The following is a 72,089-nucleotide window of genomic DNA, read 5'->3' as shown; positions in this document are numbered from 1 at the left end:
GCACACCATATAATAGAAAACATGTCTTAAATATTAAATATTTTATTAAAAGGTTCTTTTCAAACATGTATGATATCTCACTGGCTGGGATTACATTCAATAACCCTGGAAACTTTTGCAAATCTATGATTCCTTCTGAGTCTCAGTTTCTTTATCTCTGACATGGGTATAACAGCAAGCCCTGTCTCACAGTGTAGTTCTTAGGAGCAAATATGAAAGTACATGGTGAAAACCAAAAGATGTATATAAAATTAAGAATTATGAGTTACTTGAGAGAAGTGGACCTTATCCAGTACCTGCCTACCTCCTATTCCTTGAGCTGCTTCTTCACAACAAATATTGAGCCTCTAAGTTGACTAAAATTTATTTATTATTTTTTCTGGAATTACAGAGTTAAACACATTCCTGGGCATTTTGTTTCATTCTTAAGTAACTTCACTTTAACAACAAAAACCCAAGGATAAGAGAAGTTGACTAAGTAAAAGTTATATACCTAGTGAGTTTTAGAACTCTAAACTCATGTTTTTCTTCTACACCATACTTTGGGGAGGATTTCTCCTGTTCTGAACCTCTTGACAACCCCAATCCCTTTAAGAGATACAGATTAGAGGGTCTACCACCACTCACCCCTAGAAATGGAGGAGGATGATCTATAGACTATTATTAAACTAGGATGGCATAGGTTTCCATTTGCCCACGACAGACTCTGTGTGAGCTGGTCCTAATGTACTTACCAACAGTGGCTCCTCTCTCACTTTTGAAAAGCTTTAGTTTGGATCTGAGATACTAACACTGCAGATGATAAAAGGCAGATGAAAAATTACATTGAAGAAATAGGAAAGACAAAAGAAATTAATTGTAAGTGAAGAATTGTGAGACAGGATATGTTAACACACTCAAACAAATCTTTTGGCTCTTAATAAGACAGGTTAAAAGACATTTTGGAAAGCAGGATGGTGTCTCCAAAATTTGATATTGTCTCTTCCAAGGAGGTGAGTAGAGAGAATAAAAGTGTATGTCCCATTCTCCAAGAAAACATTTTAGTAAGGTTGAGTATGTTGGCCTTTGTTTTTTCCTGAGTGTTTGTCGGTGAGTGATCCACTCTGGAACAAATATCTGACTCAAACAAATACCAGATTCTGCTTTTCATCTGCCTCATGATTTCAAAATGACAGCTGAGATTTGCCACTTTTGCTCACTCTAGATATCACCAACATTAATATTTTCTTCTGTTTTTGTTGAATTCCCACTTTAAAACATTGCTTTTGCCATTTAAAATTAAAGCTCTAAGTGTGCATAGTGAAGATTTGGAGCAGTTGTAACTGTCACTCGCTGCTGGGGAGAGTGTTAGTTACTATAGTCACTTTATAAAATGGGAAGTTTCACTACAATTGAACATACATTTTCTCTTTAACTCAGCAAATCTGTTAAATATAAAGCATAGATATAAACCCAAAAGAAATGTGTATCTATCTGCAGCAAAGGGCACATTCAGAAATGGTCATACAATAGTATTTGTAGTATCTCTAAACAAGAAACAACATACATTCGATCAATATTAGAATGGATAAATACATTGTGCTTTGTTCATAGAAAACACCATACAGCAATGAAGTGAGATGAAAATGAAAGAACTGGCTCCGCTGTATAACGTGGATGAATTTCACCACCACATTTACTGAAATGAATTAGACACGATGCAGAGTAGTGTATATCATTTCCTTTATGTCTATAAAATTTAAACAGACTAATCTAATGCTTTGTCTGGCTGTTTAGGAATACAATTGTGTTGGGGGAGGAGACTGTGGACTGGGATAGATAGTGGGCATGATACAGGCTTCTGAGGGTTGATAACGCTCTATTTCTTGATCTGAGTGGAGGCTACAGGGAAGGTTTTTCTTGAGCTGTCTGTTTATGATCTCATTACCTTTTCATGTGTATGTACTGCGCTTTAAGAGTTTGTTAAACTGTGCCTTCTTAAAAGATCCTTTGGCTATTGATGGAGAGAACAATTTGTGAGAGCAGAGTGGAACAGTCAGGCATGCAGCCTGTGGAGGTTGTTCCAGTGAGGTCTGAACTTAGACCAGGGAAAGGAAGTGAAGAATGGAAGAAGGTGAGAGCATTGATTAGGGAAGTAGAACTAACAGACCTGTGGGGAAGGTGGCAGTGATGGAAATGGAGAAATTCAAGTGGACTGCTGAGTTTAGAGGGGTTTTGTTATTGTTTTTGTTTGTGGTACTGGGGATTGAACTCAGGGCGTCTGGCTTGCTTGGCAGGCACTCTACCATCCAAGCCACATCCTCATCCTTTTGCTTTTAGTTTGTTTTTTCAGATAGGATCTCACACTAACTTTGTCCCACCTGGCATCCAACAGTGATCCTCCCACTTCCACCTCCCAAGTTGCCAGGAACACAGGTGTGCACCAGTTTGCTAAGCTTTGAGTTTTGAGTTTGATCAACTGTGTGATGAGAATGACCAGAGTGTAATTTGGGGATAGAAATCAAGAACTAGGTTTTTGGACATACGAAATTTGATATGTCAGTTCATTTATTTGAAGCTAGGAAACAGGCAAGATAGAACCATAAATTTAGAAACCATCAGTACATAGATGCATTCATAGACATTAAATTGAGATGATTTCTAACTCGGTTTCAACACTGCTTTATTCAACATTTTATCAATGACTGTGAATAAAGATGTAAACCAATTCAGTGATTAATAGTAAAGTAATACACTGGAAATTGTGTCAAATATAAGAAAACTCAGAGGATGATAAAATTCACCAGGAATGATACAGTCACCTTCTTAGGCTGAAGTCCTCAATTATGCCTCATTAGCAATCTGCCCTAACCAAAATAACAAAAGATTTAGAGATTTAAATTTCCAATGGGATTAATTTGAATCAGCACCAAGAGCAGCCCCAAAATAAATTTAGATAGCAATAGGAAGGCAACATTGTATTATCATTTTATCCTGTACTGCTCAGACCCCAAACCAAGTTTCACACTTAGAATGTGGTTTTTGAGATATTGGAATAGATTCAAAGAAAAAGGAAATTGCAAGATTGGAAACAGTGACACATGAAGAAGGGGTGAAGGAAATAGAGCTGCTTAGCTGAAAAAAAAGCAGGGGGTGACTCAGTGTAGAGAGAAGCCTTGGTGTCTAAAACTACCTTTGAACAATTGAAGAGTTAATTTAAACATTTTTCTTTAAAAGTAAAGAAGCAGAATTTAGATGATAAGACAGATAGATAGATAGATAGATAGATAGATAGATAGATAGATAGATAGAATTTCACATAGATAGAACCTGGCACAAAATAATGGAGAATTTTCTTTAAAAATTATACTCAGGTTGTTTTATAAAGTACTTATTCCATGCTAAAATATTTCATCAGAGCATGTATGGCCACTTACAAAGATTCATGGTTGGGTGAATCATTGTCTAGAACCTCCAAGCTCTTCCCAATTCTCAGATATTGTGAACAAGCCAGGCTGTGAGTAGGAAGTGTAACATTTTAGAAAGGTGCAAGAAAGTCAGAGAGAGGTGGGAAGAGGAGGAAAGGGAGACAGAAAGGCATTATATCTATCGTACAAACACTTTTCCTGGGCAGTAAAAAAACAAATGAGTAAGAAAACACTTAAAAAATTTAGGGGCCAGAAATGTGGTCTCTAAAATAGGTTTTAACACCATAAATAACTTAAGCCTATCAATCATTCATTTACCACCTCTCTTTTGTCCTCTTATGTTATTTTTTAAATGAAAAAGACATGCAAGGCAAACATGGTGAAGCTGGGAAAGCTCTTCCAAAATTACAAAATAATAACTCTATTTTTTGCCCCAAACATTTAGCTATTTGTGCTCTCCTCCTTCAGAAAATACTTCGCTTTCATAGTAAAAGTCTTAGAATCAAGCAATTTGAGTAGCATGCCCTTTCCAGCTACATTCTGCAAATTCTACTATTTCCAAATAAAGCAGTATGCAGTTTTTCAGGACCACAGTATTTTACTATCTAAGTTTATTTCCAGTGACTTGTTTACCCAAGAGCTTCCAAGGACCACAATAATTTTAAAAAGGAAAACGGCATACTTTTTCGCTAAATGTGTAATTATATGAATGAATATAGACTGATAATAGGTGGCAATCAGAATTTTATATTTGTTCACTACTTTTAAGGAGGAAAACACTCTGTTTGAAAAATAATCATTATCATTTCCCAAAAGTGAAATGACAACATAGAGATTTTATGAAAAACTGAAAATTTCAATGAAAACCTTGTTTGTTTTTGAGGTTAGCATGATGACAATGTTATGAATGCTCCAAAGGATTCCCTTCCTCCCTTTATGTTTTAAAGAGAATGTAAACAGCTACTAAAATTGCTTTTGAATAAGATGTTTATTCATTAACTAATTCTTTAACTGAAGAAGCATTGCCTCATTTAGATACACAAAAATGTCAATAGTCCCACTTATAATTTATTTAATAGAGTAACTTCTTTTTTATCTACCTTTAGATCTAATCCTCAGGCTGTTCTAAATGAGAGATTGAGAACTTAATAAGCAGTTGGCAGAGAGTAAGAGCCTAGCTGGGCTTCAAGGGCTCACAATGAGTGGCTATAGACACCTACATTGCCTAAATTACTTTATACCTTTATGTATTATAGAAATCTGCCCTATAATTTTGTGTCATCTATTTACCAAAAAAAGATATAATTTAAAAATTATAAAATTATTAATTATAAAGTTATTTCCAGATATTTATTGATAGGAAAATATAATCTGAATTTTTTTCTGGCCAGTCCCTTGGCAGCATCTCAGTCTTCCATCTGCTTTGTACATTTGGGTTCTCTTTGCTCTTAAGTCACAAATGATTCTCTCAAGCATTAAAGGTCACTGGACAGACTCACAAATACTTATTCACAAGACCCAGGTGGAAAGTATTCTGTACTTGTGTCCTCATTTTTCTATTAGAAATGTATAGTGAGTCTAAAACCTGCAAGAAAAAAAAAATTCTTCCCATTCTTTTTTTTTCTTGGCTAATGTAGACTAGCCATGTTATTTATAAAAATTGGCATTAACTCTAAATGAAAGTAGAAGAACATTTATGAAAAGGAAAATTAGTACAGAACACAAAGGCTTCATACTAAGCTATAATATTCTTTTTGCTCCAAATCAAACTCCAAGTCAAGAAAACAACCTCTAGATCTGTTGTTTTAGCAACTAGGGGTCTTGTACACATTTCGGTTAGTGTTTACTACCTTGTAGATATCATGTTCCCATTTGAATACAGAAAAAGCTGTACTTATTAAGAGTTTCACTTGAAAGTCATTATTCATCAAAAGTTAATGAATGCCTATTTTTTGTTCCAGAAAGATAAAATATCAAAGTCCTACAGATGTTGTATTCATAAATACATTATTACAGAAATCAATGGCATATTTAAAAGATTAAACAGGAATATCCTTTACTTATGGAAAACAGGAGAAAATAAATCTAAAATTAATTGTCATACATTGTTTTCAATGAGAGTAGAATGATCAGTTCTATCAGCTGTAATCATGAAAACAGACTTTTCAAGAGTGTACCTTCTTCCCCTTTTATTTCTACTAGCCAAGTGTTCCCAAACACAAGGTAATTGTGGAAATTCTTGTATATGAAGAGAGATTTTTGGCCAAAGGAGGTGCTATTTGAAACAGTCAGAAGATTAAGCTGGCACCAATTACAAATGAGCTACTGTGCCTTAATATTAAACTAGAATTTCCTGGCTCACTGGTACAAGGCTTATTTTACACAGAATATGGTTAAAAAGATAAACAGCATGCAAGAAAAAAAAGGAATACATTTGCATTAAATACAATTATGTAGCACCACTTCACAAACCTGATTACTGAATAATATTAATATCAGGTATTTTTTATCTGATTCTTTAAACTTTGGGCAGGGGGCTGACCTGTGTGTTGTCAGGAGATGGGGATGATTGGAAGATTGGAAGGTGAGGGTTGGGTGAGGAGGAGCTGTAAAGATGCAATGAGAATGAAGGAGTGGAGCACAGGGAATGATGCAAGGAATTCTTTATGCAGCATCTACTGTCCCACAGAGAGTGGCTCATACAAGAAGCAATGGGTGTCTCTGAATTTCTCAATCTTTGTTTCACAGAAAGCAAGCCTGAGAAGAGATCCTTAAAGGACCTGGAGAGCAACTGCCTGGCTCTTCCTCTAACAAGTCCATGAATTTCTCAGTCAAGGTCACCTAAAATTTGGAAAAGCTATTCAGTTGCTGAAGTTTGTCAAAAATCCCTGAATTTTATATAGCCCTACAATGGAATCTTAAAAACAAAGGAGTCCCAAATCCATTATTTTCCAGATACAAACATTTAAACAGGCCAGGCCTTTGTGGGGAAGTGTAGGAGGCCGGAGCAAAACAGACAGGGCTTGGCAGTTGCTTCTCTTCAGTCTCTTGATGGAATATAAACATTCCTTAATTAATACTAGGATTGCATTGAAATTTAGCAATTAATCATTGATATTTGACCCTTGTGAAAAATTTAAAAGATAGACAAATATCCAAAGCTTAACTTCAAAGGCCCTGGTAAATTAGTACACAATCCTTAACTTTACCTTAAGCTTGGGTTTATAAATGTACAGCCAGAGCTTAATTCTTACCATTCTCATGACAGTTCTATAGCATCTTATCCATTGGCTTTCAGCCCCAGGGAAGGAGAAGAAAGGTGATTTGGGCTCTAGGGACATTTGGCAATGTCCAAAAACATTTTCGGTTGTCATAACTAGGGAGTATTATTAGCATCTATGGGGTAGAAGCCAGGGGTGTTGCTAAATACCCTACAATTCACCAAAGCATGATCTGGCCCCAAATATCAATGGTGTCAAAGTTGAGGAACTCTCAGCCAACCCAAATGCTTCAATATTATTAAACCATATGATAAAACCAAGGAGTTATTATTTCTATTAATAACTAACTTGTACAAAGGCAGTTTGAAAAATAGACCCTGATTCAAACTGTATGTAAGCTATAAAGGATGATACATTTGTGATTTGAGAAAAAATTAAGATATTTTCATTCATAAGATCATTCATACACAGTTTTCAATAAATAAGAAAAGTAACTTTCTTAGTCACTGTGATGAGAAAAATCAAGGAAATAAATGGTTTTAAACTATCCTGTTCACAAATACTAATCTATGATCAAGTCATTATTGCCTAAATATACTAATATCCACTTAAAAGTCTGTCCTCTTGTCAGATACTGTGATGTATGATAATTGCCAGAGGATGAATGATCTGCATGGATTTATTATAAAATTTTTTAATTGCCTAGGTTATAGGGCAATGTAAAAAACTGGGGGAGGGGAAGGTCATTGGAGAGAAACTCTACGGTCTGGGAGATACTAGGGCAGGCCCAATCATTTAGCTCCAACACTGGAATACCTCTCAAGTTAGTAAGGATGGGGGAATATTTGCTGTGGGAATCACTCTGACTTAGGCCCTTGAGAACAACAGTAGCTGTAAGCATTTACTACTAGGATAAGCAAAATAATTTTTGTAGTTCTGCTAAAAAAAAAAAAAAAACCTTACATATTAAAATGGTGAAATGGACAAGAATTTCTTCAAAATAAGAGCCTCATACAGACCCAACCCATGGAGGAGACCAGGGATTCAATAAGAACTTGTAAGTCAATGAACAAATGAATCCTCCTTTTTTAAATTTGATGCTATATCCATTAAATTTAGAAGAGTTCCAGTTAGCTTAGGTTTTAGAGGCATCTTTTTATAAATACCTATCAGCTTACAAATCAATCTATAATCTACACTGTCCTGTGAAGACCATGTTAATTTTACTTGTTGGCATCCTATTTCTACTGCCTGAAAAAGGAGCCAATTGCTTGCGATAACTCTTTCAAATGTCTTAACAATTTCTCTAGAACTGGAAATGTGATCAGAAGACAAAGAATAGAAGGGGAAAAAGAAGCCCTAATAATTAGCTACATTTTCAGCCACTGAGTAGGGCCACTGTAGCACTATAGGAATGACTTTCTTCTTTGGATGAAATGTCTTAAGATCTGGGATTATGGTTCTGAGGAAGGGTAATTTTTACAAAATGTTATCTGTAAAATAACAAAATATTACTATTTTCTGGTACTGGATATTATGAATTCCCCTAAGGTTTTCTGTTTTCTCTTCACTTTGGGAAAGAGTTGCTGGGTAGCAATTCTAGCAGAGATCCAATTCCGAGCGAGTGGCCTGCTTGAGAAAGTAGGGCAGAGTTACTAAGTACTGAAAAGCAGTAAGTACACTGTCTAAATAATCATTTACGATTTAACAAAACACAAATAAATTGAAAAAGAAAAGTAAGGAAGAAGGGCATGGCAAGCAGGACCCCGTTGGCCGGGAGGCTCAACAGTGTGACATTCTGCATAGCTATGACACTACCATCCACACACTGCAGTGCCAGTGGGTAAACTTTTTAGTTTTTAAAAATATTGAATTATGGCTCCAAAACATTTTTCCTATTCAGTTCCTGTTCTCTTTTTGTAATTTTTATTATTCTAAAAATAGTCTTTTTCTTTCCAAAGAAGTAATTCTTTGAATCCAGTTTTCACATGGGAATTTGCTATGTGCACCAGGTTCCAAATACAGTGTATTTGGCAGTTCTTACTGGTCGGCACTGATTCCTGGGTGAAGGGCAAGTGACAGGCATCTCCCTAACTCTAAGACTACAATTTTGCTTTAAACAAATTTTCAGTAAGTCGCTTTGCCCCCAAACACACATCTGAGCTCACCAGACCCTAATCCCTTTATAAGCATGCAAATTTCTTCCTTCTAAAGGCTTTTGAGAGATGGTCAGCAGGCTGATTTGTCCATTGTTCTGTGGGTTTATGTTAGGGTTCTGTTCGCAGAGTTCCTCCTACAAGGTAATTACAGATGTGTCTGTGCCGTAGAGGTTCCTGAAATCTTTCAGCAGAATCTGACTCAAAGGAAAATTGAGTTGTAGTTTGGAGGTGAGGACAGATCCCACCTTCGAGTGGGAAGGTGCAAACTCCTGGGGTCAGAGTTCTCACCAGCAGGTTCTGCTTGCCCACTCAGTGGGCTCTGGAGTAGCTGAAGAGCTGATGTGCTTGTGGGGTCCTCTGGTAATCAGGTGTATGCGGCTCCTTACTGCACAGGGCAGGAGCCCAGTATGATCAGAAGCTTACTGTGGAGTTAGGGACCATGTAAGATATTTGCATGAATTAACATTTAATTCCTTCAAGAGAATTCTGCAAAGCAGGTGCCACAGCTGGGTCCAAGCAGACCTGATTCCCCGCCCACACTGTTAACCACCCCGCTGTCTCCCTCCAGCAATCCACGCTCGCTGGGACCACCTGCCATCCTAAGCATCACAGTCTGGGCATGCAGCAGCCGGGCAGGGCGGGGAGGTGACTCACTGGGTCAGGGGTGCCCTGCCAGTCCCCGGGCCGCGCGGCGTGGCGGGGCGGGGCTCGGGTGGCCGGGGCCGCGCGCGGGAAGCGGCCGCCGCCCGGGCTGCGCGGGGCGGGGCGGTGCCCGGCGCACTGGAAGGAGAGGCCGCGCTCGCCGGGAGCCGCGCCGCCTGCTCCGCGCACCGACGCCGCCATGGGGCTCGAGACCGAGAAGGCCGACGTGCAGCTCTTCATGGACGAGGAAGCCTACAGCCACCATGGCGGCGTAGACTACGCCGATCCGGAGAAGTTCGTGGACTCCGGCCACGATCGGGATCCCCACCGCATCAACTCGCATCTCCAGGTGAGGCTGGGGCGGGCCTCCACCTGGGCTGTCCCTGCGCGGCCGAGCAATGCAGATGTCCCTCCTCCCATCCCACCCCATCTTTGCCATGGGGTTCCCCCCACCCTGCCCCGGTCCCACCGTCACCAGCCTCCCTGTGTAGCCAGAAATTCTTAGCCACATTCCTGTGCGTCCATCGTGACCCTAAGAAAAGCTGGGGACACTAACCACATGCTTCCTTCTTGCTTTTCTGGTTCCCGGGGCGACCCGTTGAGTGACAGTTCGTTTGTGTCCCTGCGTCTTGTCTCCGCAGCTGGGCTTCGAGGATGTGATCGCAGAGCCTGTGACTACACACTCCTTTGACAAAGTGTGGATCTGCAGCCATGCCCTCTTTGAAATCAGCAAATACGTGATCTACAAGTTCCTGACCGTGTTCCTGGCCATCCCCTTGGCCTTCGCTGCGGGAATTCTCTTTGCCACTCTCAGCTGTCTGCACATCTGGTGAGAAGGGGCACTCTGGGTGGGCCGGCTTTTTGAAACGCAGGGATGGTTTTGGCTACCTGCCCCTTCCCTTCCTCCCCCAGGCCGGTTCGCAGAGGGAAGAACGGCTTGAGTTCCCACAGTAGGAAGAGCTGGAAGGCCTTGAAAGGCAGTGCTTTCCTCAGAATAATAGTTTGGGCTGGGCATTTCAACAGATGGAAGAATGCGCCTCTTTCCTGGGTGTGATTTTCCTTCCATACAGAAGGGTGAGCTGAGTGCCGAGGTGGGGGCCTGAAAGCCTGCTTCTGCCACAGGACTGCTCTCATGGGGCCCTGTTAAGACTTGTGCCTGTGGTTCTGGGCAGGGCTGTTTTTTCTTTCATTACCTTCTATTTAGTCACCACCTGTGTTTGGGGTAAAACAAAAGTGATCTCTGAGCCCAATGGCACACACAGGATTTTAGAGGGTTATCAACGGTGGTGAACTCCTGTGGAGGACCCTCTCCAGTTCTGCTACTACCAAAAGTTAAGAATGGTCCAGAGGAGATGAGGCATGTGCAATTAAGATGAAGGGTGTCCAGTAATGAATGAAAACTCAACATGTGCAAAAAGAAATGAAAAGATCATTAAATGAATTTTTCACCTATGATGTATAAATGAGAGTTACATGTAGTTAAAAGGAAAAGAAACATGGACACTCACTGGACATTGATAGGATGCTTTGAGTAACTTTATTCACACTCAGAAAGCATCATAAAACTTTGGAGGTGGGGTGTGGAGGTACATGCTTGTAATTCCAGCATTTGGGAGTTCGAGGCTAGCCTGAGCCTCAAGCAAACAAACAAAAAATTTGGAGACCATTTTTAATCACTAAAATTTTTCTTAGGAAAGCATCATGTTCCACCAAAAAGATTTATTGTATTAAAGTTATATGAAAGGATAGCCATTTTAGGCTAGTACTTGTGGCCCATGTCTGTAATCCCAGCTACTTGAAAGTCAGAGACAGGAGGATCATGGTTGGAGGCCAGCAGGCAAAAATTAGTCAAACCCTATCTCAAAAACAAGACAAGCATGGTGGGCCACATGTGTAATCCCAGCTTCTCAGGATTTCAGTTTGAGGCCAGGAGGGGCAAAAGTCAGCTTCTAGTCCTATCTGAAAATTAAAAGTGAAAGAACTGAGGGTGTGGCTCAAATGGTAGAGGCTTGCTAGAGGACTTGAGGCCTTTATTCTGAGAGGAAAACTCATCCCTAGTACCACAATAGTTATTAAGCTGGTGCCTCAGGGAGGCCCAGGTGAAATGTTTAATCCTAGCTGCTTCCGTGTGACTCTTGATCACTTTATATGACATCGTCACAACCCCAATATGTGCTCACTGCTCGTTGTTAAAAGTTATTGTTCTGTTCTTCCTCACTATCTCTAGCTTAATTTCTTCAGTCAGTCAGCTAGCTAGTTAGTTCCACAAACTAAATCTATTGAGTGCGTCATTCATGCTGGGCAATGAACCTTGGATCCTCCTTCAGGTAACTCTAGGCATTTGGGACAGCTGACTAGGTACAAAAGTCCATGGTGAAAAAACAGTTAACTCTGATGGGGAAGAGGGAGGAATAGGGAAGGCTCTATGGGCCAAAAAAGTCTGAAAGGTTTTGATAGAATAAATAAAAATTCACCAGATAATTAAAGGATATATGAAGAAGGTTGTAAGCAATTGTGTTGAAAGTGCAGAAAGATTGCCAGAGAAGTAAACACCTTTGTCTTTATGCATGTGCCAGAGGACACAGAGGACAGACATATAACTATCTCATTCAGATATTTGTACACACATTGATTTTTCTTTAGAAAAACTTAAATCAGCACATACAATTGGGTTCCTAGTTACTAAAACCAGTCATCTTAACCTCTGTCAGGTTTTTTTGCTTTCAAAAATATGAAAGACTGACAGACACATAGCTCATTGTCAAATGCAAGTGAAGAGAAGCTACTTGGAAATAGAGAGTATGGTGTTTGTAGTAAACAAAGCTATGTTTGCTCTAAGGTTTTGTGAAAGAATTGGAAAAAGAAAGTTTTCGTTTACTAAATGGTGGAAGGATATAAGCAATACTACAATTAACCAAATGCTGCCTCTCTCCACCTGGCTCTCCTGAGAATCGGAGGTGTGTTTTGTGCAGTGCTTCCATTGATGAATCATCAGACCTCTTCCTTTTTTAGTCACATAAAATGTATTATTTAACTTCAGCTTATTTTTCACATTACATTCATGTGGGACATTAATATTTAACTGTCATACATTTGTCATCAGGCAGCACAATTGTAAATAGAGGAGTAATTTCAAACAAAAAATGCTTAAATGTTAGTTTATGCCTTGATAAAAAGACTTAATCATTTACAGGATTACATTCCCATGACATATGATTAGATCAATGGGAGGCCTTATAGAAGAACAAACACATTTGAGTAAAGTTTTTCTCTTTTTTTTCTTAAATTTGTTTTATATTTTTAAACAGTACTTATTATTTTACCAAGAAGTTGGTGGTGACCAAAGCTAAGAAATTATGTAGTAATGAGATTTTGAACCACATATGTCACCACATATCTGATTTTAGATTTTTTTTTTTCCTTTCTTTTGTTTTGACATGGAATCTTACTATATTGTCTCGGCTGACCTTGAACTTCTGAGCTCAGGTGATCCCCCTGCATCAGCCTCCTGAGTAGCTAGGACCACAGATGTGTGCCATTTCACTTTTAGATTCTTTAAACAAATAAACAACAGAAACAAAAGCCAGAAGTCTGGTGATATTGGACCCTAAGCTTGAAATACAGGTCATTGGGGACCAGCCAGTGAATCGTTTGATTCTATGGCACAAACACAGATAGCCACCATTTGGCAAATAAGGCTATTGGACATTAGTAGATCATAACCAAGGAAATGTGTCTGGAACATCTGTACCTCCTATTTTTTCTGGGATGCAGCACAAATAAATAGAGGTCCAATTTATGGGAATGCAGTGGTAGCAATCTCATTTCTAGAAGATACTTTTAATGTAGCAAACTCTGTGGCAATGACACTGTAGTTAATACAAAGCTAACAAACTGTTACCTGGGCTAAGTTATCCAATGGAGGAATGTATAATCCTAGAGAATACAAGTTTTATGTAAGAAAAGTTTGGTTGACCACATTGAGTCTCAACCCAATTTTGGGTTACTCCAAATTGTATGTAGTTTCAAAAGAGAAGCCATACAATCAGGAAAACACATTTTAAGTCTTATATCCAAAGATTAGTGGATTCTCTGATCTAAAATAAGAGCATAACAACTTAAAGAAAATAAAATTAAAATGTATTTAATTATACCTATGAACTATCGTCCTCAAGTATGGGTAACTATACTTTGATGTACTGGAAAATCAACTTTGTCAAGTGCTTACTTAAGTCTGTTTTAGGACATGGAGATCTAAGGACTTAAGGGGAGAGAAATTTTCTCAGTCTAGAAAGAGTGGAAAGTGTAGAAAGTGTAAGTGAAGAAACTTTCTGATCTAACCTTCAGTCTTGCTGTACATCAATTTAAGGTTATTTTGTTATAGTTTCATTATACTTTCTGACTTCAAAATAGATCTTTCTTTTTTTAACTATTCATTATATGACAGCATCCTGTGGACAACTCAAGGATGCATAAGTGTCAGCCCTGATAACTAGTTCTGTATAAGATTTCCTTTTCTCACTTTAATTTATAGCAGTGTGCCCAAAGCCAGCATTAAATGAGAAACGTAATAGATAAGAAGTCAAAAGTTGCCATCATTCAGGTTTCTACTCAGCTGTTTTAGCTCTGATATATCCCATAATTAATTTTCTCATAAAATTACTTCAAATATTTAGCACTTGGAACAAACAACAAGATAAATATAGTCTCTGTAGATAGGCAATATTCATAATTCAGTATTCTAAGGATACACCAACCAAACAGTACCATGAGCAACAGGCCTTTAAGTCACATTTTAATAGCAAACCAAGAAAATCCACCTCACTCCGTGGTCCCCACTCATGTAACAGTAAAGATTCCACTGAGACCACCAGCAATGCATAAGAATTCACAAACACTTCTGTGCTCAAAGAGAACTACTACAACAGAGAACATGATTCAGAAGATTACATAGAAAATTCACCAGCCTAGAGAATTTAAGAATATATAGTTGTCTTAAGAATGGGCGTTACAAAAAATAACTTGAGGACGGACTAGTTTTTCTTATCTAAGAGTTCCAACTGCAGTTGCAGGGCTCCTTTAACTATACCACATAGCTTTTCTCAGTGTGTGTAATTACTATAAAAATTAATATAAATTGCAATTAATATAATGCATAACTAACAATATAAAGCTTAATAGAACACTAAACTCATTTCCACTCAAATATTTACAAATGTTCAAGTTTTCCTAAAATATTTATGTTCTAGAAGGAAAGACAGAAATATGTGCATCTATTTATGATTTTTTTTTTTGAAAATTAAGAAGTTTTTTTCAGTAATTTAGAAGCACAACCCAGCCTGGTTCAGGGGGAAGGAAGTGGGGTGAGGCAACAGGAAAGCAACCAGGAAGTAGAGCTTTAGGGAGATGTGAAGAATTAGGCTGGTTAATGTTTAGGGGCAGAGATCAAGTAGATAAATACACTTTGTTTACTTTTATCTTACTCTTTCCAATAGCATTCCCCCACTACAAAGAATGTTAGTATTTATCATCAATATGCTTGTTTATTTTTTACCTAACACATCTTTTGTACCTCTTACCACTCTGGCCATTGCCCATTTGTTTGTTTTGAAATGTTCAATCAAATCTAAGTGAATTAAGTCATTATTATATCTTTTCTGGTTATCAGGGATAACACTTATTATGATTCTCTTCCTGAGTGTCCATAGGATACTCTCATATAATGAGTAATAAAAATAGACCTACTTTAAAGTCAGAATATATAATGAAAACAATTACAAAAACCCCTCAAAAGACTTTATTTATATATGTATTTTTATATATGTTATATATGTATGCACATATAAAATATTTACAAGAGTCAGTAGCCTTACTTGATAACAGCAACAATCATACATTCTTTTTCCTCCATTCCAGGATTTTAATGCCTTTTGTAAAGACCTGTCTGATGGTCCTGCCTTCAGTGCAGACAATATGGAAGAGTGTGACAGATGTTGTCATTGCCCCATTGTGTACAAGCATGGGGCGAAGCTTCTCTTCTGTCAGCTTCCAACTGAGCCACGACTGAACACTTAAACCCTGGATCTGGAGACTTTGGAAACTGTAATACTTCCTTGTTGTTGTGACATAAAAGCACTACTGTTCTGTTCATTTCTCAACTGTTCTAATTAAGAAAACTATTAAGATGGGCATTCACATTTAGAAATGTATATTGGCAGATCTTTTCAAATAATACTTTTCCAATAATAGCCAAGGATTTGATATTTTATTTTATAACCAAAATTGTACAGCAGGTTGTCAACACTTAATATTAAAGGCAGACAGTTTTGACTTCAGTACAAAGGTATATATTTTAAACTGATGAATTAATAATGATCAAAGGACAGGTCCTTCAAAATACTACAATAGTTTTGTGCACTACTGCTCATAACAGTATAGAATTTCTTGTTTTCTTTTACTCTGGGAGTAATACTTTCAAAATTACTTGTAAAGGTATGATCATAAGGATACCTAAATATAGAACTACAAAGATCCTAGAAATTGCATAACAAAAGTACACAGTGATGAAATAAATGTGAAAATAGATCGTCAAAATGTGTTTCTTTAAGATATTGTTAACCCACAGGTCTATTTAACAAGATGTTTCATTTTACTGTATATTTTGCACTTAATATAAATGTTGCCCTAATCAGATTGCTTTAAAGGATTTTATTATATTTGTTATCTTGTTGAACTAATGTATAGAATAACTAAATGTATTGCCCACAAGGTAACTTCATTGGTAAGATTGCATTTATATAGCTTCTTTGGGCACAGAATGTAGAAGAGTGGTATATGAGGCTTTCATTTCTAAGTTTTTCAACCAAAATCCTGAAATGTTTTATGGCTGATATTTATTTAGCTATGTTACCAAGATAATTAATATCTAGTTGCAATTTTGTCTAGAAGATTCTTTCTCTTTTGCAGTTAGAAATTGAATCTGTATTTTACATTCCTATGAATGTTTCACTTTACTTTTAGGTAATATTGGTGCTATTTAATAACATTTTTGATAAAGGCTATTTCTGACACTTAAGGACAATTTTTACTACAATGATTAATGTAGTAATATTTAAAGGAGAGCTTTTCAATTTTGAGGGTCCATGATACTGGGCTACATGCATACATTAACAACTAATGGCTACAAACTTAAATGTTCTCTAATATGTATTTTATAAGAAAATATAAAGCTAACTATCTTTTTTGAGGTATAAAGTCCTATTTTAGTTTTACAGGTTACCATTGCTTTAAAAATCTCATTATTGCAACATGATAGGCACATAAAAAAAAGTCTATAGTGTGAGTAGTTACTACAATTTATAAACCTTAGTGTTCAAATTTCAGAAATAATATCAGAACCTGAATTAACATTTCTTTGAATATCCTTCTAACAAAAATCTTAATTCAATGCAGATTAATACAGTTTTTCAAAATTGCCAGTTTTTGTGGATATAAAATAAAACATGATTGAACTAGAATACCATTGGGAACAAAGTCAAGAGAATAATTAAATTATGAAACTAATATCCTTCGGAAGGTAGTTGTAAAAGGGATATTCCAAGACTGCCTTAGGACTTTGTAGCATCCTTTAAAAGACATGATCATTACCTTAAAACATTGCCACCATTTGGCTATATAGATTTTATTGTATTTGTTTAAAAGGCCAATCAGTCTCATGAGTTTATAGTTATTCTTTGTGTTTAAAATGTCTTTAAAGGGCTGGCAGAGTAGCTCAAGTGGTAGAGCACCTACCTAGCAAACACAAAACTCTGAATTCAAACCCCAGTATTGCCAAAAATATAGTTTTAAACATTTAGATATGATTAGCCAAAAATATTTGATTAATAAAATATTTTAATAAATGATATGCTTTGATCTTTTCAAATAGTTATTGGCAAATTTTAAAGCCAAAATACACACAGTTATATAACTGTGCATATTAACTTCTAATATGCATGATTTCCTTATTTCTGAATAGTATTGATTACGTTCAGAATGAGTTTTTTCATGAATTATTTCAAAGACTTAAATATTGGATAAAGTGAATAAAGTTTTCATTATGCAAATATTTTTAAAATTTGGGACAGGAGGAAGTAGAAGACAAAAAGTCTTCCTTCCTCAGTATCTAGAATAAACATTGCAAAAACTTGCTACTGTGTCCATTGCTTTTATTATATTTTATTCTGACTGTTGCTTTTATTATATTAAATATTAAACTGATTAATAAGAATCTTTTCAAACTAAGTTTAACTTATGAAAAACTCAAAATAAGTAATAAATACATGTTAATTCTTATTCAGAAATGTACTTGTTTCAAAAAAATCATGAATTTAAGTAATGTAATTCTTTGTTTTTCCAACACTTTCAGAGGTTCCACATAAATTTTTCTATCAGTTGATGAACAGTAGGAAGTAGCTTGTTCACAAACCCACCCATACTTCATCTTCTTTATAAAGTATCTTCTTGCTAATGCTAAATGGACTGAAATTTCTGTTTCTAATTTTTTAAATATGAAACCAATAGCAATATAAATCACATGTACTTTAGATACATGTACCATGAAGCCAGTGTAAAATCCAAAATTATTTTTGGAAAGCAAGTATGTGAAGAGTATTTGCTGATATTGGCATAGCTTTTTCTTGTGGTCAATTTGGGAAAATGACCAACCTCTAATAATAAAGTAGGTATTTAGCTTTTTAAAATGTTCTCTACAGCTTCAAAGAACTTTAAAAGTCTTTCTTTTTAAAGTCACCCATATGCCATTAGTATATTTCAGTGCCTTTCTTGGGAAGTTGCTGGGTTGTAGTGAGAACAGCCCTGTGATGGATGCCAGGCATCCAGATTCCAGCCTCAGCATTGCAGGTACTGAGGTGTGTTGCCTCCTGCACATGGTTTAACCTCTCATAAAAGCACTTTCTCATCGCTGGTGAAAGCACTGTACTAAATGATCTCTTGAGAGGGCCCCATGTCATTGTTTTCTATAATTATAGTAGGGTAAAGATTTGCCCAAGGCTCTTCTAACCAATCTAGCTGTCCAGTGCAGAAACTTAAAAAAAAAAAAATCAGTGAATTTCCTGTCAATTACAGGGTTGACAAATGATAAATATGTTAAATAAAGGATGCACTTTTCACTTTTCTATTGATTGTTACACTTTGTCTGTTACTTTGATTCTTTGTGACTAGAATGCCTAGGGGTTTTTTTTCATCAGTTCAAATGTTATGTTACTCAATGTTTTAAGTTAATAAGGACTAATTTATTTGAAGATTTTTCTACCCAAAATTACTGCTATACCACTATTTTGACTCAGTTTCTTTCTTTTTTGTTTTGCTGGGGAGTGAATCCAAGGCCTTGTGCATACTAGCAAGGATTCTATCACTGAACCACATGCAAAGCCTGCACTTTGGGACTTAAGAATGTCCTCCAAAGACTCAGATGCTAAAGGCTTATCATGCTGTTGGGAGGTGGTGGAAGCTTTAGGACTTCTGGCCTACTTGTAGAAAGGCCATTGGGGGTATGAAAGAAAACCTAGGATCACAGCCCTTTCCTTTCTCTCCCTTTTTGTTTCTGACTGCCATAAGTTGAACAGTTTCCTCTACCACATGCTTTCCACCATGATGTTCTGCCACACCACAGGCCCAAAGGCAACAGCACCAAGTAGCCAACAACTGAAACCTCTGAACCAAAATAAGTCTTCCCACCTTTAAGTTGATTATCTCAGACATTTTGCTACAGCAACAAAAAGCAAACTGCTAACTACTAATCCTTGTCACTATTTTCATCTTCAGTCTTACTATTTGCCAGTCTCCCAACTGGCCTCACTCCCTTCCTTCATTATGATCTCCCAACACTTTTTCTTTCTTTCTTTCTTTCTTTCTTTTTGCATGCTGCATGTTATTTTTTATTTTATTTCATTGTGCTGGTTAGGGGTTCTTACTATATATCAAATGTATCATACTTGAATTTACTCCCTCCACCATTCTCCTTTATTCCTCCCACCCCATGTTATCTTATTTTACTTTTTTTGGTGGCACTGGTGCCTGAACTCAAGGCTTTATACATGCTAGGCAGGTACTTTTACTGCTGAGCCATTCTGCCAGCCTCTTTTTCTTTTTTCTCTTTTTTAAAAAGTGATTATATCAAACTGCCATGTCATTTCCTTGCTTAAGATTACCCTTAGAATGGTCATCCAAAGTCTTGAGCAACATATAGAAGTCTTTCACTATGGCCCCATTGTCACCTTTAGTGATGTTCAATAGCCTTATTGAAACCCCTGTGCTAGTTCCTTATAACCCTAACCCTCTCTTGCACACTAGCAATTCCTCCTTTCACAGCCCCAGCCCCTATTTCCAGAGCTCCTCTGAATTAAATGCCTTTTGTGTACCTTCATATAAAATCTTATACAAACCTCTATTATCACTTACCACCCTGTAAAACTAACCCTGTTTACTAAACCCCGATAGACTGCTAGTTAAGTTTTGAAAATCCCAAAATATAACTTCATCTTTATTTTCCTGGGATCCTGAAATGGTGCCCAGTACTTAGTAAGCTCAATCAATATTTTCTGTTGAAAGACTACATAAATAAATAACTGAAGAAAACTTGGAATGATTACAAAACTAGGGCTAAGAATTGTACTCCTAACTTTACTCCTCTTCCTTTTGCAAAAGGAGTTTGAATATGTACTGATTTCAATGTTTTTCTTGTTATTTTCTCACTCATGAGTCACTCACTGACTTGGGAAAACTTAAATTTATATAAGGTGTATCAGGTACATTTCATCCCCTGGGTATGCCTGCCTTTAGTTTCCATTCTCTTACGTAAAACTTACTTTCAAATCTTCAGAGATAGGAAACTCTGGCACTTAGAAATTTGTTTGGAAACATATTTTCACACTTTATAGAATGTTGGTATTTCTTTTACTGTCATATTTCCCACTTTGCAATATGTAATACTCAAGCATTATTTCTATAAAGTTTTACATTTTAGAAAACACAGTCCTTACATTGTTTCATTTTAATCTAGGACAAATGAAATAGTGGTGGAGAAATTGTACAAATACTGGCTCCATTTCTTTCACTTGTAATTTTATCATTGTAGAATATTTGTATAAGACAAGAGTTTACAAAATTTTTACAGAGTTACATATTATTTTAAGAAAATGAGAAAAAGGCATAAGGAGAACTGCAATGAAAAGTTATCACATTTACTGTGATTTATCACAAATCAGTATTTGGTATATTTTCTCCCTTAAAGATGTATATGTATAGGATGGTGAGCAGAGCTGACAAAGCAGAGATATATTCAGCCTATAAGACTCCTACAATCTACTCATTGCAATGTCTTTTTTCTGTTCACTCCCCAAATAGCAAAATGAGCAAAAGAAGTCTCCCCTTGTGTTTTTAATTCATTTTTGTATACACTCTCTAGCTTCTTCCTTTGGATTATATCTGAAATGCTACCACAGTAATCTTACATGTTGATGCTTTTTAAGTGAAAAATACCCTGGTGTGAGTCACATTTCAATGATTAGCAATCATCTTTTACTTTATTGTCAAAAGGAGAAATTGAACTTTGTAAAAGGGACCTGTGTGTAGGGAGACCCTGAGAACCACATGGAGTGCCATACACAGATTAAAGATGCCACCAAGAAGAAGACAGGGACAGAGAAGAGAAAACAGGAGGCTCCAATGGCATGAACTTTGCCCTTCAATTTTACACTCAGACCCCTCTCCTACCTCAAATTCCTAGAGCAGGGGTCAGTGGAGATGAACTGGGGTGGAGCAAGTTGAAGTCAGCAAAAGACTTCTTTGTCTCACAAAGGAGAATTGCTTTTATCTTACTCAATGAAAAACACCCTAGGAGGGGGTATAGGACTCGTCAGGAACCATGTACCCTTAAGACAGTGCAGCGAGCAAAACTGAAAATGAGAACAGAGCTAACTGTGACTACCTGTGTGTCTTTCAGCTTGCCCTGCTCTGCTCTTGACTGCTGCTGTGTGTCTGTGGCAAAAGAAAGGAAACCACAGAGCAGTCAGAGAAATCACAGGACACCACTTCAACAATTACCCAAAAATAGGACAGGGACACCTATCTGCCTGCACTTGGGCAAGTTAGGTCACTCAGTTTGGCTGCACGGCTGGAGAAGTCATTTTGCCTTTATAGGAAAAGGTAGGGGTGGAGAGTGACAAGAGAAAGGAAGAGACATGACTCAGAAAGGGAAACAGCACGTAGCCAAGGGCAAATGTTCCTCTCAGACATAAATGGATCAGGAAGAGATGAGAGCAACAGGTCATCTCTGGAGCATTCCTTTCTTTCCCTGCCTCCCACTTGTCACGGAGCACCGGACCAAGTAACAAAAGGGGAGAGAAGGGCAGTAAGCAGGCCCTGTTTCTCTAACTGAATGGCACATCAGTCCCAGCCAACCTCTGTCTCAGCTAACTGGGACAGTGAAACAAGGAGGCAATTTGCAGAGATGAACAGGCCACTTCTCATGGGGGCGAGTAGCAGAGATTAGCATGCTTATTTTACTGAGGAAGAAACTAATTGCGATCCTGCATGCATTGTACAGCTGGGAGAATTCTGGTCTCAGTATAGACAACAACAGAAGCATTTCTATTCTTTGAGCACTTATTACCTGCTTGATCCTCACAGTTACTCCATGATGGGGTTCTACCATCCCCATTTTTCAGATGATGGAACTGATGTCCTGAAGTAAAGGAATTTGCCCAAGATCACCAGGGAAGTGAGGGTTTGTGCCAAATGCCCATGTTTGGACTACTCTAATGATTTCTCCTCTCTTTCAGCCAAAATCTTCCCATTCATCATCATTCAATCATGTCACTTTCCTATTCTGAGAAGTACTTTGTATTTTCCCACCAATGGAGTCAGCTCTGTAACCTTAGAGGTAAGACCTCCTACAGTCTGTGTCTGGGTTCTCTGTACCCTCACCACAGCCATATGCCCTGCTTTCCTAGGTACACCCTTCTTTCCCTTCACAATCTCAGTTCTAGACTTTACATTCCAGCTAGTGTCAGAAAAACATTTTCCACATGCTAGTATTCCCATCTTTTGAAATTTCATAGAATTTCACTACCTTCACACAGACTTCCCTACTGTGTATCACAATCACATGGTGTTTTTCCCTAATACTAGACATTTGAAGCAAAAGCTATTAAAATTACACCAATAATTTCTGCTCAAGCTAATGATATCTTTTTCTAAATGGAGACTGCATTTTGTATCTTTCTTCACTTGGTTAGAAATTTCTTCTCAGCTTGTACATCCTTTAATCAATCAATCATCCATCAGTCTTATCAGTTAGTTTGTATTGGAAATCTCAAGGAAAACTATATATAAATACATTTTTCCTTGTATTGAATAAATTGATTATGATAAATTTTCAAAAGCTCAAGAGCTGAGCTGAAGTATACACTCATATTAAAGGCTTAGTTTTATATTGTCGTATGGCTTTTAATAGGTATATAGAAATTATAATTGCAACAGCGTGTATGTGTGATAGTTTTTATGTTATCAGTATTGGCTTGTATAAATGTGTATCACTAAAGGTTTAATGTATGTGCAATTTTTATTAAGGTGTTATTTTAGAACACTATTCCAGTATTCCATTTTATATATATAAAAATTTAATGAACAGTTTTCTATAGTGATCATGGATATTGTGGTTCCCATACTCATCTTTTACTCAGTTTTTCAAATCACATATAATGTAGTAATGCTGTGCTTTGCAATAATGATTACTCCATGCTCCTTATTGTAGGGCAAAGAGGTTATATTGACAAATATTGGCAATGACTAGCATGAATCTATCTACTCTTCCTTTTCTCCTTTTCTTCCTCCCCCTTCTCATCCAGTCCAGTTAGTTAAATATTTTAGATGGCTTTGATAGGTCAAGGTTTACAATGTTTTGCTACAAGACAAAGAAAAACTAACTGGAACACACACTAATCTTGATTTCTACAGAACTTTGTCTTAAATGATCTAACAAAATGTAGTGCTCTTTTGACTCAAATTTGCAAGCTATAATACACCAAAATAAAGAAATTGCTAACAAATATGTCTAAAATAGTAAATAGTTTTAATGTACATATTTTGTCACAATGTGATGATAGAATACAATTGATATCCAAGAAGGTATGTCAATATCAAGCTCCTGGGAAATCAAAACACTGGAATCACAAAAAGAAGCGTAGGATGAAGTCAACATATTTTCTCCAAGTTAGACCCAGGCTTGTTGAAACAGTCACAGGAAGAGCACATATTATCTAGGGTTAGATGCGAGGATCTCCAGAGAATATGTAGCCTATCCAATCAATATCATGTGCCGTGTGTGCAGGGGTCATGCCAAGGTGGAAAGGAAGGGGTGGGAGAGGGCATGATCAAAACACTAGAATTGAAACAACAGAAAATCATATTATTATGTACAAGAAAAAAGTGAACAATCAACTGAATCATTTTATATACATGCTGCTAAGACAAGAGGAAGATCCTATGATGATTAAAAATTTGAAAACTAAGCCCCTAAATAAGCACAAAAGGTTTGGGTATTATTTGTTGTACAGGTGATTAAAGAAGTGTTGCATGAAACATGAAAATACTGGGGAGTGAATGATTTTCATAAAAACTATTTTTCCCTGAGGGAGATAAAGCCTAAATGGGTTATTTTATTACAATAAGCACACCCATAGCCTGTGTGCAGCCCTGAGACACTGCTGGATCTGATAAGCATACAGGTGCTGCCCCAATGCTTACCACTCAGGGATACATCTTAGTTGCGGTTAACAGGAACATTTAATAGCTCAGACCCTTTCCTCAGGGGAAACAAATCATCTTGGCTGCTGTCCAGTCTGTAAGTCTTGATTCCACATTCCAAAAAGCCTTCAGTGTACAGAAATGGAAAGAACTGCCAGTTCCCTGTAAGCAACTTGGCCAACTTAACCTGTAGGGCTCCCCCTTAACTGAAGCTTCCTTCCATTTGCTTACAAACATTTCTTTAATAGTATATTATTTCCTCTTGTTGAGTTGGGATTCCCTCTAGGTCATCCAGGCCACAGTTTTACTGTTCTTCCAATAATGTAATAAGGGCTCTTTGCTCTTTTATGTGTGCTTTGTGGAGTTTTGTTTTGTTTTGTTTTTTCCTTCATGCTTATATGGGAGAGTGGTATTTGCCAGAATAACATCTCTTCTGTCTTTTTAAATACATTCAAATTTAAAGTTTTCAAGTTTACCCTAAATCACTCCCTTTCAAAGTTAACCTAGGGATCTTGTCAAAATGTAAGTTTGGATTCAGTAAATCTGTAATTGATCCTGAGATTCTGCATTTGTAACAAGCTTCCAGGTGATGCCTGGGCTGAACATCTCTGGATCACCCTTTGAGTAGTGGGACTCTAGAAGGTATGTTTGAATCAGATATGGAGAAAGATGGATGAAATAGCTGCAGACAAAGAAGAGAAGATACTGATAGACAACTCCTTCATTTAGCCCTGTAAAAGGAACTAAAGGCTGTCTGAAACTATAATCCCTTAACCTCCTTTAAAACATTCACATTCCTTCTGAAGTAAGCAAAGTTGATGGAAGGCAAAACAGCAGTAAAGAATTAAACCCCATCTTTCAGTATCTATAAAAGCTGAATCGGAAAAAAAAAAGCATGATAACAAGCAAGTATTCTATGAAAACCAGAACACTTAATGGACAATATGCAATTATGCGTGCACACCACACACACACACACACACACACACACACACACGTATATATACTTCTAAAAGAGTGAAATACTTCATGACTAAGCATCATTACTCCAAAGTAAGTGGATTAGATGTAAATTTTACCCTGGTAAAAGCAACTTCTGGTAAATAGTTTATATACTAGGGAAAGGACCAAAAGGAAAGAGATTTTCCTTCATTAAATAATAGAGCTCTGACTTAAAGCCAGATGGGTTACAAAACAAAAGGTTTTGGAGGAGGGCTCCTCCCAAATTATTTACATTAGCTGCAGAAAGTATGGGAGTCTAATACTTCCTTATAATTTTCTGGTAGTGTTCAGGAGCTAATGTCATTTTTATTCTTTATTATTTCACAATAGCCAAAATGAAAATTTTGACTTAATTCTTGTTACTTTTTTATTTTTATTTTTTATTTTTTGGCAGCACTGGGGCTTGAACTCAGGACCTCACACTTGCTACTACTCCACCAGCCCTCCCCCCCTCTATTTTTTGCTTTATTTGTTTTTTTACTTAGTTCTTTATTGAAGTGAGTAGTTTTTAAATATGGTATTTAAAAGCTCTGCTAGTATACATAAAATGGTATATATCTTAGATATGTGGTATTACATTAATCATATATTACATTATGCTTTGTCATATTAGGTTTGAGAGTTAGTCATATTTTGGATAGCGTTTCTGGGGTGGCCATATGTCCAAAGGGTGTCATAATTTGGTTTGCTTTTCAGGAGGAAATGGAATCATTGTTACACATCTGAATATTCTACCTCTCTCAACTAGATGTAATAATTTGCTTCACCACTTGACCACAATGTTTCTAAAAATTGCTATGCTCAAGTATTTTCAATCTTAGGTTAAATAGAACTGTAATTTTTTGCTTTTCTTTATTGATATAAATCTGCTCAGATGAGAGTAAGCAAAATATGTATTTACCTCCCATTTTATGCTTTCTGAATATATTGTCCTTTGATTATAAGGACAATATAAGTTGGACTGTAAGTTGGACTCAGACTTCCCATCATAAAGAGTGGTGGGACAATTATTTTGGTATCGCAGTATTAACCCAGTTATTAAAATATTGAAGCAAATAGATCTCCCAATTTCATGACAGCTGGATTGATTTCTTATGTCATCATGATGGAAAATAAATTGCATATGGAATTTTGCATGAATTTCAAACACAAATAAAATAATTCAATGAAATTTGGTTTGCTTATTATTTAGACTTTTCCCAATATTTGGACATATTTTTATGTTAATAAATCAGATTGACTTTATGATTTCATTTTGAATAGAATTTGTGAAACAAAACATTATTTCAAAAACTAAAATTTTGTAGATAAAAGAAAAAAAACAAGGCTATATATCTTGAGATTTCTACTTTTAGAGAGAACAAATTTTGTTACAGTTTCAAAGATAGTCATGTTTCATGACTGGATTTAGTCTAAATCCAGAGCAATTTAATGATGAAATTTCATAGCACAAATACCAATAGGACTAGATTAGGAAGTTTCTGCCACTGCAAGTTTTTTCCTGAATCCTGGTTTCAGGCAGGATCCCTACAGTTTCAGGTGAAAAGTGACAAGATAGGAAGAGGACCACAGCACTTTGAGTAGAGCTCCTGAGTTTTGTGCTGGGCTTGCACCTATGCTTTGCCAGCTCTGGGAATCTTTGAGAAAATGACTTCTGTCAGAAAATATTGAAATATACAAGTTGGCACTGAAAAGGGTAACTGTTATCTCTGAGTTAACTGGAATTAATCATTCCTTCAAGTTTCACCAGCTAAGATTTCTGAGGGAAGATGATGGCTAATAAGCCAAAAAAAAAAAAACCAGTGTCTAATAATCACACATTTGGTACAGATTTGAGTTCTTAGTACCTCCCTTCATACATTTGCCTCATCATTGGTGGAGCTCACTTTTCCAACCCCTGACTTAGGGGTAGGCCATGTCACTTGTCTTCACAAAGGAGCAGAACAGAAGTGACAGTGTGCCATTCCAGTTCTAGGCTTCTAGAAGTCTTGCATATTTTTCTTGTCCTTTTGTGCCTCAACTGTGTATTGGAGCATGACATGAACACTACCCCCACCAGTCAACCCAGCTCACAGATTAGACAAAACAAATTGTTGTGCTTAGAGCCACTGAGCTTCATAGTAGATTACTTATGCAGCATTACTATAAAAATAATTACTTGATGAGTCCTAAAATTCGGTTTTTAAATATGTGTCAAATACATGATGACAGCACACCATGTTGGCTTGCTTCACCTTTCACTTTCAATTAGCTATTGTGACATCACTTAGAACCACAAAGCCACTCTGGACTGCTAGCTTAGAAATCACCATGTGACTATACTTCCAACAATTTTTGATGGGGCACAAAAAAGAATTAATTTTTTTTCTTTTTTGAGACAGGGTTTCATTACATAGCCTAGGCTGGCCTTGGAGACCTCTCAATCCTCTTGCCTCAGCCTCCTGGGTGTTGGGATTACAGGCACGTACCACCACAGCTGGCTAAAGGATTTGATACTCAAATAATTTCCCAAGAGTTAACTTTATTTTGGTTCTAGTAAATAACCAGTTGAATTGATTTAGAACTGAGTAATAAAAGATTTGATAAGAAGATTATAAACCATGTAGAATAAGCTAAAAGGAGAACATATTATTCCACTATTAGTATTTTGAGTTAATTAGAAGGATAAAAAGTTTTAGTGTAAGATTATCAATGAAATGTAAATATTGACAGAGGTCTAAAATTATATGCTTGGAATTTGAACTTGAGGGTTGTTACTATTCAGAAATATTAGATAGATCTTAGAGAAGTTACTTGCAAAATCCTGGCAGGATTTTCACTGAAGAAAACTAAGAAAGGATGTTACTGATGCTCTTTTCTGGTTGCCCTTGGAGCTTTCTCCTGCATAAGGGCAGGACTGTTATAGCAGAAAAGCAGAGATAAGGCTCTTCATTACAAAAGTTGGTTCTGGGGCATTCAAGGTATAATATAGTTGGATGACACAAAAGCAAATTTGCATGCTGAAAGGAAACAAAATTAGGAAAAGAAGCAAAGTAATATTTGAGAGTTGTGGGTTTATAAGCTAACCATGGGCCCAGATAATTTAGGCAGCTCAGAGGCAAAAGCACTAGAGCCTCCTACTTCTGGATGGGACTCATGCAGATAGTAATGCCATGAAGTTTCTCTGTACTGTGGAGGTCTTAGGGAAAGACTCTGCTCTCTACATCACACTCACCACCAGAGCTGTATAATGCTACATCAGGTCTGCCTCCCAGATTTATCAGATTTCCACAGACCCAAGAAAGGGATAGGAGCACCAAGAAAGGTCACTGGTCCTGTGCTGGTCAGCTTTTCATCACTGTAACAAATACCTGAGACAATCAACTTATATTGATAAAATGTATTTTTTTGACTCGTGATTTCAAAGGTTCTATTCAAGATTGGTTGGTCTCATTGATTTGGGCCTGTAAGAAGACAGCACATCATGGTGGGAGTACTTAGGAAAGCAAAATTGCTCACCTCATGGCCCAACAGCAAAAGAGAGGAAGAAGAGCAGACTTCAGTCCCACCAACCCCTTTGAGGACTTGCCACCAATGACCTAAAGACGCTCTAGTAGGCCCCACCTCATAAGATTTCCACTATCTCCCAATAGCACTCTGGGAACTAAGCCTTTAACACATGGGCCTTTGGAGAACACTGAAGATCTGAACTATAGAGGCCCTAAGGTACACATAGAAGGACCATGAAGGACGGTGCAGCAGTCTCCTGCTAGATTGATGCCTGACAACAGACAGGGTAATGAGCCGATACCAAGATGCCACAAGAAGGAAGAAATTCTCCTCCACAGGCCCACTTTGAGATTCCTTGGCAATTTGTAAGCTCCCAGAATTAGATAGAAGCCTGAGAATATGGAAGAAACTAGGAATTCACTGAGATAAAGCTTCTGCCACCTGAAGGAATAGGGGTTCATAAAAGAAATTCAGTTGTTAAAAAGGAGAGTTATAGTTCACAAGAGACTTTGATAATATCTACCACTTTTACCACTTAAAAACACTAAGGAGGTAGAGACAGGAGAATCAAGGATTGAAGCCATCCTGGGCAAAAGTTAGTCAGGTCCCATCTCGAAAGCATGACAGTGTGGTGGTACACATCCGTTGGAGTCCCAGCTATTCAGAAGTGGAGGCAGAAGGCCCACAGTCCAAGGCTCACTCAGGCAAAAGGGCAAGACCCTATCTCAAAAACATACTAAAAGCAAAAGGACTGGGGCCATGGTTCAAGTGGTAGAGCACTTGCTTAGCAAGCGTGAGCCCTGAGTTCAATTTCCAGTACCACCAATAAATAATTAAATAAATTAAAGAACACAAAACCTCTAAATCATAAAAGAAATGAGAGAAAATGACTATATATCATCAAGCTTGATATTATTTGTTATATTTTGGATAGTTGAACTACTTTGCGATAAAAATACTGAGAAATAAAATATGTTTACCCTGGTGCTAATTTGTAAACTAAAGCATGCCCCAAACCCTGGCACCTATCATCATTTTTCAGTCTCCTCAGTGCTTTAAAGGCCTCACCTTATTCTGTGCGTATGGCAGCCTTCATTCGTAAATAGCAATTCTGCTTTCCACTTTATAAATAAGGAAATGGATGTTAAGTTAAAGAAAGAGAATGAAAAGAATGCTCTGGGCATCTTGATCAGAAAGATCTTTAAAATATAGAAATAGCTTTAGCTTGTTTTTTTTTAAAAGTGAACAAACAGAAAAAAAATTTAATGCTGAACGTGGGAAGACCAAACCAAATAGCTTCCAATTGGACCTTCATGTCAGACAGGGAGAAGAAGGAATCAGGTGACATGGTGACAAGTGTTCATTCAGAAAGTCACCACTTATGAAGAAGTATGAAGAAGAAGCCTGGGCTACGGTAAGAAGGCCTCCATGGAATTTGATGGATGATGTAAAGAGGGAAAGGTGTATGCAGTGGTGCTGGAGATAAATGAGTGAATATTCAACAGAATGAAGAGATTGTAAAATTACTGACACTTGTATGTAAATAATCAATTCTCTGATGTAGGTGCCTCCTACCCCCTCTTGCCCTTCTCCTGAGGGCCCCCAACCTCCTGCTGGTCCAGCAGCTAGTCAGCTAGCAGTACTTTAGGACAGGACTCAGTGCTGCAAATGAAGTCGAATGATGACTGGTGAGAGGACTGCCATGCTGGTTATTGAAAACAAACAAAAAAATAAAAACACTATCATGCCTGTTTATAAAGCCTAATATAACCTTCACTAGCATCCCTTTTCTAAACTCACTGTCAGTCACATTTGGGGAATTTCAGGCTTATGAGTGTTGGGAAATATTAGAAAGATGCCTGCTTCTTAAGATCACTTCTTAAGATACTTCTGTAAGTGGTCAGTCCTTAGGTTTCTAATCCTAGTTTGGGACTACCATGAAGTGAGCTGGGAATATGAAAAGGACCCAGGATGGCAGGGATGCCAGGGGAAAAAAGCAGTGCCTGGGGGAAGGAACACAGAGAAGGGAATGACAGAACACAAAATGAAACTAAGACAAGACTAACTACTTACAAGTCTCTTGTCCCAGAAATTAACAGTTGTTACTTCTATTTATCAACTTTTAAATGCTTCATTACCCAAAACTTCTGATGAACAAATAAACTTAACATATGTAAATTTCAGTTTCTTCATTTCTAAGATGGTTGGCTTAGATGATCTGTGCCCAATTTTGTTCTATATTTCTAGTTACACATAAATCCACAAGCTGACCTTTAATGCTGCTTCTAAAAAATATTAGAGGTGATTGAGTTACCACTCACCCCTTTTTTAGTAAATGATTTGGAGAACTTTATTAACTTGCTTTCAAGCCTAAGATTATCTCTGTGAGTATCAAATTTTTTTACAAACCTGTTTACATCATCCATTCATTTCAAATTTTGTATTTATGCTAACAAAAGTCTTCATCTTTATTTCTCACCCAGTTGGAGCTACTTATCCAAGTCAGTTATTATAAACCTAAACTAAATGTTTCTCTTTCCTGCTGGTTTCTTGTTGAGGCAGGTTATTCGAACAGTTTGTGGTTTTTCCACTCATTAGGAATTCATTTTGGCATTGACAACGCTTCACTGATCATTACGATTCAGGGTGCTGCTGTTGATTTGACTTGGATGTGGACTTCCCCAGCCAGCTTGCTTTCCTCTGCTGAGTACTAGTTAAGCATTCACTGGAAGGCCTCCCCACAACGTCCTTTCCTGGCTGCAGTGCAAAACAACCTCTCTCCTGGTCCTGTTGATTTTTCAGTCAAAATTACTCATCACAGCTGAAAACTAACAATAGATGGGAAATGGTTTCCACTTTTTTCCATAGAGAAGAACCCCAGATGACATTCTTTTGTAGCCTGTCATGTTTGTTAGCACACAATTTGTGCAAATATTTTACAAAGGTAATTTGGCAGAAATAAAATTAGGAAAACTCAATGTTTGGAAAGTATTTAGTCTGCTAATGAGGAATAGCCTCCAACATTTGTGACACTGTGACATTTTCTCCACTGTTCCTAGTTGGAACTGATCCTGTTTTGTTTTGGTTTTTTTCATAATTTCCCACTAATATCACTATGATTTGATCAATACACACTGTATGCATCTGTTGAAATATCACACTGTTCCCCCATTAATATATATAATTATTGCAGGCTAATCAGTAATAATGTTGCCATGATGTTTTCAAGTCTTCTCCCCAACTATTTTGGGTTCCACTTTCCCTGTCTCATACTATCTTCCCCTTTCTGTTCAGCTGGCATTTTAAATTTAACCTGTGCCCCTTAGATTTTTTTATTTCAAGTGATTGCATATGGATGCTTAGGTAAAACATCCTTCCTGGTTTTTTGAATAGTGAATTTCCTGACTGCTTGTAGCATAAAAAGGAAAACTGATTACAGTTTAATTTTTATTGTGCTGCTTTGTAATAAGATAAAGAGAAAGGCCCCATATTGAGAAACAGAAATTTTAGTTGCTGCCACTTTTTTGTAAAAAAATCAAAAAATCCTTTCTAGTAATAAACTTGCAGCTCTAATTAAATTTTTTTACAACTGCAAATGTTCGATGTGTTTTATACTTAGAGCATAACTCCTTGGCATAAATTACTTTTGTTCCAGAAAAAAATCAATTGTAGTAAATAAAACTGGAATAAAGTTAAACATTTTAAATTCTTATTTCAAAGCGTCCTGGGGGCACTTCGGAGAGGGTGAAAACGTTAAATTCTGCATGTCTCCAAGTTTCCATCCACATCGACAGGATGTAAACCACTGTCCAAAGCATGCCACACAAGGCACCCACACGGATTCCTTCGTTGAATTGTGTTTAGATGTGAAATGCACCTAAAAGTCCCTAGCTATTTTTCATCCCTCTCTCAGATGTATCTTAGGCAGCAATGAAACATGGGCGAGAGGGGAAAGAGCTTAGGACCGGGCAGAATTCTTCCTGCTGCTCCGGATGCCCATACTGGGCATCTTTGCAGTCTGGTCGGCTCCCTCCACCCCTGCTGAGATGATGCACCGCGAAAACATTCGCTCTCCCCAGGACGCCTCTCAGTGGTTCATAGCTGGGAAAATGTTGCCCCAGGTCTAAAATATCTGCCCAAACAGCCTAACACTGATGAAGGCTTTCTCACTCTGTGCTCCCTGCGGGCGCTCCCCGCCCTCTGCTGCCAGAACCTTGGGGATGTGCCTAGACCCGGCGCAGCGCACGTCCCCGCCAACTGCGCGCAGAACAAACCCCTGGCCGGCGGCCAGGAGGCTCCCTCACAGCCACCGCCCCCCTCCAGCGCTTTTTTTTCCCCCCCATACAATACAAGATCTTCCTTCCTCAGTTCCCTTAAATCACAACCCAGGGAAACCTCCTCAGAGCCTGCATCCCGCCACGCGCCAGCATGTCTGGGGGCAAATACGTAGACTCAGAGGTAGGCTTTGTGGGAGCGCGCCGGCTCGGGCGCGCGTGGAGTGCCTGCTTCTGCTATCTCCCACTTCAAATATTCCGACTGTTTCCTCTGCTTTTCTCTCGCGTTGGCACCGCCGAGGAATGGGCCTGGGCGGGGAGGTGAAGAGAACTCAGGAATGTTTTATGTTTTCCTATTGGGGAGAGGATCAAAAGAGCCCCTGAGCTAGGGGACCAAGGAAAATGGGGGTCCGGGCCCTGGGGTAGGGTCTGCCGGACTTAAGACATGTTTTCCGGATGGGTCCAGGGTGCTGTCTTATCGGGGATCCCCGTTGTCTAACCCCTGTGGGTGGGGGGGGGCATTTGTCCGCAGTCCTGAGATCTGTCTCCGCCTGTCGCTACCGGGTGCCTGGACTGGCGAGGCGGCGCGCGTGTTTGCACTTTGCTAAATTCTCAGGCCATCTCAAGAACTCTTCCGGCCTCTCGGTGGAGGGCCGAGGTGTTCCGAGGTGTGTGTGTCGGGGACGGAGTCTGGGGACCTCCTTTTCCCCAGCTAGCACCACCACTAGCAACACCTCTCTGCGCAGCAAGGAGACCTCGTTCCCAAAACACAGCCGCCGTACAGCCAGGGGCCAGCAGCTTGGGAGTGACCTGAGGGTGGGTCGGGGGAGTACTGCAAATAAGATACAGTTCTAGGTCGTTTAGGGGGTCTGACACATAGCTGTACCCAGAGAGGAGTACGCGGGATCATAACCACCAAGGCAGTGGGGGGACCCACAAAGGGACAAAAAAGCGGTGGGAGGGTGCGAGCAGGTGCGAGGGGTGCGTGCCTAGGAGCGACGAAAATGGGGACACATCCAGTTCTAGCTGGATCTTGAAGATAAAGGGGAAGGACCACCGGGACTGGATAATGGGGACCAGAACGGGAAAATGGAGCAGGTGAAGTCCTAGGAACGAGGGTGGAGCGGCAGAGAGGAGGGCTGTAGAGAAGGCAGAGGTGGGTCCCCTTCCCCGGATCCGGGGTCCCGCGGGCAGGGGCTGCGGGCGGGAGAGCGGCGGGCTTCGCCCTGACCCCTGGCGGCGGGCGGGGGAGGCAGGCGCTCCCGGCCTGGTACCGAGGGGTGTGGTGTCCTCGCCTGGATCCTCTTAAAAAGCTGGCTGCGCTCAGGAGTTTTCTGTGAGCGAAGCCATTGCTATTGAAGCGGTTAGTTCGATTTCGAGCTCGAGGTGTCCCCCGCCCGCCCGGCTGACTTCTGACGCTTGCTTTTCCTTTTGAATTTTTCTTCCCCACCACGGTTGCCACCCTCCCCCTCCTGGCCGTCTGCGCTCCGCAGGGACATCTCTACACTCTTCCCATCCGGGAACAGGGCAACATCTACAAACCCAACAACAAGACCATGGCAGACGAGGGGAACGAGAAGCAAGTGTACGACGCGCACACCAAGGAGATCGACCTAGTCAACCGCGACCCCAAGCATCTCAATGACGACGTGGTCAAGGTAAGCTGAGGCAGCCGGCGCAGCCGCTGCCAGGGCTCCACAGCCCCTCTCTGGCAGACACTTGTGCATCCTGGAGTAGTTTCGCCACACACACGCGGTTTTCTAAGTTTGGTGCGTGAGGGCTCCTGCTCTGTCTCCCTCCCCACTCCCGATGGTTAGTTCAGCTGGAATTTAGCAAAAGTAGGCGTTTACATGTTTTCTACTCACAATTGACCCACCTGACCTCAGCCATAGATGGGCCCACATATTCCTTGGGAAGGGGATGTGGTTGTGGTCCGTTCCCAGGTTGAAAGTTTCACAATGGATCCGCTTTGCACATGGAATTAAGGCCATAAACTAATTGTGTAAAGTCTTACCAACTGTGTGAGTCAGAATATAGAATGGGCATGTCCCTCTAGCTGAAATGATTCAAAGTGATTCTGTTTAAAACAGTAAGATGTATGGAAATGTTTAATGATAAAGATTATACATACTGTATATATGAAATGTATCTTAACTAGAAAAACATGATACTTTTGCAGAGCTAAGGCCATTTATGAAACCAAAAGTAATGTGTCCTCTTTGATTTTTCCTCTAGATAACTCTTGTTAGGTGTGGAAAATTGCATCAGTAGTGGCTATTTAGGTTAACCTGCCCTGAACTAACGGGACATACAGGATGGAGTTCCTTTTTCATATCTTCAGGATGTGCTTGGTGGATTAAAAAGAATTACCTGGGTTATTGGCCAAACTTAGATCTGACAGTGGTCAGTTTTTTATTATCATGATGTTATTCAACTTTGACCCTTTTAGCGAATCTAGTTGGAGGAATTTATTGCTTGAAGCCATCTGGATTGGGAAATTGTGGACTTGAGCCATCCTTGGCAGAGGGTTTCTTGGACAGCCTGGGAGGACCAAGGAAAAGCCTGGCCTCCATGGTGACAATGTGAAGAGGGTAGTTCTGCACCAGCCTAGAGCAGCCAATGAGGTGGATGAGCAATCCCCATCCACCTGCTTCCTATCTGCGGATGGGAGGAGTTGTAGATCAGGAGCTGTTCACATTTATGAATATTTCAAAAGAAAGAACAGTTTAAGCTCTAACTGGAAGGAAAGTGTAGCTGTCAGAATTGACTCCCTTGGCTTGCTGGTGGTGGAAAAAGGAAAATTGGAGCATTTGCAAGTTTTTCTACTAGCCAGATTATTGGATATTTAAAAGCAACAGCAAAAACAAAAGTACCTTATAAACTGGAAGTTAGAATTGCTTTTTAAAAACAAAACAAGACACTATTTATTAGAAACACTGTATTAAAGAGGGAAAGGGCATTTTGCTTTTGCTTTTTTTTTTTCCTTCTTGTGTAGCTTTGGACTAGAAGGAAAATTGCCAGGAAAAGAGGCAGATTTCAGAATGGCCTCACTTCACTAGAGGCTCCTTGTTGTTCCACTGCACTGGGAGCAGGATTCCCTGGAGCAAAAGAACTTCCCAGGATGAGTCAGAAAGGCCAGTGATGTGGATGTGGATCTCCACACACAGCATGACTAAGTAGAGAAAGAAAGTCCCCACTGGGAAAAGTCTCCAACACAGATGGAAAAAGAGCATAAGGAACTAAGAAGGAAATAGCAGTTTACAAAATAGCATTTCAAAGACCAAGTGTGGGGATCCTCAAATTAAAGAAATTAAAAGAAAGAGCTAGAGCAAGCCCCTGCTGGTTTAAGGAAGCTAAACTCCACCCACTTGCTCATAGAACTATGAGCAAAACAAGAAAGTCAGACAGAGAAGGAAAAGACACCTTGAGAAGAATTTGGCGGGACCCCTTACTCAGAGGCCCCACCTAGGAGGCCTTCAGAAAATGCTCTGCAGAAAGAGACTTAGGGTACAAATGCAAATTCCGCCCAAACAGTGCTAGCTCTCCCTACCTCCTCCACACACACCTTATAGAGACTTCTGCTTATAAAGTTTTGTCTTTGAGTCCAAGCACAAATGTAATGATAGGAACAGAGATGATCCTCTCCCTGTTACCATGAGGAGGTGGTGAATTCACATTGTAAGGACTTTTGTAAATGCTACGATGTATCTCCACCCTGGACAACAATTTAAAAAAAAGTTCTCCCTAAATTTTACTTCCCCCAACATAGACTTTTTAAAACAATAAAGGCACCCGTAGCTTTACTGTGAATGCACTGCAGTTTATGACCTCACACAATATTAGAGTATTGAATGAGTCCACTATTAAGATCCCAACCAAGTAAGAAAAGGTCTGTTTTAGAAGCAGGCAGTCTTGTCCAACACTGAAGCCATGAGTCACTTGTAGCCAATGCAGTTAACATTAAGTAAAATTTAAAATTCAGCCCATTGATCATACTAACTGCATTTCGAGTGCTCAGCAAGTGAGGCTAGGGGCACTGGGGGAGAACATTTCTGTGCCAGTGGACAGCACAGACGTGGAACATTTCCATTATCCCAGAAATCTGTTGGACAGTGCCTGACTAGAGTGTTCCTTGCCTTTTAAACACATCTCTGTACCAACTTTATTGTTTTTGTTTTGTTTTTTTAAATAAAGATAGACAAAGAAATGAAACTCTGGTGTCAAGCATAAAGAACAACATAAGATTCTGTACATACCCTCTCAGTCCCATAAAGCAGCTATTTAGGGAGAAAAAAAAAAAACACCCAATCTCTGTAGCCATGTAAGCTATGAATTTATACTTCAAGAAGGTAGAGCACTATAAACTATTTTACTGATAATGATTTAAATCAAATGTACAATTTTTTTCCAACAAAATTAATTTCTTATAAAAGTTTACTTCTCTACATTATGACACAGCTTATAAACATTTACAATTGTGACTGCGTGTGCTTCCTTAAATTACCTCCACTTGAAGTGGTTACATCCTCAGAGCCTTCATTCTCAATCTGCTATTTCTTAGTTTTCTTATTTTGTTCACATTTTCATTCATAAATTTATGTACTCATTGAATTTTCTACATAAAGAAAATGGTTTCAAATTTATGATTCTGGTATGTCATTCATCTTCCATCAATTTATTAAGCTGCTATCATATGCCGGGCTAGAGGCTTTGCTAAGCAATTCCTAAAATAAATCCTAGCAATTGCAAAGGTAACAGCGAGACAAGAGGCATATAGATAAAAAATCTTGAAAACACACACAACTACAATGGTTAAGCTACTTCCACATAACTAATGGGTCCTTTAGTTTTTGACTTGACTCCCAGGAAACATGCAACTAGATTTTAAATTTTATTATCCCATGTTATTTACACTCCCCCACATATGGTTTTGGATTCTCACCTCCTTTTTTAACTGGCACAGTGTTTTATGAGGTCTCTATTGTAAGTCTTCTCATTGTCATTTTGTAAATAGACCAAATATAAGCTATAATACTCAAAATATTGCATTGAATATTGCATGATAAAAAGGTTTTCAAACAGTGAATGGTGTTAATATTAACTGTTAAGGAGATCCTACTGTGGACAGGGCAAGAGATACACAAAAGGAAGATGCATTGATGATACGTTAGTGGAGAAGGGCAAGAAAGACCAGCAATCTGAGTCAGGCCATGGAGGACAGATGGAGGACAAATAGCTGAGAAAAGCGCAGGAGGACATTCTAAATGGAGATGCGATATCTCACACAGGGAAGTTTTAGTAGCCTACTTTGATTGGATTTGGGGATTCATGCGCAGAGTGGTAGGTGATAATGAAAGGAATGATCATGGCCAAAATAGAAGAGTTCTTACTCTGGTACTCATGATAAATTTGGACTTTTTCATGTCAGCAATGGGAAGCTAGGGATGATGTCAAGCATGGGCTTGGAATGAGGAAGGTAGGCTTTTTGGAAGATGACTCAAGTGAAAGCACAGGGTGTGATGAAAGGTAGCCAATCTGGGTGAGCAGAAGAGAATTAAGATGTAAGGTGATCCCCAATTCACAATAGCTCAACTTGATTATGTAGCTTTATAAAGTTGTCAAAGCAATTCCGATTCAGGTGCAACCGTACTGTGAGTTTTGACCTTTTCCCAAGTTAGCAACATACAGCACAATGCTCTTATTGGGCAGTGGTGGCAAGTTGCAGCTCCCGGTTAGCCACCCAGTCATGAGGGGAAATGACAGAGACTCTACAGCATACAGGGTGGCTGAGCTATGGTAGTCAGTGGGTTGGATGGGTTTAATTCGTTAAATACATTTTGACTTGTGATATTTTCAACTTACTGTAGGCTGAGCAGGATGTAACCATATGGTAATTTGTAGAGCATCTGTAATTGCACATGGTCCAGATGTGAAATGGAAAAGATGGTATATGCCCTGGGAACAGAATCATATAAACACAAAAAGACAGAATTGTACAGAGCATAATGCTTACCAGCCTGCCCCCCAATTTCTCTTTTTTTGACCCTGTTAGAAAATAAGGGCTAATGAAGTTTAAAATGTTATGCACATTTTTAAGTAACCATCTATCAAAACAGATATTTTGAAATGTATTATTAAGGAAGAATAGACAAGATTATGTGATTTGTCATGGATTGTTGTCATGGAGGAGAAATGAGTTTAGATGATTCTGACATTCACACTGAGACAAATCAGAACATCTGGGAAGAGGTCTTTGTTGAAGAATGAAAAATACGTGTTTGTAACTTGGTTTCCTAAAACTTGAATGTAGTGATTCTTAAATATACCCAGACACAAAATTTTCTTCAGCAATTGAGAGGAGGCATTCTTGTAGAACATCACTTCAGTTTGGATTTCAACATAATTGCCTAATGCTTCTATGATCCTTTTTAACTAGAAAATATTTCAAAGCAATTGGTAGTTAATATCACTAGAAGCATCACTTTTATAAAATTATACTTATTTTTTGTACATTCAATCAAATCATGAGATTTAAAAGATCAGCTTATCTTAAAGCACTCAGTACCAATGTTAATATCTTCTTCTGATAATCAGTTTTGCTTGTTTGTTTGTTTAAGACATAGCTTCACAAGATGGTGATTAATATTCTGCCACATATGAAATCATGCATGGAATTCATCCCCAGCTTGCAAAAAAGCATCATGGTCATGTTTGGTGGGAAAGTGTGCTCACATTGCTGAGCAGAGAATAATACTAAAATGGGGACATTATTCATTCTTAAGTATCTGAAACGTTTTCAAGTTCAGCCAAAAATGATACACATCTTAAATGCTTATTAAAACAAAGTCATTTTTTTCTTTTCTCTGACTGTTAAAAAATGGTGAGGAATTAGGTCAGCTTTTATCTTAACTGAATAAAATTGCACATTATTTGTTAAAATTTAAGGCAAGGTCCACCAAATATTCTTGAATTATGAAAAGCTTTATGTTGGTATGATATTCTTTTAATTAACAGCAGTGCTGGCTACATTTTTTTTAAGAGAGTAAAAGTATGAGCAGATGCAGTAGTGAGCAGCACCTGAAAAAAATTGTGTTCTCTAAAAATTAAAAAAATTAATTAAAAAATTAGTCCCTCTCTAATATTATCTCTTCCAATATTGACTTTTAACATCTAATTTTCCTGTTGAAAAATTGAAGTTGGGCACAGTGGTCCATGCCTGTACTCCTAGCTACTTGGGAGGTTGAGATTGAAAGGATCAGGGTTCAATGCCAGCCCCCACAAAAATTTTGAAAAACTTAGGTGTGTTGGTGTGGTCCTGTCGTCCCAGCTATGGCAAGAAATATAAAGATGAGAATCATGGTCCAGGTCTAGGCTGGCTCAGGCAAAAAGCTAGACCTCACCTCAAAAGTAACCAGAGCAAAAAAAAGAAGCCCTTTAAAAACCCTATTGCCTCTTTACAAACCCAAGTGGGTTCCCAGATTTGGCTAGGCATCAAAATCACCAGAGGAATTTTTAAAAATACAGATACCTGGGCCCACCCAGATCTATTAAATCAAAATATCTATCGAGCCTGAATATCTGTATTTTTCAGAGGTTCAAATCATCATTCTTCAAATGACTACACTGTGAAGTCAGATTTAGAAATAGTTGTGCCCAAGGCTGGCTTAATAAAGCTACACACCGTGGTTACTTCCACCTTAAGAGAACAGATGGGTCACACAGTAGAGTTAGTTCTAGAGGTTTTCCTTGCCAGATTACTTGAGGGCCTGGCCATTTTACACCCTGTCAGAATTTTGAAACAGCACAGAGTGCTCCCAAATCAACTTTGCTCAGTGGTTCTCCATCCCTTGGGGTCATTTGGGCTGAGAGCCAACTTCAAGAGTAGAGCCTCAGGGTGACCTATGAGTGGAATGGCCATGTGTTTTACCAATCCAGATAACACTGGTCAGCTTTGAGCAACTGTTAATAATGCACCCTTTCATACCCAGAAGTGTCCCAGTTTGAAAGAAAAAAATAATATGACCACAAATGGATTGCTAGTGATCTGTCACTGATTTCTATACCTGGGATACCCTAGAAATCTCTACTCATGCTCTTTTCTAGCAGAAGGTGCAAAATGTCTGCATTCCATACAAGTCATGCCTCTCTGCCCCCTGTTCTTCACTGTCACTCCCTCCTACCCTTCATCACCACCATCAAGCTTCACTATAACCTAAAAGAGGATCTCTTAAATACCATTCTACTCTACCCTTGGCCCTTAATTTTTTCCCAAAACATAAGGTTAATTATAGTGACATACTTTTGTCACATATTTTGTTGGTTACTCAATTGAAAATTAAAATGTTTAAAATAGTTTAAACTATTTTTCAGTTGGTCCAGGAAACATAAAATGACATAAACTATTGTTTAAGGTGGGGGAATTGTTTTTAATTTTGTCTTAAAGGAAATCTGCATGATCCATGTATTATGTTACTATCAAGGGAATTAGTGGGTAGAACAGATTTACACCTGCACAGAAAACATATTTCCTGCCTTTCACAGGAACCATGCTGATGTTTCAGATGTAAAATACATGTTGTTTTCTTTATGGGACCTTGAGAAGATGTCTCTTGTTGGTCATTAGCTCATGGCAGGGGAAGTACATATTCCTCAAGACACAACCAAGCTTCCTCTTAACTATTCATTGTTAACTGTTTGGACAATTAAGAGCCAGGCATTTCTAATTTTGAGGAGGCTTAAATACATTTTGATGGAGTATGTATATGCTTAATATTCTGTCTCAGTATATGCTTAATAGTCTATCTCATAGCAATTAAAAAGTGATTTTTTAAAGCTGCATTTAAAATATAAATCCTTCTTCAGCCAAGTTAGGATATTACAATATAGATGGTAAATTCTATGCTAAAAAATAGTGTCTAGAGATTGCACTGGGTCATATATGCTGCAGCTATAAAACACAGTTACAGGGCTGGAGGCACAGCTCAAGTGGTAGAGTGCTTGCCTACCAAGTGCTGGACCCTAAGTTCAATCTCCAGTACCTCCAGAAAATGGGGGAAACAGGATTGAAAACACAGTTGCATTTTCTCATTTACAATAAATAATTTTAAAAAATGCTGAGCCCAAATGGTGAAAAAGTAGGAGACTGGAAGGAAATGAAGCAAAGATGAGCAAAGTCCTACAAGAACTTTTCTCCCTATTCTGTACCAGAACGGTCCACACACATCCCAACTCTAGAATTCCCCACATCCATTTCTTTGCACAGTGCTGCCATTTCTGAATACCTGGTCAGATCACAGGAGTGACCTCCAAGGAGTTTAGAATTTAGTGGGGAACATGCATGTAAATAATTTTGAGTATAATCACATAGCTAAGAGGCCACAACTAGGCACCAAGCAGTAAGTTCTCAGCAGTCTTCAAAGCCAAGTACAAGTTCACAAAGACAGAGATCCCAGCAGAGGGAGAGGCAGGAGAAACCAGAGAGGGGAGGGTGCCTGCCACCACGTTCTTGGCAGCAGTGGCAGGGCAGTGTAGTAGCCAGGGACACAAGCAGGAGCCAGATCAGCAGAGTCTTCTTTGACCTTTGTAGGCAGTGGTGACCCAGAGAGAGGTTTGGGGACTGGGGAGTGAGTGACCTGGTGGGATTTGCCCTACCAAGGGCAAATTTCAGCGCATTGGTACTACATGTACAGGTGGGAGTGAGACAGGACATGGGAGGCTTCCTTCAGCACTTCCTGCAGGCTGGCTCAGTGAAATGGATTATTTTACTTATTCCTCCAATGGCCGTATGAGTGGGGTACTATGATTATTATCACCATCACATTCATTTTGCCAATAAGGAGACTCAGGCTTAGCAAGTTGCACAGAATTACATAGGTAGGAAGTGGGAAAGTTGGGGTCTGAACCCAGACAGTGTAACTCAAAAGCCTGGGCTCTTACTCACTGCACACCCATTCCTGTAACTCTGTAGCTGCTCACAGTCCAAGAAGACAGTCCAAGACAGCTGGAAGAGGTGGGAGCACCTTCACCCTGAGCAGGCAGCATATGATGACAGGGTCTTAGCTATGGTCTGTGTTGGGAGTGACAGGCAACTGTGGGTGTAGGATCAGACTTCAGATCCTGGTAGATGGGTGGGGAAGAAGGACCAATGTAAAAGACAAGGTAAAACCCCAGACCTCAAGGAAAGTTGAGGTTAGTTCCCAGTGAGGCAGGAAGCATTAAATCCCAAAGATCAGAAATAAGGCACCAGCTAGAGGTATGTCTCAGTGATTAGAAACAGAACCACTCAAGCTGTAATACTGGTTGATGTTGAAATACGTGAGTCCTTAAAGCACCCCTGATTTCCCGGTTGGTCAGAGCACCTGGGGTGGGGCTGATCCTGCTTGAATATGTGGGGAGGGGTGAGTGTGAAAGAACAAGAAACAGGTCCTGACAGGCACTAAACAGCTTTGGAGGTTCTCAACTTGCCTGCTCTATTTCTATAAACATACGTGCCACTACACCATACATTGTAAAAACAGGAAGCTAGTGAGAAAATCTTTAGTTTTATACTGTTGGGAGAAATACCTATTGAATCTGGCAAGTCATTTCTCTGAAACTTCCTCTCTAAGAATAACATATTTGTTCTCAAAAACAAATCCCAGAAGCAAAGACAGACTTACCCGTGCACTTTTACAAAGCACCATTAATCTCATAGAAGAATAACTAAAATGTCCCATTAATCATAGATCACTGTTACATATTATTAGCAGTAATATATGGCTACAAATGGACATACCAAAATATGTTAAGAGAAAAGGATTGAATTTGTTAGATTTCATCACTAATTATTTCTGTTAGCTTAAGAGAGCTTTCCTCTACCTTGTTCCTGAGAGCCAGGCTTTTTAGGAAGAGGAGACATTGTCTAAAAGAATTAGTTACTACTGATCTACCAAACTATTTTGTGTAATCCAGTCTATTTCTCTAGTTGTAAGGGTCTGAGAATGGTCATTCTCACATAATACAGACCTAGAAAAGCTGTTCAACCATCTCCTCCAGGTATAGAACACATTAGGACTCCTCCACACCAGGGAGTGCCCACCACAGCTGCCCTCAGATACCCAGGCCTCATTAGCCATCTCTTCTCTATGCTCCAGCTGCATTTTGTTTTGTCACATTGGAGCATTTATCACAGCTCCCAGCTATTCTGCATCACTGCTCGCCTCTCTTCTCCATCCATCTCTACTTCCTGCCTGTGTCCCTGAGAGCCAGACAATGGCCCATTGCCTATGTGACTGCCCAGTAACCACAGGTGGACCCCCAGACCCCACACTGAGCCAGCCATAAGAAAATAGAGGCCAAATTGAATCAACACTCTGAAATTCCTTTTCAAGGGATTTTGTCTGTTGCAAATTAAAAGACTACTATAGGATTACATTATTAAGCAGTTCCCTTTTCTCTATTTTGACCTCATTTAAAGCCTTGTAGGAAAAAAAATTCAAAACATTATAAAAACATCAAAACCATTCACTCAAGGTAAGGAGAAAATATGTATATATTTTAAGTATTCATTTTTAAGATTTTTTTTTAAATCCCCAGTGCTAGGAGGACACAAATACACTACATCCCACTTGAGCCTTAAGTGATGACCGCCTGGAGCCCTGGAAGAGAAGGATAATCGCCCATATCTTACAGGCAGAGCAGGAACATTTCCAGGATGCCATTGGCTGCTGTTTGTGTCACCTCTTCTTCCTTCTTTCGGACTTCACTGTTTCTAGATGCTAAGCACACAGAGCTCTGAGGTTTTACTTGCTGGGAGGTGGCGAGTGTTCATTCAGTATTCTAATAGCAGAGAGATTTGTTTTTACCTCAGAGGTGGTCTCTTATAGATCTCAGCTCTCCTCTAGGGGGCAGTGGGGAAAGAAAAGCAGAAAAAGGAAGGCAGTTTAATGTTTCCAGAAGGAGTCAGACATCATTCAATTCAGCATTGATGTCTGGGCCAAATGAAATGAACATTACCTCTTTTCCTAGATATGCATCCCTCTCTTGTCTCTCATGATAGGAGATAGATTTACCACAGTATGTATAAAAGTAGAACTCATCAATTTACCCTCAAAGAGATTTTCTATTAACAGTCTCAATTTAAAATATCTGGATCATTATTCAGTTAAGAATAGCTATGACTAGGAGGGAGCCATCAAAGAAGAATGACAATGTATAATGAGAATTTTAGGTGTGAGTTGGTATTAACATATAGCCAGGACCACAGTCCTAGCACATTTAATATTTTATCAGCCACTGAAGTGAGCAAGTTAAGAGGGCTCTTGACTTACAAGTGACACCAATTACAATGACCTTGTTAACATCTATGATAAAAATAGCATCGAAGTGACTTTAAAACATTACAAATAGCCGTAAAAAATAAGGTAGAAACCAATACAAAGTATGATGATGTTAAAGAATTAGAAAGAAAGACACATGCTATGACTCACACCTGTAATCCTAGCTACTCAGGATGCAGAGATCAGGAGGATCGTGGTTTGAAGCTAGCCTGGGCAAATAGTTCTCAAGATCCTATTTAAAAAAAAGCCTTCACAAAAATAGGGCTGGTGGAGTGGCTCAAGGCGAAGGCCCCAGTACTGCAAAAAAAAAAAAAAAAGCAGGAGGGGCTGTCATTTTTGAAAGAGCCTGTGATGTGGAAAACCAAAATGGCCAGCGAGCATAATGGAATGGAAACCCCTCATAATATGTCCACAGTCTCCAGGATCCATGATCTCAGGTTAAGAATCACTGTTCTAAACACACCCTTAAATGGATCCACACTCCGTATCCCGTAATCAGTGGGAGACTCAAACTAAGTCTGTCAGCTGTTCCAGAACATTTAAAACTTCCATAAACTAAAGATATATTAAAGGAAGCGTGATGAAATATCTCAAAGGAATGTCTCATACAAGAGTCTCCACCTTACTTGCTATTGGCCTGACTTACTATGAATGGGTTTTGTTCTTAAGAACTCTAGCCTTAGAGTTCCAAAGAAAACCTAGGGAAGAGCAAAGGACAAATGAAGAGGAGTAAATATCCCAGGTAAGGCTGGGGTGGGACTCTTTTTGTCTAAATTATTTGTTGGATGAGAACATAGGATGACAATTACCTTTGACTATTGCTAGGCTATCAGGACAGTTACAAGAAAAACATTGCTCAGACACAGCCACCTCTCAACAAAAGAACTAATGGGGAAAGCCAGTATGATTAGCTTAAAAATAGTGCTACAGTATGTGTTATATTACGTGGCAAAAATACTTCCAAGTAGTAAGAGTGGTTAATTTCAATAAAGTGCCACAAGAGACTGTTTGGTAATGGTTGTGTGTTGATTTCCTTATTTGTCTATATAACTCTTCAAATCCTTCTTCCTCTACAACTACAATTTGATAAACACCACCCTTTACACACACACTCCAAATTAAACATAGGCATACACATGAATACTTTTCTGTATTCCAGTAGGATACCTGGCTTCTTTGGGGGCAAAGAGGAGTTGATGTGGCTCTGCTTTAATCAGGAGTTGAGAAAGCAAGTGGTAAACATCTGAAAGTAGAGCACTGAAAAATGCATGCATTGTTTGCACTGAAAGGTCAGCATGAAACATTATCTTTATGGCAAGCCTGCCCATCCACTCCCTCCTACCCATTGCATATTCACACGACTTTGCAACTTGTATAAATCCCCATTGTGATATAAGCTCATGAGAGAGTATGGCTTCTGCAGACAGTGGCTGTTCTGTGAATTTAGACCAGCAGCTCTTCACCCTGCCTGCAAATCATCTGGGGAACATTTTAAAACACTGCATATTCGTCCCTAGAAATTTTGATTTAATTGGTCTATGGTGGAGCCCAGGCCCATATATTCTTTATTTTTAGCTCGTAGGTGCTGGTAGTATACAGCCAGAATTGAGTCTGGTATAGACTCTCAGAATTCCTTAACAATAAAGCTATATATGATGATAAAATTTTCAGGGGGTAATTATTAGTTCACTAGGTCCTCATTGGAGGGTCTTAGCATTTTTATTACAACATGGTTTTTGTCACTCAAGTTCCTATTATAAAAATATACTTTCTGGAACTCTGCTGAGGCAACCATATAAGATACACATGGTACACTGAATAGCACTCGTGTCAGTTATGCGATCCAACTTTGATGTTTCTTTTCTTTGCTTGTTGTTTCCATTCTCCCCCAAGAAGAAGGCCTGCAGATTAGAGAGCTGAATGTCATCCCCACCTGTTTTCCCTACCTGTGCTCATGGCTCAACCAATAGTGCATGGTTGACAACATGCACTATTTTTGTTCCCAATGGTGCTGCAAAATTCTTGCAGTGCCAGGGGCCACAGAGAGCTTCAGAGGACCCAGTGCAGGCAGATGTTGCTCGTTTCTCCAGTGCCTGGCAGAGAAAAAGACACAAAGTCAATGAAAGTGCTTGACTGATCCAGTCACTCCTCAGAGCATATGGGGAACCTGAGTCTCAGGGTAAATCTAAATTCCAGCCCTGCCTTGGGCACAGACCTCCAAGGTTACCTTGGGTCTTAGAAAAGTCATGTATACTGTCTGGGCAGCAGTTTCTTCATTTAGAACAATCAAATGTGGAAGTAGATAATCTCTAAGTCACTTTCATTTCTAAAGATCTGTGATTCCAATTGACCAATATTCATAAAAGAGTGAAAATCTATAAAGTACATAAAACCCATGCAGAGAATGAGAGAGTTCTCAATAGTATATTAACACCCTTTTACCAGATTTTACCAATTGGCATCCTCACTCGTAATATTGGGACCATGGGATTCAACTAAATCATGTACTGAGCTTACAGGTGGCCCGCTGAATGCAAATGTCCTACAAGTAAACATTTGGTTCTGAAGACGATCAAGAACAACTGGAGTTCACTTCCCTCTCTGATCCAGCTCAGTACTCTGCGCTGTTCCCTTTTATTGCCCTTGACTCCAAATTGGCTGTTTGTGTTCCAAAATGGATCAGAAATCAGCTCCAAAGTTCACTACAAACTTTCAGTATTTCTTTTTTCTTTTTTCCTTCTTTTTGCAACCAGCCAATTCAACTAAGTTCACATAACACAGTGTAATTGCTTGCAATGGTCTTTAAAAGGTTTAGCTAAATAGAAAATGCTCTGAGAGCCGACAGTTGTCAAACTCACCTAGTTCATGTGGTCATGTTTCTGAAGTTCTTTTCACAACCCATCTGTGAGCAATAGGACCGGATGACTAAGAGCTACTTTGAGTCACATTTTCCCGTTAACCAGCTGTAAAGTTTGTTTCTCCCTGACCCATATAAAATTTAGAATTTAAGGCCCTGGATGATTTTAATCACATCACCTAGTACCCCAGCTGTTTATAAAGATAAACCTGAAGTTGTTTGAATTGTATACCACCTGAACATTCCTAGGGAACTCATCAGCTGTCTTAAGGAAAGCTAAGTCAAAATCTGTAGTTTGAGTCCAAATTTCCATAATAAGCAAAAAGTGAATTGATCTATCTTCACTGTACAGATCCATCACCTTTTGTTCGTATTTTTGCCAAAATTATGCCTGGGTTAAAAAAATTAATATAATCAGTGAATGCAGTTACTCGACCAGATAACACACATTCAGAACTCTCCTTCCTAAAGGAGATGCTGTCAGGATGATGTTCTTGTAAATAAGAGGAGAGAAATATAATCTAACAAACTGCTGCATTCACTAATACATTCATTTATTTGACAAATATTCACTTGCTGCCCACTATATTTCTAATAGCAGAAATAACACACACACATACAATCACACTACTAAATAAGGGTGTGATAGGCTGGATGAAGGAGAGGTCCAGATGAGAAAAGAGGATGGGGACCAGAAAGAAATCTTTGAAGAAAGAAAAACTAGATTAAGGTATTAGAAACAACTCAGAATTAGCTAGGTGAGGAGTCATGCAAGAAGTGTTCCAAGAAAAACCAACAGCAAGTAGGAAGCTCTGGTGCAGCATTGTCCTGGGAGAAATCTTTTGAGATTCTGGTCAAAGTTCTAAAAGCTAGTGATTTGGAGAGACAGGCAAGAAGTGACTTCTTCACTTACCTTAAAAGTAAAGAGGTGCATCTCAGAAAGACATTGCCTCTCCATGGTAACAATTCCTAAGTGAGCTTGAGCAGCCAAAGGCCACATTTATTTTATTTGCACTGTCCTCTTTTCAATAACCCATGGCCAGCTCTCTGACCTTGACCTAATCCTGTTTCCTCATTTCTCTTATTCCATCCTCAAAAAATCAGTGTTTCACAAATACTGCATGAATGAATGAACCCACAAAGACCACAATAGTGAAACCAAAAGTTCCTGCAATAAATAAGCAGGCATTCCACGGCCTAGATATTTCTAAACTTAAGGTCCTGTTTCACTCCATCATATTATGATTTTTATAGCAGCAGTCTCAATCAGGTGCACTTTTGCCTCCAAGGGACAGTTGTTGGATGTGAGGGTGAGCTGTCTGCTACATCTGTCGCCACTGATCACCGAGGTTGATTTGGCTGATCTGGCTGACGAGGTGGGTGTCCCCTTTCTCCCTCACGGCTCCATGTGCATCCCTCCCTAAGGACAACCATCCCCCGTACGGGAGGACCATTCTTTGGCCACATGCATATGAGTAGTTATGCTCCCCTGCTAGAACCTCCAAACAAACTCTCAAGGGACAGTAGGTAACATCTAGAGACATTTTTAGTTGTCATGATTTGGAGATGGCTCTGGCATCTAATGGCTAGAGCCCAAGGATGTTAATAATCATTCTGCAGTGTCCAGGGCAGTGCCCCGTCTCCTACCCAACAAGAACGGATTATCTGGTCCAAAATGTTAATGCTGACCAGGTAGAAGCCCTGTCGTGGAGGTTGAAGGCTGGGTCTCTACAGCTACGTCATGTAGCATGCCAGACAATCCTGAACAATGGGCTGTGGCTATCATTGCTTAGACCTTGCAGGAACCCTGGTGTATCTTCTTTCCCTCACTTCCCAAGCAGCGTTCAAACCTGCAGAGATTTATTTCATTCATTTCCTGTTGGTTTAATAAACAGACTCAAAGCAGAGGAGGGAAAAATACCCCAGCAGTGAGGTAAGACAAATGCTATTAGTAACCCTGGTTTGACTTAACTGGATGGTAGGAAGCAACCTCTGGTATCAGGAAGTATACTGTAGAAACTGCAAAGAAGTTAATAGTGTTTAAAAAACTTTGTTTCAAACAAACATTTGTGGACCAATGGATAGCTTGAATATGGTGAAGACATTTCCATTTCTTATGTCTTTGATAAAATAGAAAGGATTTTATTTTCTTTAGCATGGTAATCATTCATATCTGCCCCACGACACGCCCAGAATGTTAAGGAATAACAAACTCCCAAGAGTAAACAGAATTGAGTGAGCAAGCCAGACCTCTGGATGAATCCTTTAATTGCATGTTTGTATAAAGCATTTCCATCGTTAAATGAGGCAGGACTTTTCTGTTAGGAACAGAATTTTCAATACTCTTAATGGCTATAGTTATTTCTCCTTAAGGGTGACACACACAAGTGTCCCCAAGGTATCACTCCTCTCTGTCAAGCCCAATAATCATCCAGTCTCCAGACTCATATCTTTGGCCCTTGCTTGCCCTATTTTTATACTGTTCTCTGTTCTTTGTCACCTTTTTGGTGACACTCAGCATCAACAAGTGCCACAAAATGGATACCAGAAGCCTGAGGAATTAAAAAGGAGTTGAGATGTGAAGTGTGCTTTGTACAAGGCCATTTGCAACTAGACTTTTTCATGATAGTGAAAATGGGAGGTTGTTTGAAGAAGATAAGTTAGTTTCCCAAAGAAGGCTCATAGACAGCTGGTCTCAAGTCACTCACTGAGTGACTTAAAGCCACAGAAATGTATTGTCTCATGGTTCTGAAGGTGAGGAGGCCCAAATCAAGGTATTAACAAGACCATCTTCCTCCTGAAACCTCTGGGGGATCCTTTCTTGTCCTCTAGCTTCTGGTGGTTTGTTAGCAATCTGTGGCAGTCCTTGGATTGCAACTACTTGGCTCCAATCTTTTCCTCCATTGTCACATGGCCTTCTCCCTGTATGTTGTCACATAGCCAGTTATATGGATTGAGATGCCCACCTTACCCAGCTGATATCTTCTTAATGAATTATATCTTTAATAGCGCTGTGTCTAAATAAGGTCACATTCTCAGGTACTGGGAATTAGGGCTTCAACATAGCTTGAAGCAAGGAACAAGTCAATGCATAACAGAATGTAAGCTACAAATGTGTATCTCTGTGACAGAGCAGAAAGATACAGCTGAAGTTTTCAATGTGTAATATGAACTCCAGAATAAATCATATGCCCTCCTAAGAAAAGCAAAAGATGGAGAAGCCTGATACTTGCTTTCAAAGGAAAGAAAAAGGAACCAGATAAAAGGGAAATAATGCAAAGCAAGGAAAGGCCTGTGTCCTTGGCATGGTACCACATTTCTCTGACACATCCATGCACTGTCTCAGAAGGCTGATTGACTTTCTATTGGTTAGCTCAGAATACAAATAAAAGCACAAATAAGCAGTCACCTATGGGAAAGGATTTCAGGAATGCCCAAAGGTTCTCCTTTTCCAAAATATCTCCTTTTTTTTCCCAATATTGCTATTGACGTGCCTGACATTTCCCCACTTCTCACATAAGTTAATTCATTAATTGCTCAGAATAACCTTATGGAACTGGTACTATCATATCTGCATTTTACAAATAAAGAACGAAGGCACAGAGAGCTTTAGTTGTTTATATGAGGTAACACTGTCGAGCAGAAATGCAAACCCAGCCACCATGCTGTTAACCTTGGGCACCATATTGCATTTCAAAAGAATGCAGTAACACTATCATACTCAGATTTGAGTGGTATAATTTTGAGATTCTCTAAAAATAATGAAGGCTAAGGCAACTTTTGTTCTTCTAAGTGTCCTCACCAGACCACCTGCATGAAAATGTGGGGAGGAGGTACAGACACTTGGACCCTATACTCTGACCACTGATTCAGACTCAAGGCCCAGAAATCAGAATTTCAATAGTATCTCCTGAAAATTTCTTGAGTAGTCTAATGTTTGTGGGGCAGTGGATCTAAAAAGTAAGGGGAAAGCCCAATGTTATAATAAATCAGGAAAAGCCAGAATGAGATGGCAAGGTAGCAATGACATAGGTAGACAACGGTTAGTCAAATGCCCTGGAGGTCCTGGCCAAAAAAGAATGAGGTTGCTGAGAAATGAGGGTGAAATAAAAAATGGGAGGGGCTAAAGAGCAGAGAAAGACAGATCCTTCCTCTTGCTGGACCACACACCCTTTCCTTGGTGGAAACAGTTAACTGCTGAGTAGGGAAAGCATTTTCTGTTAGTTTGTGTGGGAAGTATGGGTGCAGGCAACAGAGAACAACAGAGCCTGTGAACTCAGAAATTCCTGTGTATCTCTGTTTGCATGAGCAGAGTTGTATAAACAGAACAAGGAGCTTGACGTGATGGAGCAGTGTGGTGAGGGAGAACTGAATGAGGAAGAAGCAACAGATGGAAGTACTGGGTTTCATGCAGTCAGTGATTACAATTTCCCTGTGGCTCAGTCTCCTAATCTGTAAAATGGCAAAACAGCACCTATCTTGCAGGTCCTCAAATACAGGATGTGATGTGACTCCATAGAGGCACACTACATATTCCAAGAACTCTGTGAGGGATGGTGGAGTGGTTCAAGTGGTACAGTGCCTGCCTCACAAGTGTGAGGCCCTGAGTTCTAAACCCCAGTACTACCAAAAAAAAAGAACTCTGTGAAAGTTTTCTGCCTCAGTACACATCTGCCAGAGTAATACCTACGTAATGATCCTCTCCTTGCTCTGAACAAGAAAGAAAACACCATCACCTCAATTCATTCTAAAGTATAAATTCCTTATATGCCTTCCTTCCTGCAGTAGGTCACATGTGCACACACACACGGACACACACACAAATACAAGGACACACACACACACACAACCCTCCCCCCCACACACACACACTTGAGAAAACAAAGCAGAGGCTAGAGACACCAAAGAACAAAGTCACTCAGCCTATCCTTTCCCCAGCAGGGCTGTGCCCAGGCTGCTTCTCCTGCTTTTTCCCTGAGGTTCCATCCTCATAATCCAATGTGTGCTGCTGCTTTCAGGCCAGGTCTACACAGTTGTAGCTATTCAAATAACTGGGGCAAACCCCAACCAAGCAAAAAATATACTTTATTACACTTTCAAACTTGTTTTTCAGTTAAATTGCCTCCTCCATTGTGGGCTCCATTTGATGTCAATAGTGATGATGGTATAGAGCTGTGGTGAATAAGAATGTCATGTGGAATAAAAGGAGTTCTAAAATGATAAATAAATAGAAATGCACTTTTTGTACCCAGCACAGAATTCATAAAAAATGATATTATGATTAGTGAAATGCTACATATTCCTCATTTTGATGTACATTTATAGCTCTTTTAAAATATTCTGGCTATTATTTTCTAATAAATTTGTGCTTAATACTACTAGGTATTATGGAAGATACTGGAATGGCTGCAATAGACATGGTCTTGGTTCAGTCACTGACCAGTTGTGACCTTTCCTCAGTGAGGAAACAAAAGCCTATTCACCATTCTTATTATGAAGATAACCTAGAGCTTCACAAGTTTGTAAAGAGAAGGAAGGAGATAAGTGAATAGGGAACTATAAATGTTAAAAAATATTTTTTTTCTGAGGCCTCTGTGATGACTGGGAAGAAAGAACAAGCGAGAGGTCAGTCCAAAAGGAGAAATTCTAGGGCCCAAGCTGGAAGTTCAGGCCCCATACCCCACACCCCAAAACTCTTCACTTGCTCACAGAGATAGGTAAATATCCACTTTTCTGCCCTCTTCCATTGAAGCCCTGACTAGCAATGCATCTTTCTCTCTTCCTCCCAAAGAGGCAATCCAGCACACTTCTGCGAAATGAAGCTGTCTGGTACCTGCCATTGCAAGGCAGCCTGCATACAAGGACAAGCACGCACGTCAGTGTTTCCTCAGGTTTACATTCTTCTAAAGCTGTGAGTGGGACATTCTGGAATCCATGTAGTCACAGGCATTTATAACACAATCCAGGCCTTCTGCTTCACTACCAGCTGTACAAGCACTGCAGCCTTTTCTTTGACGGTGCCAGTTTGGCCCAGTAAAGCTTGCCCCTGAGAAAACACATGGGTATCAGTGTTCTATTGTTCTGGTAACATTTAACTTTGCTATTTTTCAATCCCTTCTGCATCCACATGCTCACACACAACATTTATTCCATCAAGTTCAAAGGCAACTCAACATGTTGGAAATATGTGTGGGAACAGAGAAAGGAGTTGAAAATTGGTCTAAAACCTCTCTCTGTATGACTGGATTTGGTACGTACATTAGGATTTTAGAAATATGTGGGGTTTATTTTAAACACGCAAACATGCATTTGCTTATAGACTAGTGAAAACAGATCATGATTTCTATTCTCTGAGTGTTTGTCATGATAAATAATAGTCATTTATTCTTGTCCAATCACGCATATTTGTAGGTTGAAATTAGGAAATTTTTTCCAAATGTGTTTCCACTCATCCACTGAAGTCCAGCTGCCCTCGAGCATGTGAAGAACTCTCAGAAAGAAGCAAGAAGCAGCCAGGACAGCAAGGCCTAGAGGGTAAAGAATGGCTGGACACAGCAGAGTGGCCAGGAAATCCAAGGGGCCATGGTATGCTCTAGTACAGTTTATCATATGAGAAAGAGGAGAAATCTTAAAAATACAGGCCCTGAACTCTACTCCAAAGGTTCTGATCTGAGTCAGAACTGGGGCCAGAAAATCTGCAATTTTTTTTTTTTTGGAAGTACTAGTAATTAAACACAGGGTCTCACATTTGCTAGACAAGGATGCTACCACTTGAGCTACACCCCCAGCCCTTTTGCTTTTAGTTTTTCAAATAGGTTCTCATGTTCTCGCCTACACTGTCCTGGAAGCGTGATCCTTCTGTCTCCTCCTCTTTGAGTAGCTGGGCTTACGGAAACGCACCATTACACCCAGCGAGAATCTGCATTTTAACACCCACTTTTTCCTAAATAATTCTCTTGCCACTTTTCCCCTACTGAGAACTGAGAAGTGAGAACCCTATTCTAGTACATTCAGGACATTATATTTAAGAGTCTAGATTTGGTGATGGATTTTCAAGATGGAGGTAGCTCTTAATTTTGGAGCATATCTGGTTATAAATACACGTCATTTAAGGTACATGATTGCACAGTTCTATGCAGGTTTTTCTAGCACTGTGTTTGGTGTGAACTATAGAAAGTTAAAAATGCTGTATTTCCTTTTTATGTATTTATATACTTTACCTCAGGTGAAAATTCCAGGGAATTGGGTAGACACTCATTATATACATTTTAATAAGCATGCAAGTTTAATTATATAATAGAAGAGTCATAAAATAGAGACTAAGAAATGATAATCAAAATTAAAGTGATTTGTTTTGGAATTATATTCATTGTCCATAGCTGCATAACAAATTATCCTTCAAATTAAGTGATATAAAACAACAAACATTCATCATCTTACACTTTCTGTGTGTCAGGAATCCAAGTGTGATTTAGCTGATGGTTGGTCAGGGTTCTTCATAGGCTGCAATCCAGGTGTCAGGACCAGAGTTTTCCTCCCAAAGCTGACCTGGGAAGGATCCACATGCAGATTCACCTACATAGCTGTGATGGGAGGTCGTTCCTTTTGAACTGTTGGGCTGAGGGCCTCACTGTGTTAATGGTTGATGGCCAGTGGCTTCCCTTAGTTCCTTTCCACATAGGCCTTGCCATAGGACAACTCACATCATAGCAGCTGGCTTTCAGCACAGCAAACAAAAATGCAAGAAAGGCAAGCAAGACAAATATCAGTCTTTTGTAACTTCATCTTGTAAGTGACAGCCAATTGCTTTTGCCATGATTTATTATTTAGAAGCAAATCATGTAATTCACTACACAAGGACATGAATTTCAGGAAAGAGGATCACTGAGACCCATTTAGATGCTGTCTAATTTATCTAAAAGTGATTTTTTCTAGATGAAAAAAATGGAATTTTTTTCATACATAATTAGTGTGCCATCCTTTTGATACTTTGCTAAAAGTGACATTAATATAAAACAAACATTTCCTGGCACAGGTTAGGCAACATACCATAGGAATAAAGTCTAGAAGTATTGGAAGAAAATGCTGAGGTCAGAAATGGAACTTGTGTTTCTAAGCAAGGAGATGAGCAGTCACTATGCCAACCAGCAGAAAAGAGTGTTTAAGGAATACTTTCTGCCTGAACAGCCACAGTTTAAAAATAAGGATATGCATGTATCACATAGGAAAAGTCAAGGGGTCAATACTGCTGGCATTGGTTCAATAGCTTGATAATGGCAAAAGCTTTCCTATTCTCTTGTCCTTTTAATCATGAATGTCACTTCATGCTCATAAGATGACTTCTCTTCCTCTAAGCAGCACATTCTATTCTAAGTGGGATGAAAGGAGCAAAGGACTTCCCCATATGTCTCTATCTCTTTTGATAAGAAAGATAAATGCTTCCTGGAATTCCCACCCAGACTCCACTTAGATATCATTGGGCACAACTGAGTCACTTGTCTACCCTCAACCAATCACTCTCCAGAAGGATGAAGATGACAATGCCAAGTATAAATCAACCATGACTTATCTCTGAGCCCAAAGGATTATTCTAAGTACCTGAACCAAGAGGCCAGGCAACAGACAGATTTTCAGTAAACATCTTAAGAAATGTTATTTTTTTAATATTTTATGCATACATTTTATAATGTTTAATAATATTCTAATACAATGCACTTCATACTTCCCAATACAATTACAATTTCCATTAACAGTCTAAAAAGATATTTTGTATAAAAACAGAATGTATAGGTATCATCATATATAAAATCCCAAATGCATTTAAAATTTCCTCCTTGAAAATCCCTTATTCTGAAATAAAATGTCTCTGAAATAAAAAAAGACTCCATGGTTCTTTTAATCCTGTGGACATATAAACTATTTTTAAAATATTGCCTTCAGGTACATTTAACAGGATGAGATCTCAAGAGATTTACCACATTAGCCAAGTATTATCAAAACACAAGAAGACAGATTGCTTTTCTTGACGTCTGCTGCTAGATTTTTGTTCACTTATTTTTCTGAAATTGAAGCATCATAAGCCAATGCTGTACAAAAGTATTTAACATCATTTATAAAAATGTAGTAATATAAACTATTGACTCCTTATAAAGCATCTATTGAGACGCAGAAATATCACTGAAGCTTGAAGCACAGGCTTTTGATCTCTAGGTCTATGATTCTTGCCAGAAGGGTGACTTGTTCCATAGATTACAAAATAGAAAATCAGTTATTTTTTTATTTTATTTTATTTATTTATTTTTTAAATTCATATGTGCATACAATGTTTGGGTCATTTCTCCCCCCTTCCCCCACCCCCTCCATATCCTCCCGCCCCCTCTCTCTCCCCCCCACCCCCTCGATACCCGGCAGAAACTATTTTGCCCTTATCTCTAATTTTGTTGAAGAGAGAGTATAAGCAATAATAGGAAAGACCAAAGGTTTTTGCTAGTTGAGATAAGGATAGCTATACAGGGAGTTAACTCACATTGATTTCCTGTGCGTGGGTGTTACCTTCTAGGTTAATTCTTTTTGATCTAACCTTTTCTCTAGTTCCTGGTCCCCTTCTCCTATTGGCCTCAGTTGCTTTTAAGCTATCTGCTTTAGTTTCTCTGCGTTGACGGCAACAAATGCTATCTAGTTTTTTAGGTGTCTTACCTATCCTCACCCCTCCCTTGTGTGCTGAAAATTAGTTCTTTAGAGGAATAGCTCAGCTTCACTGAGGAATCCCATTCTAAGAATCTATATGGTACCTACCCCTCTTTGGTGGTTTTATTTTTAAAAAGAAGATACTTTCTAATTCTTGTGCTATTCCAAATCTAAGAGAGCAGATAAAGTGTTGCTCTAGGAAAGACCAGCCCTTCTCAGTAAGTGGAATGAGTACCCCCAAGGAAATAGGCCTTAAGAGTGACTATTTTCGTGAGAGTTTAATCTAGTTTACGTTGCAGGAGAACAATGAGCACTTTGAGGACTGACAGAAAGAAGCACTGTGGTTCACTCAACAAATAAACTAGAAGGGCCTCTTTAATGCAAGTCATTAAGTCCAGATGCAAGATAGCTGCCTTCCGCACTGGCCACAGGACATAGCAGCCAGCCTGTCTGAGGATGTGAGGTGTCAGCAGCCTGTAGTGGAAGAGCCCAGAGTGTTCCTGAGCCTGGGGTCCAATCCTGTGTTTGCCATTAATTGGAAAGGTATCCTTGATCCAGTCATCTGACAGCTGTGGTCATCAATTTCTCTATCTCAAATGGTATTCCGCTTCTTTAAGGATTCCTGTAGCTTTAAATCCCTATGAATCTGGTGAAGTAATTTTGTCTTGATTTATGTGGAACTTTGATCTGCCTTCAATGTGGCAACTGTTCAGGTTCCAGAGCTTTGTTGGGTTCAGCGCCCTTTGAATACAAATCGAAAGGTACAATGAAGACATTTCTTTTAAATATTTCCTCCAGCCAGGCACCAGTGGCTCATACTTATAATCCTAGCTATTTGGGAGGCTGAGATCAGGAGGATTGTGGTTCCAGGCTAGTGAGACCCCATCTCAGTGGAAAAAATCTGGGCATGTTGGCACATTCCTGTCAGTTTGGACAAAAAGCAAAACCCTGTCTCCAAAATAACCAGAACAAAAAGAGCCAGAGGTGTGGCTCAAGCAGTAGAGTGCCTGCCTAGGAAGCACAAATACCTGAGTTCAAATCCAGTACCAACAAAATATATGTTGTACAAGCACACACACACACACACACACACACACACATATTCCTTCCAGTTTTCTTCACTTTAAGTGATGTAAAGAATGTCCATGTTAGCATTGTGAAAGGGACATTTCTCCTAAACTTATGCAGAGAAACTTTTCAAGGTAATTAGAAGGTAATGAGAGACACAGAATCCTACAGGTATGAGTGGAGTAGGCAGAGAAGGTACAGGAAAAGGATGATATAAGTTCCTAGTAAAACAGTAGGGTACATAGGGTGGGTGTAGGCCTGGGAATTGTGAAGTTAGAGTTCTAATCTCAGCTTTTCCACGGAGTCTCTTGAGACCATAAGAATGTCTGATCCATTTTATAATCATTCTGTGCCTCAGTTTCCATGTCTGCCAGTTAGCTTGAGAGTCTGGGTGACCTTGAGTAATTTCTTAACCTCCCTCAATTCCCTCATCTGCAAAAGGTGAATAATGGTAGTCATATCAGAAGATTGTAATGAGCGCGATCACAAATGCAAGTTAGTTCTTTTGAGCAGTAGTGGGGGTTGGATTCACAGCTGCTATGTGCATTGTGACCACTAATTTCTCTTATTGTAATTGTAATAGTAGGACATATCTATCCTACTCTTTCTTGAGCATGTACTATATTACAGGGCTCTGTATCCATACTGAGTACTTTGAATACCTTGTCTTTTTCATGAAAACAGAATATATCACAGTGGTAGAAGCAGAGGTAGAGAGAAACAAGGCTTTACCTCTGGCTCCATTGTGTTTCCTTAGGCTGCCGTGTTTTTTCTATTTTCGGCTGTATCTAATTGGCTGTATTTTCTATTCTTTTAAGCCACCTAAAAATTAAAACAACAACTAACTGAATATATTTATATAACATGTTATTTTGGTCGTGTTTATGTCTACCCCTGGAGACTTGCTCTAAATTCACTTGGATTTTGAAAGATAAGCCGTGCTCACTAGCAGTTTCTGGAAGGCACTGAAAAAGAAGTCACTCGGAAAGCAACTTAAAACAACATGTAAGAATTTCCAATATATTCATTGAAAAAAAGTATTAAAATCTTATACTCATGTGTCCATAGATATCTTTGCTAACTGGACATACTTATATAACATGGACCACTCATCTATAGAGGATTATACTGTCCTTAGAGGCCATGCTATGGGAATTAATTATCATCAAACTCCTTTTAATAATATTCCTTTCAATTATTATGAAATTCTATATTCAGAGAAAAATTTAAAAATTATAAATTGGTGCAGTATTAAAGAAAGAGGTGGTTTCTTTCTGGCCAAATTCAGGCCTCGAACCCACCTCTCATTTGTCTGGACAATTCATTAACATTTTTAACATTGCATTTTTTCATAAAATGGGAATAACATATTACAGAATTGCTGTAAGTTAAGTGAGAACTGCTACCCAGTCAACAAGTGTTAGGTACTTCCCCTTCCCTTGGAAAACAATCTCAAACCAAACATACTGAGAGTTTGCTCTGTAAGAAGGGAGAGATCTCCCTCCTCTCCTCAGTAAACTGCTTTTTATCCTTCTTTGGTAATAGATTTTATTTTGCAATAAAAGTGATGGGTCTTCTTTCCTTTGTACACTTTAAAACAGTAAAAGTACTTTGTACTTCTTTCCTTTTGTACACTTTAAAACATCTCAGGACATCTGTGGACCACCATTGCTCATTCTTTTATCTCAGATTAGGAGCACCTGCTCTAGTATGTTCATTTGACTTTGACAAATTCTTCTACAAAATAATGTCAGCTTTAAAAAGAAATAGAGGGATATCTTGCTGCTGAATGAATGGAAACCTCAAGCCTTTATTGTTCATATCTTAGGGAAGAATGCAGCATCTGACCACAGCCTTCTCAAAGACAATTAAATAAGTTGTACAGAAACTTCATTAAAGTATTGATCTAATTTACCAGTTGATTCCTTCAATCTTAAAAAAAAAAACCCACAAATGTTTACCTTTGAGTCTGGCTCTAAACAAAGAAAAATTAAAATGTTAATAAATCTATTTAATGTCATTTACAGAATTATGACCATACCATCTTTATATATTACACTACTAGGTCATTGAGCAATAGAACAAGAAACAGAATGTTCTAGAAAATAAACTTTAAAAATTGGTAAGCATCATGTACTTTTTCCAAAAGACATTTTACTGTTCTGAATCAAAGGTGGCTCTTTGGCACTGAGTAGCTGCATGGAGTCATCCAAGTCTTGTTTCCCTAATCCTCAACTTGGCTGGATTATTGCTGGCAATCATCTGCATTTTTGGATTTCAAACTATGTGAGATCCCTTCATATAGCTACCACCACCTAGCAGTTTAGCTAGTTCTGTCCTTCTGTTGATACTTTGTTTTTAATCTTGTGCCTCAGTTTAGTTTATGTAAATCCTAAAAATTTAACTGTATAGGTAAACAGGTACCTAGAGGAGGATGGTATTGAGAAAGCATCATGTTTGCTTTCTTGCTGGCTTGACTTTAGCAAATCAGTGTTGTCTCTCTTCTTTTGTAAAATGATGATAACCTACCATCTCAAATAGGTTTGAAACCCCAGATTCCATGGAGACCAGGCATTTGGTAACTATGAAGTTCACTTGCTTCCTAATGGCATCCAAAGGGATTTCATTATTGCGTGATCTGTCATTATCCAAATTTTATTCTCAATTTGTTTAATTCAAAAGTGAAGCTCTCCCTAACTTTTTTTTTAATTAACTGTCTTCTCTTTCTAATTTTCTCCTGGCTCTTAATTTCACCACTATTTCCTCAGAGCAAATCAAAAGTTCAAAACTCATCTTAACCTTCTTTTTCCTCTCTCCCTTTATCTTTCAAGTAACCAAGTCTTGTGGATTTTTCCTTAATATTCCTAGAATGATTGTGAATTCCTTCCTTCCTTCTTTTCTCCCTTCCTTCCTTCCATCTTCCTATCTCTTTCCCTCTCTCCCACCCTTCCTTCCTTCCTTTCTTTTTTTTTTTTAAAGACCTCTTTTCCAATCTTGGCCCTACCATCCCCAACTTGGGCTACAGCAACAGTCTTCCTGCCTGTATGTCCTTTCCTCCAGCTTACAAACGGTTGTCAAATTCATCTTGAGAAGCTACTGCACTGATTGTGGCTGCACTTTTAGACAGACCCCTCACTGTATGGAAAATAATATCCATTCTGGGCTCAACCTGTCTTTCAGCCTTGATCATAACAATCTCCTCTGCCTGTGACACTCACTGTCCTCACTCTTCCTTGTTCCTGGGGCTTTGCTCACATTTCTAAGGGCCCTTCTTCCCTCATTTCCAACTCATACCCCATTTCCCAAGCCCTGTTCAAGTCTTGCTACCCCATGAAGTCATCTCAATGCCTCACAGCTCACAATGTTGTAATTTCCTGAAGTAATTTTGCTAATTTTGTTTGAAAAGTCATTAATCAAGCCTGAACTTATTACTCGTTAGTGTGTGTGTGTGTGTGTGTGTGTGTAGCTGTCTTGTAAGGCAGATAACTTATGGCATGTTCCTTACATTTTACAGTGCCTTATAGCCCTATCCATGTTACTAGGGTTTGCTTTTAAGAAAAAAAATTTAATGGCATCCATTTGGTGTCCCTAGAGTAGTAGTTCTCAACCTTTGGCATGGTAAAGAAACACCTGGAGAACATGTTAAAATTCTTTTGGGTTCCACCCTAGAGGTACAATAAGGTCAGAGCACAGCCCAAGAATCTGTGCTTCCAGTTTGGAGTTCCAAGGGACACAGCTGTTGCTGGTTGCCTTCAAGCATCTGATGCAGGACTGGCACATAAATCTAATATGTGTGTATGAATCCTGAGCATTTCCCCCCCCCCTTTTGTTCACACTCACTTTCTGCCACTTCTTTCTTTTAGATTGACTTTGAAGATGTGATTGCAGAACCAGAAGGGACACACAGTTTCGATGGCATCTGGAAGGCCAGCTTCACCACCTTCACTGTGACGAAATACTGGTTTTACCGCTTGCTGTCTACCCTCCTTGGCATTCCGATGGCTCTCATCTGGGGCATTTATTTTGCCATTCTCTCTTTCCTGCACATCTGGGCAGTTGTGCCATGCATTAAGAGCTTCCTGATTGAGATTCAGTGCATCAGTCGTGTCTATTCCATCTACATCCACACCTTCTGTGACCCGTTGTTTGAAGCTGTTGGCAAAATGTGCAGCAATATCCGCATCAGCCTGCAGAAAGAAATGTAAATGACATTTCAAGGATGAAAGTATTCCTGGGGTTTTTCCTTTAATTTTTCTTGGTGCCAATTTCAAGTTTCAAGGTTTTACTACAGCAACAAATTATGAATGATTTATCTTGGTTCAGAACAAAGAAATCACTTTCTCAGTGTTTATAACTATCATTTGTCTCTTCTGAGCACATCTATTTTTGATGGTCTGAAACTTTTAAACCCATTCCAATTTTATTGGCTGAAAGCTGAACAGATTGTTGAAAGATATTTTGAGAGAAACATGAAGAACTAAGGAGGGAATAAAAGAGAACCAACAACTTCAACTGCCTACTCTAAAATGTTGATTATATGATAGAAAGGCAAGAATTCCCAGCTATGGCTATGAGTGTACAGATATGTTGGGAAGATTTTATGCAAACACTTTCCCTCTATCTAAGGAATTAGTGAGTTACTGCCATTCATCTTAATAATCCAATGTGATCTGGTAAAGCTTCTCAAGTTAGGAATCATTATCCTCTGCATTCACAGGTCCTCACTTCTGCTTTCCTCTCCTTGATATTTTAACAAATACTTTCTATGCCTGAATATTTGCATAGATAACCGAGACCTAAGTGCCTTCCTATTTTTCACCTTTTCCTTTTCAAATAGGGTCTAACTCATCAACTATCATTAGGTCAGCAGCCTCTCTGAAGACTGAAATTAGAAGATCCATTACCTAGCTCTCTATACTTGTTTCTGACTCTGAGATGCAGAATTTGGTGTAGCCCATGTTTGTGCTTGATCATGTAGCATTTTTATCCATGTCAAGTGTGGTCAACGTTAACCCGATGAAATGAATTAAAGCGGACTAATGGGGCTGAGCCCTCTCTGACTGGCAGGGGTGGAAGCCAACGTTCCCTGCCTCTCAGCAGCTGGATGAGGTCAGCATTTCTATTCAGCTTCATTTATTTTCAAGAATAATCACGCTTTCCTGAATCCAAATTAATCCATCACCAGAGTGGTTTGGTAGCTCAATATTGTGTTCCCTTTTCAGCTGATCAGTGGGCCTCTAGGGAAGGGCTGTCAAAGTGGAGGCCATTGTGTGAGACTGTCAGAGTTGTTGCAAGCATGACCCCTTCTAAGCAATGCACTTACAAGTCGCTGTTATGCTGTGACACTCACCCCTCCCCCTCCAGGAGCCTTGGACCTGATCCAACCATCATTTTGTTCACAGAGAAGATGAGGGAGGAGGCAGTAATAAAAGATGGAGGTAATTTTGCTGGAGTAAGTTCAAATTATTGAGAACTCAAACTGAGGAATTTCACCTGTAGACCTGAGTCATACAGAAAGCTGCCTGGTACATCCAAAAGCTTTTAATGCCTCCTGCTCATATTACTGTGATTCTGCCCTTGGGAACATTTTTTTAACCTCCAGTTATGCTTTTGTTCTTATTTTCATACACTTATTGGAACTTTTCTCAATTTTTTTTTTTTTTGCCTCTTCCAGTTTTGCTGACACTTTACTACCAACCTGCTACAACTTTGTTTGCATTTAAAACAGACACTGGCATGGACATAGTTTTACTTTTAAACTGTGTACATAACTGAAAATGTACTATACAGCATACTTTTTAAGTGTAAAGATATTTTTTATCTTTATGTGAGGAAAATCACTTGGGAAATGGCTTTGTGATTCAGTCTGTAAACTGTGTATCTCAAGACATGTCTGTTTACTTTGATGCTTAGTCCTTCATGCAAATCAATTGCTGGGCCAAAAGATTGCTGAAATTTTATATGCTTACTGATATATTTTACACTTTTTTATTCTGCATGTTCTGTAAAGATTATAAATCTTCACAATAAAAATGTTTAACAATTAAACACTCTACTTAATTCCCCACCCCCCAAAACAGGCATTGGTGAATGATTGTGCACGTCTGTGTGTCTGTATGTTGTGAGATGTGCATGGTGGGTGTGTACATATTTGCACAGTGTAGTGTTTGAGCTGGTCTTGGTAATGGTCTCCTATCCCTCAGTTGTTATAAATTCATCTGAATGAGATCTAGAAACTAAGGTCATTGCCATTCATGGATTACTTTAGATAAAATTACAACTAATAAGGAGTTTTAGCAGTTTATCCAATGTTTTGTTACCCATTATCTAATTTGCACTCCCCAACAGCCTTGTGTGATGGATATTAATATTGTCACTTGATTAATGACACAATTCACATTCAGGGGTAATGCCTTGAATTCTACTATCCTTAATGAGATTTATTAACAGTCAATTTTATAGATAGATAGATAAATAAACAGATATTGTCCTTGACTAAGTTTACATTCAGGATTTCTGTATTAGTCAAAATTCTCCAGAAAAACAAAACTGACAGGACAGAGATAGAAATAATAAAGATAGAGGAAGGGAGAGGGAGAGAAAGAGGGAATAATGGGGAAGAGAGAGAGAGAAATTGAGATAAAAATAGAGAGCAAGAGATTTATTGTAAAGATTTGCTTTATGGTTATGGAAGATCATTTGTGTGAGCCAGCAAGCTGAAGATCCAGGGAGCTGGTGGTACAATTCCAGGCCAAAGGCCAGCAAATTGAAGACCCAGGAAAAGCCAAAATTTCTCTTTGAATCCAACAACAGAAAAAATACTGATGTCCCAATTTCAAGGCAATGAAGCAGAAGGAAATCTCCCTCTTTGACTTGGGGGATAGTCAGGATTTGGTTTTATTAGATCTTCAACTTACTTGATGAGGTTTCCCCCGCATTAGTGAGGTGAGGTCAGTTTGCTTTAGTCAGTCTAGTAATCTACATGCTAATTTCACTCAAAAACACCCAAAAAAATACTCAGAACAATATCTGTGTACCTGTGGCCCAGTCTAGTTGACACATTAAAGTAACCATGACAGCTTCTAATTTAAATTTTGCAAGAGATCTTATTATTTTTCACCCTAAAATTCATTTCATGCAGTTTGTAGAGCTCCTCTATTTGCTGGGCTTCCAAGAGAGCACTGAAGCTGCTTAGTTGGCACCTCAGTCTGGGGTTTGCATTTCTGGGACAAATCCACTTCCAGCATGTACAAAGAGACACACCCAGATCACAGATAGGTCCTCTAGTTTAAGCAGAATGGATGAAGCGACTTTTAACAAGCACTATCTTTTGGTCCATTTTATTATTTGACTCTCTAAAAAACAAAATTAAGATTTTCCTTATTTATAGTTTGGTTCAGCCCCACATATGAAACAGTTCCATCTCTGGATACACAAATGACTACATGGCTTTGGAGGACTTTGACTCTATATTGGCAATAAAGAGCTTCATACGTCACACATTCAGAAAATGTTAGTTACATCATAACACATCTGCTCAGTGAGATGGAGCTCTCTCTAAACACCTGACTCATGCCTTCTCTGATATGGATGTCAATGTTCAAATGTTCTGGTTTCTACATTGTCTGTATTTATAAAATTGAAGTTGGGGAGGAGACATGAATGAACACCCATAACACAAAGGGGTGAAACCATAAAAGATTTGTTTTATGAACCCATAAAAATGTTAAACTTCTACATATCAAAAACAGTAGAAACAAGTACAAAACATGATAAAGTACCAAAAGAATGCATTTTCTAGAGCTGGGCATGGTAGAAAATATCTGTAATCCCAACTAGGCAGGAGTCAGAGGTAGAAGGATCACAGTCCAAGGCCAACCCAGGCTAAAAGCATGAAAATCTATCTGAAATTTAAAAACACTAAAACAAAAAGGGTTAGAAGTGTGGTGTAAGTTGTAGAGTACTTGCCTAGCAAGCACAAGGCCCTGAGTTCAAACACCAGTACCATCAGGGGCATATTAAAAAAAAGGAAAGCATTTGCTATATACAGCATTTACACACACACACACACACACACACACACATATTGTTAATATACTTGAAATATAGGTTACTTTCATTAATTAAGAAAAAGATGAACTTACACTGTGTAGGCATTATTGCATATGAGCAAGATTTCAAAAACAGATATTAATGTCTCCATTTTACAAATAAGCTTAGAGAGTTTTAGTGAGTCCCAGTTCCCATAAGTGTTGGAGCTATTGTCTGGTCTATGAGACACAGTGCTCTGTGCCTCCCACTCCCCTGCCTGCCTGGTGTTAGAGCCCTAAGACTTCCTCCTCCCATGCTTGCAGAATCACTTCATCCACCCCCAAATACATAATAAGCAAGTAGTGTGAGCACTGTTAAACTTTAGTGATAGTTAAGTAGCAGTAGTTAAAGCTTGTCATAATCTCTGTGTCAACCATATATACTTCATATATATTAGTTTATGTAATCCTCCCAATAACCCTAGAGAGTTTACTTTATCAGTATTATCCCAACTTTATAGATCAGGAAATTGCAGCTCAGAGGATCAAGTTCTTTGCTCAGAGACACAAGGTCAAGCAAGTTACAAAGCCATGGTTATAAATCCATGAAGTCTGGCTCTAGAGTCTGGGAGCTGGACCATGACACTAAGCCATACAGTTATTAGTGGTAATACCAAAAACAGGAAGCAAAGCGTGTCTCTATTGAAAACAATTAATGGGCAACAACATGGGTGGCAATTAAAATGCAAATTAAAACATTTTATATTTAACATATAAAATTAAAAGTGCTCTCACAAATTTATCAAAATCATTGATTAAAGAGTTTTAATATTTTGGGGGTAGCACTAGGATTTGAACTCAGGACCTCATGCTTCCTGGGTAAACACTCTACCACTTGATCCACATTTCCAGCCCCTTTGACTTTGTCATCTGTTACACAGAGCCTAGTACTTTTTAACATAGGTTCCTGTACTTTTTACCTGGCCAGCTTCGACCACGTTCCTTCTACACAGTCCAGTGCAGTTTTCACCATCACACTGGCTGGCTTAGTCCTTGAGAAAGGATCTTGGGTCTTATTAACTTTTTGGGCATTGAGGCTAAGCTGCCCTCACACCATGATCCTCCTAGCTCCCCTTCCAAGTAGCTAGGATTACAGGTACAAACCACCATGCCCAGCTAAATATATTTTCTATAGAAAATTTCCATAATAGTGTATATTCTGTCACATAGTTTTGTGACTTTCAAGAACCTATAATGACTGACTAAGTTGATTTACAAACTGTAGGACAGGTATTTCAGTGATGGGGAGAAACACATTTTTTAAATAACTCATAATACTTATCTTTATTTAGAAATAAAACTTAAATCTCAATGGAATAAGAATAGGTACAGATAGAACGATTTTACCAGTAAGATTCAAAAGTACTTCTTGTTTCCTCTAAGCATCTCCATACTTCACTGTCACATTTGCTCTCAAATCTGCAGGTTATCTGAACAATACGGAATTTCTCTAGGTGTAATTCATTGCCCAGTTTGCCAGAGCCAACAATACAAAGTCCTCTCCTTCCCACAAAGCACAATAATCTACCCACATTTGCTCTCATTTTCTTTTCTTTTCCCTTTGCTAAGATGGATGGTTCTCCACACCTATCAAAAGCCATTTTCTCCACATGTGCTGTGAGTCTCAGTCTTTATTTTCCTCCAACTCTTTATTCCCTTGGTTATCTCCTTTAACTCCTTTGCTGGTAGTCTGGATTGATCCCATTGCCCTATAGACATCACATCTGTACTGCTCTTTCCTCGCAGCCCTTGACTTTCTAACCTCCTCCAACTATCAACTATTTTCTCTACTTTCTTTTGCAGCTTAACTTCTCAAAAGAATCTGTTGACATTGTCCAAACACCATTAAATTTTCCTAGCTACCACTGTATTTTTAAGCCAAATAGTTTTTATTTTATTTTTTACTTTGGTGCCAGACATACACATAATCAATTATTAATCGGTATCATAGTTGGTTCATGTGTGACTTTCATTTGATGCTATTTATTTTGTTGTGTAGTTATCACTAATGCCTATGAGTTAATCACCAAATCAAAGAACTGGAACAGCTATTCTATTTAGTGCATACTTGTTTCTTACTGTTGAACTGATTCTTTTATGGCTGTGCAATGGGGTTTTCTATCTTTAATGAATCATTTTGTCTTAAGTTTATTTTGTTAGAAGTTTGCATAGCTACACCAGCTTACTCAGGGTTACACTTGCCTGCTGTGTTCTTTTCCAGTCTCTTACTCCTTGGGCTGTCACGCATAGCAGGAGTGGCACTTTATACTGTACCACTTTATACTGTATGACTCGGAGTAAGCTTTGGGCGGACTGCATGTGAATGCCATCTCCTGGTTGCAAATTTGTAAGGTTTCCATGTCCTACTGCTTTATGTAACTCTTTCATAAGCAGCACAGAGTTGGAGCTTATGTTTTATTCAAACTGATAGTCTATTTTTAACTAACAAATGAAGTCTATTTGTCTTTATTATAATTGTCGATATATTTTTCTATTCGCTCACATTTTTATTACAAGTGTTCTACTTTTTCATTTTCTTTTTAATACTTCTAGATTTAAAACAATTGTAGATAAATAGATAATAGACAGATGTTACTCTAGTTAAACAAAAATTTGAACACACATGAGTGACCTTTGGCCTTCCATCCACCAACAATGCCAATCTTATTGACAGTGTCCAGAGTTTTAATTTGGGGATATTTGGATACAGTTCTTTCTTCTCTTCCTTAATATTAGCTTCTTTTTTTCTTTCAGAAAGCAGCCAACTTTACCAAGTTTTCCTAGGTTAATTAATTGATATACTTTCTTTTCTCTGCTCTTTTTCTCTTCCTTTTCTCCTTCCTTCCTTTTTTTCTATCTTTCATTTTTAAGTACTCAACTCTAACTTACTTAGTATTTTTCCCAATAAGAAAGCCTTGCATGTCTGAAGATATTTTTATTTCAGCCACACATTGATATGACAAGTTAGTTAAAAAATTCTATCCTCAAATTTCTTCAGTGTTTTAACAAGATTACTGCCTCTGACATTCAGTATCACTAACGAAAATTTGAAGACCATTTGTCATTCTTTCTTTGTCTATATTTTCTTAATTCTTGGTATAATGTACTTGTGTGTGATTATATTTCCCATTTAGCCCTCTGTAGCTTATTTCAATCTGTGGTGATTCTTTATTGCCGGGTGGGAGAGGGAGAGAGCCGAGAGAGAGAGAGAGAGAGAGAGAGAGAGAGAGAGAGGGGCAAGGGCTTAAAAACCCCTCAGTGAGACTCGGCATGATCTGACTGGTTAGGATCTTATGGTTCATGCTGATTGGAGGTTGGGGCAGAAGGAGGATTCAAGCTAGACTTGAGGCAGGACCGTGACCCTGGAAAACAGAAGCTTAAGTTTGCAGTAAGAACCGAAACCCATTGGCGCCATTATTGCCAACATTCCTCCCTTTTTTGTTTGTTAAGGAAGGGGGGCGTTGTGTTCACTCTGGCTTCTTCGAGCTGGCAAGGGGCGGCGAAGGGGAAGGGAGGGTCAGTTGGCAAACAATGTTGGGGTGCTGAGCCTCATGATGGCATACACCCAGGCTCTGAAAATGAAGATTTCCTCTTCCCTGAAGTTGATGAAGATCCCTTGTAGCCATAGGTCATAAAGAGTCTCGAGCCAATCCTCCAACCTCTGCATGGTGGGTATTAGCCAACTATCCTGGCATTTTGGAGAGGTTGGTATCCCTGGAGGTACAACTGGTTACATTTTGATTAGCAATAGCAGACATGCAGTATGACACAAGGGAGGAAGCTTAAGAATAGGAGAGCAAGAACATAGGCATCAGGATGAGCATTGGCCAGGAGAACCACTGTGAAATGTTCTTCCCTAGACAATTTCAAGAGTCCTCCAACTACAGAGAAAGAAATGGGTGGCCATGCATTATCTAAGACCCAAATAGGAATATTAGGAGGAGTATAAAAAGGTGTCTGCTCAGGGACTACATACCTAGGGATCTGAATTCTGCAAAATCCTATAACTGCCAGGAAATCTGTAAGCTGTCTTATGGTATGGGGGTTGGGAAATGGAAGATTGGGTTGATGCATTTATGACTCAGGTAGTGAGTCTGTCCCTTTAAGGCCACACCTAGGTAGGTGACCTGTGGGAGGCAGGGGCTGTCAGGATTTAAATGTAACACTCTTGGATAAAAGAGAGCTTTAGCTCACTATTTTATATAAATTGACACCTTTAACTTTTAAATGTTTGTACCATATTTAGATAAAGTATAACATAACACTGTTACAAGGTGGTCATTTAAGACACATAAGCAAATATGTAAATGAACTCTGATTTAGTAGTACTTAAAGCTTGACAAGATCATCAGAAAACACAAATAATTTCTTTGATAAAATCTTTCTCTGTAATGGTTTTTTGTAGATGTTACTCAGAGCAGAACAATATTAAGATAACCTTGTTATTTCATAGACATAGAGAATTTTATTTTAGTTTGACATGACCCTAAAAATCTTTTAGGCAACTCTTAGATTATATTCAACTTTAACTTTATCACATACCGAAGTTTTTCCAGTTGTTTACTTTGTAACTTATATTTTAAAATTAGCTTTTGTAAGAATTTTAAATTTATTATAGGGGCTGGAGCAACTAATTAGTAGCCCTTGTTGTTTTAAGGAATTTATGATAGACATAAGGCCTCATCGTCCCTCAGCCTTGAGGGGATATTGTTTTAGGTGTGGAAACTGTGAGGGATTTTTGAGTTTTATTTGAATAGGGAGGGCCATCCTGGCTCACCCTACACTCATCTCATCAGTCCACACTGTGGCATCTCTTTGTTCCTGAAGAAGGGGGCAGCAGAGATAGCTGCCTGGGGGGAGGAGAATTTGAGCTTTTTATTGAGATAGTAAATCCTGTCCCAGCAGGGACACTGGAGTTTCAGGTACTATGGGGAAAGAGTGACAGAAGAGGTCTCCCCAAGAGCAGGCCAGAGGCCAGGTAAACTAGCATTCTAGGGGCTGGCCAGATTTGCCCCAAACTTTTGTCATTGGACTGGGGACCAGGAGAAAAAGGTAAAACAGAGAAACA

At 38.9% G+C, this 72,089-nt stretch overlaps 2 protein-coding genes across 4 annotated transcripts; both read left to right on the top strand.

Moving 5' to 3' along the window:
- Positions 1–9,539: 9,539 nt before the first annotated feature.
- Positions 9,540–17,618, top strand: Cav2 (caveolin 2). Its single transcript, XM_020168953.2, has 3 exons — positions 9,540–9,778; positions 10,071–10,258; positions 15,346–17,618. The coding sequence occupies exons 1-3, from the start codon at positions 9,629–9,631 to the stop codon at positions 15,494–15,496; spliced, it is 489 nt and encodes a 162-aa protein (XP_020024542.1). The 5' UTR covers positions 9,540–9,628; the 3' UTR covers positions 15,497–17,618.
- A 15,409-nt stretch (positions 17,619–33,027) lies between these two features.
- On the top strand, positions 33,028–64,979 carry Cav1 (caveolin 1). Of its 3 annotated transcripts, none has more exons than XM_020168951.2 (3): positions 33,028–33,186; positions 34,496–34,660; positions 62,795–64,979. In XM_020168951.2, exons 1-3 carry the CDS (start codon positions 33,157–33,159, stop codon positions 63,134–63,136), a joined length of 537 nt encoding a protein of 178 aa, XP_020024540.1. In that variant the 5' UTR covers positions 33,028–33,156; the 3' UTR covers positions 63,137–64,979. The 3 variants fall into 3 exon arrangements, with proteins under 3 accessions (XP_020024540.1, XP_073920648.1, XP_073920653.1); XM_074064547.1 differs by lacking the exon at positions 33,028–33,186 and adding an exon at positions 33,541–33,670; XM_074064552.1 differs by lacking the exon at positions 33,028–33,186 and adding an exon at positions 33,677–33,818.
- Positions 64,980–72,089: the final 7,110 nt, after the last annotated feature.

The sequence above is a fragment of the Castor canadensis genome, chromosome 2 (genome assembly GCF_047511655.1).
Source record: "Castor canadensis chromosome 2, mCasCan1.hap1v2, whole genome shotgun sequence".
NCBI classification, from domain to species: Eukaryota; Metazoa; Chordata; class Mammalia; order Rodentia; family Castoridae; genus Castor; species Castor canadensis.
The sequence above is the reverse complement of the archived record's forward strand: the minus strand, read 5'-3'. Positions and strand labels throughout refer to the sequence as shown.

Coding starts and splice junctions, on each gene's coding strand:
- Cav2 (XM_020168953.2), top strand. CDS start 9,629: ATGGGGCTCGAGACCGAGAAGGCCGACGTGCAGCTCTTCATGGACGAG. Junction 9,779..10,070: donor GCATCAACTCGCATCTCCAG/GTGAGGCTGGGG, acceptor TTGTCTCCGCAG/CTGGGCTTCGAGGATGTGAT. Junction 10,259..15,345: donor CTCAGCTGTCTGCACATCTG/GTGAGAAGGGGC, acceptor CCTCCATTCCAG/GATTTTAATGCCTTTTGTAA.
- Cav1 (XM_020168951.2), top strand. CDS start 33,157: ATGTCTGGGGGCAAATACGTAGACTCAGAG. Junction 33,187..34,495: donor GCAAATACGTAGACTCAGAG/GTAGGCTTTGTG, acceptor TGCGCTCCGCAG/GGACATCTCTACACTCTTCC. Junction 34,661..62,794: donor TCAATGACGACGTGGTCAAG/GTAAGCTGAGGC, acceptor TCTTTCTTTTAG/ATTGACTTTGAAGATGTGAT.